The 62,396-nt window shown below is 35.3% G+C and overlaps 7 protein-coding genes across 9 annotated transcripts; 2 read left to right on the forward strand and 5 right to left on the reverse strand.

The window, feature by feature from the left end:
- Positions 1 to 4,823: 4,823 nt before the first annotated feature.
- LOC140780704 (uncharacterized) lies at positions 4,824 to 9,244 on the reverse strand. Of its 2 annotated transcripts, none has more exons than XM_073126417.1 (4): positions 8,966 to 9,244; positions 8,679 to 8,861; positions 8,529 to 8,588; positions 4,824 to 5,428 (listed from the first exon to the last, which is right to left on the reverse strand). In XM_073126417.1, exons 1-4 carry the CDS (start codon positions 9,158 to 9,160, stop codon positions 5,399 to 5,401), a joined length of 468 nt encoding a protein of 155 aa, XP_072982518.1. In that variant the 5' UTR covers positions 9,161 to 9,244; the 3' UTR covers positions 4,824 to 5,398. The 2 variants fall into 2 exon arrangements, with proteins under 2 accessions (XP_072982518.1, XP_072982517.1); XM_073126416.1 differs by having other exon boundaries at positions 4,824 to 5,406; positions 8,966 to 9,229.
- A 7,523-nt stretch (positions 9,245 to 16,767) lies between these two features.
- LOC140788058 (ATP synthase subunit beta, mitochondrial-like) lies at positions 16,768 to 22,810 on the forward strand. Its single transcript, XM_073137167.1, has 9 exons — positions 16,768 to 17,393; positions 19,791 to 19,866; positions 20,007 to 20,095; positions 20,218 to 20,335; positions 20,423 to 20,526; positions 20,624 to 20,782; positions 20,858 to 21,082; positions 21,188 to 21,499; positions 22,501 to 22,810. Exons 1-9 carry the CDS (start codon positions 16,914 to 16,916, stop codon positions 22,612 to 22,614), a joined length of 1,677 nt encoding a protein of 558 aa, XP_072993268.1. The 5' UTR covers positions 16,768 to 16,913; the 3' UTR covers positions 22,615 to 22,810.
- A 3,356-nt stretch (positions 22,811 to 26,166) lies between these two features.
- LOC140800722 (uncharacterized) lies at positions 26,167 to 26,864 on the forward strand. The gene has a single exon (XM_073155536.1). The coding sequence runs from the start codon at positions 26,234 to 26,236 to the stop codon at positions 26,723 to 26,725; it is 492 nt and encodes a 163-aa protein (XP_073011637.1). The 5' UTR covers positions 26,167 to 26,233; the 3' UTR covers positions 26,726 to 26,864.
- Positions 26,865 to 30,149: 3,285 nt separating this feature from the next.
- LOC140792735 (protein Ycf2-like) lies at positions 30,150 to 31,445 on the reverse strand. Its single transcript, XM_073143937.1, is given in 3 exon segments — positions 30,150 to 30,500; positions 30,811 to 31,220; positions 31,223 to 31,445. Coding segments are annotated over 3 exon segments (984 nt in total).
- Positions 31,446 to 32,089: 644 nt separating this feature from the next.
- On the reverse strand, positions 32,090 to 41,301 carry LOC140795497 (uncharacterized). Its single transcript, XM_073148082.1, has 7 exons — positions 40,628 to 41,301; positions 39,929 to 40,057; positions 37,269 to 37,466; positions 34,493 to 34,589; positions 33,067 to 33,170; positions 32,536 to 32,587; positions 32,090 to 32,447 (listed from the first exon to the last, which is right to left on the reverse strand). Exons 1-7 carry the CDS (start codon positions 40,840 to 40,842, stop codon positions 32,235 to 32,237), a joined length of 1,008 nt encoding a protein of 335 aa, XP_073004183.1. The 5' UTR covers positions 40,843 to 41,301; the 3' UTR covers positions 32,090 to 32,234.
- Positions 41,302 to 42,682: 1,381 nt separating this feature from the next.
- LOC140780799 (uncharacterized) lies at positions 42,683 to 43,474 on the reverse strand. The gene has a single exon (XM_073126561.1). It carries the CDS (start codon positions 43,291 to 43,293, stop codon positions 42,862 to 42,864), a length of 432 nt encoding a protein of 143 aa, XP_072982662.1. The 5' UTR covers positions 43,294 to 43,474; the 3' UTR covers positions 42,683 to 42,861.
- Positions 43,475 to 47,684: 4,210 nt separating this feature from the next.
- LOC140780341 (uncharacterized) lies at positions 47,685 to 60,738 on the reverse strand. Of its 2 annotated transcripts, none has more exons than XR_012107485.1 (6): positions 60,509 to 60,738; positions 58,635 to 58,705; positions 58,495 to 58,565; positions 57,877 to 58,415; positions 57,711 to 57,801; positions 47,685 to 48,127 (listed from the first exon to the last, which is right to left on the reverse strand). XR_012107485.1 is itself a non-coding variant. In XM_073125805.1 (6 exons), exons 1-6 carry the CDS (start codon positions 60,648 to 60,650, stop codon positions 48,041 to 48,043), a joined length of 984 nt encoding a protein of 327 aa, XP_072981906.1. In that variant the 5' UTR covers positions 60,651 to 60,714; the 3' UTR covers positions 47,685 to 48,040. The 2 variants fall into 2 exon arrangements, 1 of the variants encoding a protein (XP_072981906.1); XM_073125805.1 differs by having other exon boundaries at positions 57,894 to 58,415; positions 60,509 to 60,714.
- Positions 60,739 to 62,396: the final 1,658 nt, after the last annotated feature.

Below are 62,396 nucleotides of genomic sequence, written 5' to 3' on the forward strand. Positions count from 1 at the left end.
TCAAAACTCTCTGGAGGAGACCCGCTAGATTAGACTTATTTAGCAGAGCAATTTTTCACGTACCATGGCACGCCCGACCACCAGAAAGTCCAGCTAACCTCATTTCACTTAGAGGGCGTGGCTGATGCAAACCGGGTCAGATCGGATCACATCAAGGGGAGATTTGGCTCAATGGATTGAATTTTGTTATCTTATCTTCTTAGTTGCTTTAATTAGAGTCTTATTATGTTAGAATTTGTTAGTTAACTAATTCGGCTCTACGCAGTTTCGGAAAAATATTCAAAGGATATTACAAAGATGACCAAATATTATGAAATCACTTGGAGAAGATCGAAAACATCATGATCTATAACTTCTGTATTCAATGTTTCTTCAGATTTAGACTCTATCTATGACAGAACGAAAAATCAATCCGAGAAGGATAAGGAAGGTTGATTTAGCTAAGTCATATTTATCTCTAAGTTATATTTATCTCTTATGTAAGTATTTAAGGCAAGTCTAGTTAAGTCATGTGAGCTATTAAGACAAGTTCAATTAAGTCATGTAAGCTTTTAAGGTAAGTTCTAGTTCGAGTCGTGTAAGCCTTTAGCGTTAGTCTAAGGCAAGTCCTAGTTCGAGTCGTATAAACCTTTAGGGCTAGTCCGAGTAAGACTTATTGTACCGACCTCTATAAACTGTAGGAGTTGGACTCTCTCCTCTTTGTCCCCTCATCAGAGTTGGATCCTTTAAGGAATTGCCGGAGGGGAGGCTTGTTACCTACACCCCCTCTAAGCTGGGATTCTAACATTGTAGACTCCACGCTGAGACTATTAAATCTTAGCCTGAGAAGACCTAGGAGTTGAAAATGCATGTGGGGCAGGTACTCCACTCTCGCCTTCTCCTCTAGAGATCTTTTATGCATGCATTCCATTAGCTCATAGCCTATCCTGCCATAGAAGCAATGGCGAGGTAATTGTTCTTATCGCATTGTTACTTCAACAGTGGAACCGGGGGCTTGGTGATATCCACTGAAATCTTCAGTCTGATGAAACGAGTCCATTTGTGGTAGTCCATCGAATCCGATGTGATTGGGGTCTTAACTCACTCAGCTAAGGTTGAAGCCATCCTAGTCAACTTGTATTCCAGTGACGGCCCGTGAAATTGTGCCCAAAATTTGTTGTGAGTGAAGCTCCAAAGCTCATTAGGGAGGTTTGGTTGGAAGGGTGCTAGAGAGAAAAGATCTCTATTGAATGACTAGGGGGAACCAAACTAGACTTTCCACCGATCCTCCCAACTCGAATGCCATGAGGTATATGCCCTTGCTAGCATCCACAAATTCAAGCTCTCCTTCCAAGTTCCATGCTTTGGTGAGGGCATTTCGTAGTCCGACATAGTAAACTTTCCGATGAGGCAGAGGTTTGGCTTACCTTAGGAGTACTGCATCCTTCCACTAGGGGGATTGCCTCCTCCATCTTCTTCTTAGAGAGAAGCTTCGAGAACTTCCGGAGGAGTTCTTCATCAAAAGAGGCCATAGTCAAGAGACCCACCAAGAGGGTGAGGCCGAGTAGAGAGGGGAGCACCACCTGGAGGTATACAGCAAGAGAGTAGCCCTAGTAACAGGGAGGGAGGAAGATAGAAGAGAGGGTAGGGGAAGCAAAATCTCTAAGGGAGAAAGCTGGAGAGTTCCCCAGAGAAAAAAAAAATTGTGCACTATCTTTTCTTGTAATGTCATCATCCACATCTCCGACAGTCCATATATGAATGTTTCTTTCTAGTTGCCCAATCTACTAATCGATAAAGAATTTCTAGTCTTAGCCTCTTATAAACTTTTCTTTAAACTTAAATGGTTTATGCCAATCAAACCACATTAGAATCACTTCTCATATCCTGCTCTAATCCTATATGCAATGTTGTCATCTTTCTCTAATTCTTGTTGAATTATAAATCCAAGGTAATGAAAATACTCCTCTGTTGGTATTTCTTGTCATCAAGAATGATTCCTTTTGCTAATATTATATTCCATATACTCGGTCTTATATCTATTTATATTCTAACTTCTAATAATCTAAATTTATTATCTATAAATTGAATCCTATCTTAGATTCATCATTTTAAATGATATCATCAACTAATGACGTACACCATGGAACCTTGAATTTAATATATTTAGTTAATTTGTCTAATAACTAATACAAAAGGTTATGTTGAACTGTTGTGCAACCCTGTTGTGATAAAATAACTCATCTATCCTCTGATCAGCCTCACGCTAGTAGTAGCCTGAAAACATAGGAACTGTTCACCATTTTCCCATTGTCATACTTGTTCAATTTAAGTTGTTTATTGCTCACACTATCGTTTTAGTGCCTTTAACATTGAAGGTCAAAACTCTAGGTGCTGCAAGAGGGTGTGGTTGGCAACAGATATGTTCACTTATCAACCTTGGTGCCTATTATGTCGTTGGTATTCCTGCTGCTATTCTTTTTGCTTTCGTCTTGCATGCTGGTGGTGAGGTAGTGCTTACTTTTTGTTGTTTAGTTTATAACCAATGTTGGTGTTCTTCATTAGCTTTCTTTATTTAACTTCATTAGTATTTTACCAGGGCCTCTGGATGGGCATTATATGTGCAATGATAGTCCAAGTATTGATTCTTGTCACAATGATCTTTCGCACAAATTGGGATCAGGAAGTAAGTAATTTGCATGTGAGCCCACAATTGAATAGTATTGAAATGCTCGACCATTTTACAAGGGAAAAGCATGCTTCTATTAAGCTATTTTATAGTCATCAAAGAGTAATCCATACAACATAATTATCCTAACCAATTACTACAATGATTGCTGTCATTAAGCAGTATGAACTGCACAAGTCTATTGTTGTATTTTATCTTTCATTAATATTGAAGTGCTCTCAGGAAGAAAAGCCCAAGGAACTGAAAATTTTCTGATAATAAATTCTTTTGCACATAATTATTGTCTATGATTCTAGCATTTGAATCCATCTTTGTCAAAGATAAGAAAATAAGCTCGTCATATGAAGAAAAATGCTATTAATAGTTACTGACATTACTATTGGTGTATAATAAGACCTGTGTTTTCTATCAAATGCTTAGCCTGTATACTGATACATTTAGACCTTCTTATCTTTGTTATATGCTTCATCTTCAGACCAGGATGGCCCAAGATCGAGTTCAGAAATCTGATGCCAGCTCTGAAGCTATGCTTTGATGAATGATGTCCAGCCTGATAGAGTTCAGAAATCTTATCACAGCTTGTATTAAAGGCATTGTCTTCATATATTATTGTAAATCTTAGAGAGATTTCTCGTAAATTGTCTCAAAATTGTTGAATTTATGTGCATTTGAAATTATTCGTATCACGTTTCATTTCCTTTTTTCAATCTTAAGTAACCTAGATTAATACATGATGATTGTCAGGGTCTATTATGCCAGAAAAATGGCTATTACTTCGATCATTGTCCACCCTTACTGGGGCAGGATATACCCGCATAGTTACCATTTGTGTTCGCTAATTTTGAGAATCTACTGAACACATTTCATTCTTTATATGCTGTAAAGAATGGAAGAGCCTATCTCAGGTGCTTTTGGAGAATAAGTTTGTCTTTTATTTCTCATCTTCAAGTTATCTATACTCTGATAAAAGAGCATAGGAGACAATTGCTCTGAGATATGTTGTACCATGTGCTCCAAATGGATGAGGGGAAAATTTTGGCCATCTGCATATTTTCTTGGTGTGGCTAAATAGCTGAAGAATGTTGAATTTTAAGTTCAACAGTCCCTCTTCCATTCTTAGTTTGGGATCTTAAAGTTAAAACCTCTTGCTGACCTTTGTCTAAGAGGAAACCAAGAGGATGTAAAAAAATTTCTCGAACATCCCGTCAGAATGGATTCAATGGATTCAGCTTAGGCTATAAATTTTTACTACTCTTGGGAATGCCTTTTGTTTGGGTAAATGCTTGTATTTATTGCAGCCCTGTCGAGTTTGATACCTGTGTTTCATTTGTTGGATTGCTATTTCTTTCCTACTTCCTCCCCGTTATATTGTATCAAAAGTATATTTAATTATCTATGTTGAATGAAAGATCTGCCTACATGCTTTCTCCTAAAAATAAAATAAAAAATGGATCAAGGTGTTTTTGCATGGGTATGCAAGTTAGAGACTTTAACAAGAACAGTGGTGAAAGATCTCAGATTATGAAGAAACCAAGAATTTTATGCAATCAAAAATGCGATTGTTCAACATGTCTTATGTTTTAAGTTTGCAAGTTCTTGTGACCGGAAAACCAAGTTTGAACCAGGTGAGTGATGAAAGGACTCTCAAGATGACTTCTAATAGGTGTCTAGATAGTTTGATATGCTTGGAAATCTTTCTTCTTTCTTACATAATGTATGGGAATTTGATGCATAGATTGGAATCCTTAATGTCTACGATGATCATAAACCATGTAGATGCCTAACCTTATAATCTGCAGCCAAATCCATACATTGGGGTCACAAATAGACATCCAAATTCATTGTAAGCCTTATTTGGTTTGAAGCTAAGTCTTAAACTTGACTAACTAGTCTTATTTTTTAGTCTTAATTTTTTAGAAAGTAAACTTAATTAAATATAAAAAAAATAAAAATATATTTAGTTATTGAATCAATTTAGGAGTTCCTGAAAACTTCCTAAACTCAAAGCAAATGGTTAACGATCTGTATGCACATGAATGAAGATGTTGCAATGGGTATCAAGAATTTTAATACATATCAACATATTCTTTTTCCTTTTTTTGTAAAATGAAATACAGACTAATGCATACTAAATAACATGAAATGAAACAAAAGATTCAAGAAAAGAGCCTTGTGCCTCAACGTTAAAGGCAAAATGAAATTGTCAAAGTTTACAAAGTACTGACAAAATTTATAACCTTATGCAGAAAAGATATACATGAGGTGATGAACAGATTTCTTATAAAGGAAAGCTGTGAAAGACTCATCTGATGAAATAATGACACATTTACAATTCCTAAAATCACATCTACATGGTGGTACATCATGTATTCTATGTCCAAATGATCACCCTTTTCATATAGAGGCAATAAAATAGCTATTTCATGTCTGGTCTTTGACTGCGTCCTTAACTCGAACTATGTAACAAGGCGACATCGACACCAGAATGCAATGCCTCCACCTCTGCCTTGAGCAACAGCTAATTCCTCATCTACATAAAACCAGACAAAGAAAGGATCTTTGTTGCTAGGTTCCCGGTCCTCTGCTTTCAAACCAATCTGCAAAGGACCAAATGGTCCAACTTTTATGCGAATGCACTCGAAGATGAATGCCAGTATTCTGTTCTTCCACGAAAGCCTCCCCTCAAAGGTTAGGCAGCCAATTGGCCCTAGGTAAATGCCATTTTCAATCCTATTTGCCTGACAATCCATGACAAGAGCACTGAATGAAGAGAAAGAAAAGAAAGTACACATTTTTAATCACAAATTTATAGTAAATGATAACATACTTAATAATAAATAACTTGATACGGAGATTTCAGCAGCAGGTCAATTCCGATCAGTTTCTCCATGATTGACAGGTATAGAGTGGAAGCATCAGCTGTATGTAAAAATACAGTGCTCCCAAGATGTTTTAATTTCGGGAAGGAAAATGAAGAAACCCCATTTAGATGTAAACTTTGTAGAAAATAGGAAAAGAAAAGGTGGCCTAGCTGCTGATCAGTTTATAGAAGATTTATTGTTATGATCCCATTACACGGTCGACTCAGTCAAGTTAAATCTAGTTAGTTGATTTTACTTATTGCTTTTAATTTTAAATTAAAACAAATAATCCGTTATGTAAGTCAAGTTGGGCAAATTAAATCCGTCTTGCTATTGAGTTTATTTTGAGGTGTAAGGAATGCATATTGAGTTTATTATTTTATTATCGGGAAAAATTGAAAAACATTTCTATTGGCAAATAGGAGGTTTACAAATCCATGCCCAAGTACTTATCACTTTTTTAAGTTGTTAGATCGTTTTTATTTTCCTAAGAGTATATTTTAACCTTAGAATCCTTCCAAATTTCCAAATCTTTGACACCATCTTCCTTCAAATCAGCCTTATGGCTGACCTCCACCATCCCACAACTGTATACCACCTTTCGACGACAGACGCAACATCAGATAATCCATTTCAACCCGTTTCTAATCTTCGCTCACTCTTTTGGCCATAACTTCTTGCTCCAAATTCTAAATTCACTCAAAAGAGAGCCAAAAGAACTCTAATTCATGATACTATCATCCATTAAATTTTTATGATTTATTTACGAGCAAATTATTCCAGATCTAGTCCATAACTCTACCACACTTTCGACACTTTGTCCTCAAGATGACTAGTAACAATCCACACATCGGCTTGGCTCGCACCGCGCTCAAGCTTCATGCAGGTCTAACTCAGTCAGCTGACGCAGACCTACCGAATCGTCACTAGTTGTCATCGAGCTTGTACTCGGGCCCTAAGTCATGCCCATGGGTTTTTATTTGGTTCACATGAGTTGGTCGAGCTAGTTTGCAAAAATTCATCCGACCTCGAGATACGTGCATTTCATACCTTTCACTCGATAGCCCAAACCCTAACCTTAGGGCTGAAAATATTTTTCAACCTAAGGGCATCGCCGTGGGTTGCATGGGCGCCGACGGCGATTGGGTTAGGTTGTGGGCCACTAGTAATCGACCTCCAACAAGTCCCCACGATGGTGGTACGTTGACATTCAACGGTGGAAGCCGAAAATCGAGCTCAAGCTCAACTGCTATAGAGGTGGCCACGGCACATCGCCGACAGGTCCACCAGCCCTTGGTGGCTACAAATGGGGCCCAAGGTCCTACTACAATGGAGGCGCCGCGGCGGAGAGGTTGACAGAAGCCAACTCAATGGATGGGTTTGGCCACGCAATGATCGTCAACGGCTGCGATGGCCACCACTAGATGGTAGTCAGGTTGGAGAGGCCAGCCGTGACCACCTATTACTGTGAAAGGGTCAAACCTGCGACCACGAGCCACAGTTTCACTACAATGTGAGGGCTATCGACGGCAGCCTTCCAACTAACTATGGCGCAAACAACAACCATGGATTTTGTGCAGGAAGCCAAGGAAGGTGCTGGCGGTGGTGACTTGAACTGAGAGGGCTTGGATCACCATCGATGGAAAACTAGGATTTGACCTTTATTTTCCGTCGTAGCTAAGGAAGACGGCTAGGCAACCGTCGCTGGCGGTTGCTCCAACATCACTATAGTGATAATCTATATCTACAAAGGTAGAGGGTGCTTCACCGCAGCTGGAGGAGTGGTTGCCACAGCTTGGGGCTCCCCTCCATCTCCCTCACGGGTGAAATTTTATTGCCATGGCTAGGCCGATTCCACCATGGCCGGTGGCGTTGGCGACGAAGGGCAGTAGTGGGTGTCTAGTAGAGCCTCTGCTAAGGCCTAGATCGAGCCCTTGAGAGAGGTTTGCATCTCCTTCAATTTGACTGAAAATTCTTTAAATATCACTTCGTCGGCAATTGTTAGTGATGGTAGCACCGGAGAAACTTCCACAAAGATAAAGATGAGTTCCTAGTCCTTCATGGGTGTCCCTTCCTCGTTCATCTTCCTCAATCTTGTGTTAACAATTGGCCAAGGAACGGTGACTGTGATACCACTATTACAGACCAGATCTGAAACAATCCGCTAGTAAAAAAAATTATAAAAATTTAATAGATGATAGGCTCACGTGTTAGGTTCTTTTGTTCGAGTGGATTTAGAATTTAAAGTAAAAGGTTGGCCAAAAGGGTAAGAGAAGGTTAGAATCGGGCTGGAATAGATTATCCGACAATGCGGCGGTCATCGAAGGGTGGCGGATAGCCGTGGGATGATGGATGTCTACCGTAAGAGTGAGTGGCTCGTGGAGGAAAATGGTAGCTAGAGTTTAGAAGCTTAGAAGGATTTTAAGATTAAGGTCTACTCCTAGAAAAATAAAGACGATCTAATGGCTCAAATAAAAAATAAATATAAAATAATAAAATAACTAAACTCAATATTCATTCCACACACCTCAAAATAACTTATATTCACTCCTATTTATAAGAGTAGAGTCATAATAGGTTATTCAATTTGTCTTACTTAGCTTACATAGCAAATTATCCACTTTAATTTAAATTTAAAAACAATAAGCAAAATCAACTAACTCGACTCGACTCGACTGACTCAACCCATATGGTCGGATTATAACATAAGCCTGCAGGAGTCAATAGACAGAAGTTAATGTGTAAAAATGGATGCAAGAAACTCCAGAGTGTAAACGTAATAAGTGATCATTGTACAGGGAGTAACAATCTACCACAAATATTCCCCCGCATTAGTGAGGGAAGAGAGAAGTTTTTCATGTAATGCTCGAGCACTTACAGTATTATCCGATCAGAGAATCAATAAACTCCATTACATGTCAATATAGTCATCAAAAGATCACAGAAAAAGTGGCAATTTTAATAAAAGAAAATAGAGGAACACAAATTAATAAGCTCACCGCAGCATCAAATCGCTGCACCGCGGTAACCGGGAAATACTGCCCCTTCTCCAATCGACCCTAACACCACAACCACCAAAAGGATTGTAAAGACCGAAATCCAACAAGGGACCAGACGCAAAAGAGGCAGACACAGAGAGATGAGCTCACTTTAGCTGTAAAGATAAGCATCCATGTCCTCCCCGGAGACTCCGAGCCGCCAAGAGTTTCGAAGAAGGACGAAGGATCCACCCTGGATTTCTTGATCACGGCCAATGCGGAGAGCACCTCCGCCGCCGGGACCTTCCTCGTCTTCGCCGCGGCCTTTAGCACCCCGACGCTCTCCGCTACGCCCTACGATGACCACCAAACACCAAGCGAAGAAACCCAGATCAAGAAACGATCTTTATCCGAAGGATTGAAGGAGGAAAGGAAGTGGATTCTTGGATTACACCGACCGATTCCTTCTCCTTCTCGACGGCTCCTGCTTCTGGTGCTGCGGTAGCTCGGGGAGATTGGTGGAGACGAGGGGTTAGGGTTCTGGGAGGAGGTAAGGTCGAGAGTCTGAAGAGGAGACGGGAGTGATTCTGGAGAACAAGAGGTTGAGGAGGAGAAGGGGAAGGTGGTGAGGAAATGGAGAAGAAAGGAACCATTTTTGGGTGGGCTTTGTTAGTGCAATAGTGCTTGAGCGCAGTGCTGTGGTCGAGAATTTTGGTATTTCGAGCGCGGCAACGGATAAAATAATCGTGTGGTGTTTCAGTGCACCGTAACGGAGAAATTTTGGTATCTGAGAACTATCGCTATGTATTTAAAATAACTGCATCTAGCCTTAATTAAATTTAGCCCCTTTTAACTATTATTATTTTTTTACATATACTCTCTAACTCTCTTTTTTATAGCATAGATATTCTTACCTAAGAAAATGTTTGATACGGAGAATTTATATAGGTTTTATTTTAGGAGAGTTCTACCTGGATATTTTTCTTACTTCGAAGATTATATATAGATAATAAAAAATTCACAGAATATATGTGAAAAATTGTCATAGTTTAGAGAGGCTAAGTATAATTATCCTAATTTAATAAAAAAAACTATTTTTTTTATTTATGAATATTATAAAATATCTTTTTTATCCCTAAGTATAACTTATATACCACAATCTTAATACCTCACTTTAATAAAGCGAATACCAAAATAAGTTTCCTCAATATTTATTAGAAAAAAAAAGAAAGATATAAATGTTGTATATGGAAACACATGAAATCAATTACAAATATAAATGTTGACACTATATTTATATTTATATAAATCAATTACGCATAAAATCAATTGCACATATAGATTTTTGCTTATATTTATTTCTTATTTAACACTATAAATGTTGCATATGAAAATATATAAAATTGATGCGAACTGGGTCAGATCGAATCACATCAAAAGGAGATTAGGCTCAATAGATTGAGTTTAATTATTTTACTTGGTTATTTTATTTAGTTAGAGTCTTAGCAGGTTAGGATTTTATTTAATTAGCTAAATCCAGCTCTGCGTAGTTTTAAAAAAATATTGGTAGAATATTCTATACATATTCAAATAATATCAAACTAGTTAGAGCATCTCTAAAGGCTCTAAATATGGAGCCAAAAATGGAGCAAGAGCCGGGTGCACTCCAACGCATCGTGCTCCATATATATTAAAATAATAATATAATATATATTATTATATTAGTTATTTTAAATTACTTAATAGGTCATCTTAGCGTTATTATTTTTTAATAAAAAATATATAGTTAGAAAACTTTCATCGAGATCTTTAAAATAAGACTAATATTCAATAGTTTCAGAAGTAATTTTAAATTACTAATTTTTTAATTAAATGCATCGAAATTACATTACACGAAATAAACATCGAAATAAGTATCGCATGTCATTAACTAAAAATATCAAATTTACATTACATAAAATAAGCAGAAATTAACCAAACATAATAAAAACAATAGATGTTTAATATTCTAGTAAGTTATCTCCGTAGCCACCGGTTCTGATTCCATAGCAACCAGTTTCAGTTCCATTGCCACCTTCTCTTTCTTGACTGTATCCACCTTCTTGCGATGAACCTTTGACTTAAAAATGAATATTGCTTCTTCTACAAATTTCCTGTAATTTTCTTTGAAAGAAAGCACGTTCATCCGGATATTTTAGGACACATAATTTATTAGACTTATTTTTATAAATAATAAAAATTTTAAAATTTAGATCAACTTAAAAATAATTTAATATTAGACTCAAAAATAATTTAATATTTACATTAGGAGACATTTCCAATGGTGTTATTTTTGTTAAAAATTGATTGGTAAAACTAGTTATATACTAAGTTTAACTAACTAAATTATTTAATAAAAGATACAAATGAAATTAAAATTATTGAATGTAATAATTATTGGGCAATTTTGGTATTTTTAAAAAGTTGAAATGACAAATGGAGTTGGGCTCCATTTTTATGGTGGGGCTCCAAATTTGGAGCTAGCTTTAGAGCCCGATTGGAGCTCAACCAAAAATTTGGAGCTCGGTTGGAGTTACTCTAAGATAAGATCGCCAACCTCCGAATTTACAACTTTTATATTCATAACTTCTCTAGATTCGAAATCTATCTACGACGAAATGAAAATTTAATCCGAGAAGATAAGGGAGACTAGTTTAGTTGGTTTGTTTGGGTTTTAACTTAATTGTTGATTTGTTAGGATTTGTTAGAGTTATTTAATTTAGTTGATGAGTACTTAGGGTGAGCCTCTATAAATATGTGGAGGAAACCCTAATTGCAGTAGAATGATGATGATCTTGTTATTGGAATTGACTTTAACATTTATCTCCTTCTTTACTTGTCTCTAGCTATTGGCGCCTTCTCCCACCTCCCTTCTTCCACTGCCCAAATCTTTGGTCGGCCTCTTCCAGCCTCTATCCCCTCTCTTCCACAACAACTTCTCCCTCTTCACACCAAGAACTAACCCTAGCATCCATCTAGCCATTGGAGGGCTATCAAACTAGGATCTAAGTTTTAGAACCGTTGCAGATCGAATTAGGCCGGTTCGTAACAGAAATGAATTGGCTTTTTAAGAAAATACTTTCAATTACACTCTCAATAAAACATAGCCTTTTAATACACTGATATATACTCACTAATATGATCATTACTAGGTGTAATTATATTGATTAATTACAGTTATAAATATATATCTATAACTTATATATTTTTAGAGTTAAATACTTTAATCCCCATGTATTTATGTCTAAAATAATTTTACCTCCTTACGACTAAAGTATAAATAACTAATAAAACTGACTAGCTGGATTATTTCCTCCCATTTCTAGTTTTGTTTTTAAAAAAACTATCATTCCCTTTTATATAAATCTATTGTTAGGTTTTTATTTGTTGGCAATTGTGTACAAAATATTCTAAGTGTATTTTTTTTATGTATATGAGTTTTACACGAGTCTAGAATATCTCTGGTTTAAAGAATTGCAAGATTATTGGAGAAAAGCCGTTGAGTTCACACTGCGTTCACAAACGGGTTCGAACGTGGAATCTGTGTTCATACAGATAGAGAGCCGCGTTCACAAAAGCGTTCGAAAGCGGAATCTGCGTTCACACAAATAGAGAGTTGCGTTCACAAACGCGTTCAAACGCGAGTACTGCATTCACACAGACCGAGAGCTACGTTCAAAAACACGTTCGAACGCAACCTAAAGAATTCAAGTTGTCGCGTTCGAACGCATTCGGGCCCGTTCGAATGCACCTGAGATCAAGTCATGCCGTTCGAACGCACCCGGACCGCGTTCGAACGCACCAATGAAGTTTGATAAAATTGGACTTTCGTGAGTACGGATAAGACTTGGATTTGGCTCTATCTTGGAGATCATATATAAGGATTGTGATGCCCTATCTCTAGGGTGGTTGAAGAAGCATTATTGAAGGAGACTTCTGGAGACTACATTGGTTCTTCAACTAATAAGATTCCACTCATCTACAAAAGTTAATCTTTCGTCTTAAGGGCTATCTAGACGAAAGATCAATCTCGAGGGTTACTGAGGTTGGACTTCAATCACGAGAAGTAGTGAATCGTGGGTTCTAGCGAGCAAGACTGAGAAGAACAAAGTCGTTTGTATCGACGAGTTATTTTGTGAGTCAGTCTTGTAACTGCTACTATTCTAGTGATTGGTTTTGATCCGAGTTTGGATCCGTGGTTTTTTCCCGTTTGGGTTTTTCCACATTAAAATCTTGGCATTCATCTCTGCTTTCGTTCCTAATATTTCTACGGACTTTTACTTAAGCGAACGAGTGATATCATTGCCTAGTATTTAGATACATACTCTCACTCTTTAAGAGAGATCAGATAGGCATGGATTTTCATAGAGATGGACCATCATCTATTAGACCTCCTATCCTAGATGGATCACATTATGGATATTTGAAAGCTAGGATGAGAGCTTACTTGAAGTCTATAGATGAACGAGTATTGTTTGCCGTTGTGAACGGTTGGAGTCCACCAATGTACATGGTGGATGATAAACTTGCTAATAAACCGATAGAAAAACAATCTTAGACTACTTCAACAACTCAAGGTATCGAACTAGAAAGAATTTAATTTGAGGAGAAGTACAAATTGAAACTTGAACGTGTCAAAGACCTTTCTAAACAACTTGACAATGCAAAAAATAAAATGAAGGCTGATGAAATTAAACTAGAGTGACTGAATAAGGAAGTGACATTTCTAAAAGGGAAGAACAAACTTGACGAGATCCTAAAGGCTCAGATCTCTGAAAAAGACAGGTATGGTGTTGGATACACTAGTAATTCAAATAATAATAAAACTGTCTTCGTTTCTGCAGGTATACAAAAGGAAGAATATCTGAAGTCATCAACCGCATTTACAAAACAATCCTAGATGAATGCTTCTAAATTGAAGGTGAATCTACAAATTGGTGAATCGTCAACGACACCAAAGGTAAACTTTAGTCACACTCCTCGACAAAATGTGAGTAGAAAATGGTTTGTTTCGACATGCTATCATTGCGGCATTTTAGGGCATATTCGACCTCATTGCAAATTTTTGCAAAAACCTAGAACTATTTTTATTTATGAGATACAAACAAAGGCTATATGGGTCAAGAAAAGTGATTTGAAATGTTATGTTGTGCATACAACTTTGAAATCTTTAAACTCTGATTTGTGATATTTAGACAGTGGCTGTTCAAGACATATGTCGGGTGACAAGTCGTTATTTTCTAATCTTGAAAAACATGAAGGGGGAGTTGTGACATTCGGAGATGGTAATTCATCCAAGGTAATAGGTAAAGGAAAGGTAAGTTCTCCGGGGGTTCCTATTCTTGAAAATATTCTTTATGTTAAGGGCTTGAAAGCAAATCTTCTGAGTATTAGTCAATTTTGTGATGAAGATTATGAGGTAAAATTCTTCAAAAATGATTGTATTATTCTAGATCATGGTGGTAATATTATATGTTATGGATCTAGAACATCTGATAATTATTATGTTGTTGGAACGTCACATAAACTGAAATGTAATAGTGCCTCTTTCAACATTGCAGATCTTTAGCATTAACATCTTGGACATGTGAATCACAAGGAATTATTTACTCTGTCTAAACAAGAAGTGGTAAGAGGAATACCTAAGATGAAAGAAATGTCAAAAAGTTTTAAAATAATATAAAATTTTAAAATAATTATAAAAAACATTGTAGAAAATTTTAAAATAATTGTAAAAAACATTTTATAATAGAAAATTTTAAAATAATTGATACAGTGTTCTAATATTCAAGCGTAACAATAGAAAAGTTTAAAGTAACTAATACAATGTTCCGGTGTTCAAGCATTTGAACGGCCTTTGGAGGCAAACTGAACGCACCTATGATTCCTAAAAAATAAAGATAAGTATACCTTGGAGATAAGATAAACATATTTGAGAAATTAGATAAATACATCTTAGAGATAAAGTAAATAAAATATTTTCAAACAGATTTCACGAAGTAGAAGATTTAATAAAGATTCTATGATCCTATTCGAGCGCAAGTTCACCTTGTTCAAATGACCTGACTTAAGACTATTATTCAAATAGCTTTGAACGATTGTCAGGATGTGTTCAAATAGCCAAAAATGTTTCTCTGTATTTTCGAACGCTTTCCATGGTGTGTTTAATTGACAGAATGGACAATTAGATGCAAAGTGATCGTTCCGATGCCTTTGGATAGTTTTTCATACTACTCTAACCATCATGACATGACACTATTTAAGCAATTCAATAATGACTATAAAATCGTTTCAAATACTGTCTTCAAAATCAATTTCTTACTTTAATATTTTTTATCAAATATTTTATAACTTGTCATAATTTGTGTATATACTCATATATAAAATCTGAACACATTACATTAATTAAAATTATGTTTTCAAATACGATTTGTCAATTACATCTATACAAATAAAACCTAACATTATATAACAAGAAACCAAATCATGATCTTTTAGCTTCAAAGTTGTAGGCTCACTTTCAACTCCACTAATTCAGACTTTCTCCTTCATGACGTTATCATTCTCACCCTTAGAAAAGAAAATGCATAATTAAAAAATGGAATAAACTATACAATAGTTACTACAACTATTAAACTACATAAGTGCATATACATACTTTAAAACAAAATACATAGATATATATATATATATATATATATATGAAATGTGTAAATGTACGTATATCAATAATTACGCATAAATTTCTAAGGGAATGTGATAAAGTTACCGCACCACCTTGCAATACTCTTGTATTTTTTTTTGCAAAAACTAACTATAATCAGAGCTAAATAAATTGTGCTCGCTATACCTTTGTTATCATCATTAATAATTTTTATTTGATATTTCCTGCATTATGTTATATATAAACTATTTTTTTATAGTAACTAATAAAAACGTGGTCAATTTTTTTTTTTGATCATTCATGAGCCCGAATGCTAGATATGGGCCAGACAAAGGGCCAACCCCTAGATACAGAGGCTGAGCTTTTAGCTATCTAATCTAGGCTTCAAGCCATATACGTCGCCGAACAATTCGAATCAAACGCCACCGAGATCTGCTCCAAGCTATTGTATTGCCAAGCTGTTCTTCCAAGCTAACCGCATTATCAAGCCATCAATTGAATCGAGTCAAACCACCAAATAGGGGCTGTTAAAATAATTGAGCGGCTCAAGCTCGGCTCGATAATGCTCGATCAAGCTCGGCTCAAAAATAGGCTGAGCCGAGCTTGATCATTAAAGTTAGGCTTGAAATTAAATTCGAGCCAATCTTGATCTCGAGCCGGCTCAATAAGGCTCGAATATATTTATATATATAATATGAGTAATATCAAACTAATATGAACTATCAGATCAAAACCCTTTCACCCATTCAGAATTTCAGCCATTATTTTCTGACACAATTATCTTTATTATTTATAATTTATACTTTGGTTGCTTCTAATTTTTTAACACAATTATCTTTGTTACTTGTAATTTATATTTTGATTGCTTGTAGTTTTCTAACCTATTTATATTTATTGCTTGTAATTTAGATTTTGGTAATATTTATATCTTTATAGTTGAATTAGGTTTTATTTCAAGCTTGATTCAAGCCTAAATTAATTTAAGTTTGCTTAGGCTTAAAAATAGTTTGAAATTGATAAGGTTTGAAATTGCTAATTGAGCAGCTTGTTTAAGCTCGTTCAAACTCAAAATTGGCTCGAGTTCGAAATTGACTCGGATTGAAATTATTTCAATTCAAACTTGCTCACAAAGATAGGCTCGAAATTAATTTCAATCCAAACTTGATTAGAGCCAGGCTCGATCAAGCTCGACTCGTTTACACCCTTACCACCAAACCACCAACCACCAAACAATTTCTCCAAAATATTATTTGGGGTTAAAGTTGAACTTATGAACACCTTAGTCATGAGCAAGATATCTAACAAGTATACTAGAATTGTTGGTAAAAACATGTTCTAATTGGAAAAGCCAAAAAAAAAAACTAGAAAGTGAACTAGAAATAACAGAATAAAGAACCAGGTAAAATATTTAAAAAAAAAAAGATTTGCTGGATTTTGTAGTGTTCGACCCCGCATGATTCGGACTCAAAATTCTCCAACTCCAACTCAAAGCCACCGTTTGACGTCCGCCGTCACACCAAACAAAATATTAGATATGCTATACCCCCTCATCCAACCGTCCATTTTCCTCCTTAACCATCCCGTGTATTATAATAATTTTTTTTATTCCTACGCTTCCGAGTAATATGCCAATGTGTAGGCGTTTCTCCTGAAGCCTCCTCCCCCTCCATATCAAATCCCATCAGTCTGGTCCGCGCCCACTCATGGCGACGCGCCGCGTACTCTCCTCCCTCCTCCGCTCCTCCGCCCGCCGCTCGCCGGCGGCGAGCCGCGCGGCCATAGCCCCGCAGTCCACGATCCGGTCATGCCGTCCCTCCCCCGCTGGCTTCCTCCTCTCCCGCGTCGCAGAGTATGCTACCGCGGCAGCCGCTCCGGCGCCGTCTCCGCCTCCTCCGGCGAAGCCGTCCCCCGGCGAAGGTCCCAGCGGCAAGATCACCGACGAGTTCACTGGCGCCGGGGCTATCGGGAAGGTGTGCCAGGTGATCGGTGCCGTGGTGGACGTGAGGTTCGACGAGGGTCTGCCGCCGATTCTGACGGCGCTGGAGGTGTTGGATAACTCGATCCGGCTGGTGTTGGAGGTGGCGCAGCATCTTGGCGAGAATATGGTCAGGACCATCGCCATGGATGGGACAGAGGGGCTTGTCCGTGGGCAGAGGGTCTTGAACACTGGATCTCCGATCACTGTAGGCTTACTTCCTCAGTTCTCCCTGATAGTGCAGTAAATTTATTTTTGAGATGATCCATTACGGATTTAGATGATCTATTAGTGATGTTTTTAGCTTACAGAGAGTAGATTTAAATTCGATGTTAATATTAGGTTTGTAGATATATCTAGGCCAGTGGCTCATGTTTTATGATGTTTATGTCTATTAGTTTGTAACCTGTTTCGTATTCTCTTGCTGTGGAAGTATGGAACTGATCATATGTAAATGCATTATACGATCATGGCCCTTGTTTATTATTCGATCCTGGTTCTTACATTTATGTCTCTTTCTTGAATCTTATGTTCTCTCATGCTTTTTGTTGAGTTCATTGCCTTCATACTTATTACTTTTTTTGTTTTTTCAACTCTGTTGCTTTATCCATTTAAATGACATGATTGTACAGTTTCTGCATTGTTTCATCTTATTCTGATTTAAATTAGTGAGTGGAGAGGCTAATGGAATTGTGAGGTTGTTTTAGAGGTCTGATGTGAAAAATTCTAGCTCCATCTGCAAATATGCTAAACTATTTGCCTACACTAGATTTCTAGGCTGAATGTTATCAATTGCTTGGAAAGCAATAAACTAGAGAGCTAGCATACTATAGTAATGTCTAAAAGATAAGCATTTAAACGAACTAAGATAATGCTCACAAAACCATCACATTCACACAATTTTTACGTGGAAAACCTTTCTCAATTAAGAAAGGAAAAAATCATGGATCTGTTCAACTGAATCAATCTATTGCTATATAAATCGGGTACAAATACTTACAACCTTCTTGAATATCACATGGTATACCGATTGTACACAGTGATTGTAGTCTCCCTCCTGTGTTTGCCCGAGGTCTTTCTCGGTTAACTTATCCTTGCCAATAGATTGCCTCCGCGTTTGGTTCTCATCCTAGCTACAGATTGAAGCTTTGCAAGGTTGATGGTGAGGTGTGGTGGCATGAACACAGTTGAACTCCACAAGACCTTTTGCGACAAAATTCCAATTTGAGGTGACCTTGATATGTAATGAGTGATCTCCCCAATTCCCTTTGGCTCTTAGGGTTTCTTTGATATGAGAGAAATATTGGAACAAAGTCTCCAAATGTGACCTTTTATATTTATATGAGATCAAGTGAGATAGATGGCAGAGATTTGCAATCAGCCTCTTCATTACCATCTCTATGCAATGCCGACATTCAAACAAAAAAATTAGGTTTTGCATTCCGGTGTTCAAACACCATTGAATGCCATCCAAGCAAGATGCTCATCGAACACTCTCTAAACAGCGGTCACAGTCTTTGGGATTTTGCAACCCTTTTGATCAAGTGCACAAGTCGTTTGAACGCTCCATATCAGCATTAGAACATTGATAGTATGTTCGAGTTTAGTCTTCAAAACTATTGGGCCTTGTTTGGTTTGAGATTAAACTTTGAACTAGATTAATTTGATTTTATTTCTTAGTTTTGATTTAGGTACCTTGAACTAGACTAAAGTAATTTAGTGTTTGGTTCTAAACTAGGCTAATAATATATTTATTATTTGTGATATGATGTGAAAAAATAAAAAAAAGTGTTAGTTTTGGAGGAAAATAAATGATATGTAAATTTGATGGATGAAAATACCCTTTTGTCATTATGTTGGTCATTGTTATAATATACAAATATTATATAGTGTATTATAATTTGTAATTTTTTATATTATGATAATATAGTATTATAATATGTATTTGTAAGTTTAAATACATATTTGTTTGTTTATATAGTGTCTATAATAGTCATTTGTGTGCTTAAGTGCATATTTGTTGATTTATATAGTGTCTATAATAGTCTCGAGCTTATGTGCTCATTTGTAGGCTTAAGTGCATATTTGTTGGCTTATATAGTGTCTATAATAGTTGTGGGCTTAAGTGTATATTTGCTAGCATATATGGTGTTTATAATAATCAAGGATAAAATTAAAATAATTTAAAATGATATAAAAATTTATATATTAATATTTATTTAGGGAGTGAGTACTAAACTAGATTAGGAAAAAAAAATTTGTTGTTTGGTTACTGAACCAGATTAGGGCTCCCTGAACCAGTTCAGGGACTTCCCCTAAACTCAAAACAAACAGGGGCTTGAGAAATGCCGAGTTTTATATTTCTAAGTCTCTGGCTTATTTTTTTGGCCCCAATCTCCAAATATTGTTTGTGTTGGTTATGTGCAATAATTCTAAGGTTGTACAATTGTATAGAATGTGTTTTGTATCTACGGCATGTAATGCAAAAACAAAAATATGATGGGCCTCTTTTCATTTTCTATCATGGGAACTTTATAAATTTCCTTTACTTTATTTAGATTAAAATTCTTTTCTGAGAATTTGTTGATTCTTTGACTACTACTAGGTGCCTGTTGGAAGGGCTACCCTTGGGCGCATTATGAATGTCATTGGGGAGCCCATTGATGAGAAGGGTGAAATAAGTAGGTTTCCTGTGGAAAAACTCTAACTAAGATGTTTGATATTTTAGTTGAGGTTACTATAACATATATTTAAGTATGTAAGTAATGTAGCATAATTGGATCATTAGTTGATGTTTAAATTTCTTTGCCTTCTGCAACAGAGACGAATCACTTCCTTCCTATTCATCGTGAAGCCCCTGCTTTTGTTGAGCAGGCAACAGAACAACAGATTCTCGTAACTGGGATCAAGGTACAATATTTTTTCCTTTGTAGTTCTTCTGTGAATCTGAATTTTTTATTATTTCTATGTACTTCAAAGTTCAAACCATTTTGTTACACACTTCAGTTATAATTTACAGTTGTCTTCTGCAGGTTGTTGATCTTTTGGCACCTTACCAAAGAGGTGGAAAAATTGGGCTGTTCGGTGGTGCTGGTGTGGGTAAAACTGTTCTTATCATGGAACTGATCAACAATGTCGCCAAAGCCCATGGTTAGTAATAGAGATGATCCTTATCTTCTTTTTTATTTTCTTAATTTTTTTAATTCTCCACCAATCCATATTTCCCCTATCTTGTAGGTGGTTTTTCTGTCTTTGCTGGTGTTGGAGAGCGGACTCGTGAAGGCAATGACTTGTATAGGGAAATGATTGAAAGTGGTGTTATTAAGCTTGGGGATAAGCAGGTTCAAATATTACATTTTCCTTTTATTTGTTTAACATGTCAGTAAGTGTCTTTTGTTTACACCCCGAGTTTTGTAACTTTATTGTACTTTATTGCAGAGCGACAGTAAGTGTGCTCTTGTCTATGGGCAAATGAATGAGCCGCCAGGTGCTCGTGCTCGTGTTGGATTGACTGGCTTGACTGTGGCAGAGCACTTTCGAGATGCTGAGGGGCAAGATGTGCTCCTTTTCATTGACAACATTTTCCGTTTCACTCAAGTGAGCATTTTGGGAGTTTGAACCTTCTTAGGCATGTTATGACAATTATTTTCTCACTTGTGATGCATTTCTAAGGCAAACTCGGAAGTGTCTGCATTGCTTGGTCGTATACCATCTGCTGTTGGTTACCAGCCAACATTAGCCACTGACCTTGGAGGGCTTCAAGAGCGTATTACAACGACAAAGAAGGGTTCTATTACCTCTGTGCAAGCTATATACGTGCCTGCTGATGACTTAACTGATCCAGCACCTGCAACTACTTTTGCTCACCTTGATGCAACGACGGTGCTGTCACGACAGGTTCTTCTATCTAACCTTGAATGATCCTGTAAACAACCTTTTGTATTGTGTATTTCAATTTTTTGTAAAGCTGATTTTATAGAATTTGTTTATTTTGTTGGCTAGATATCTGAACTTGGTATATATCCTGCTGTCGACCCTCTTGATTCAACATCTAGAATGCTTTCTCCTCATGTATTGGGAGAAGATCACTACAACACGGCTCGTGGTGTCCAGAAGGTTCTTCAGAACTATAAGAATCTTCAAGATATTATTGCTATTTTGGGGATGGATGAACTTAGTGAAGATGACAAGTTGACTGTTGCTCGTGCTCGTAAGATTCAACGGTTTTTGAGCCAACCATTTCATGTTGCTGAAGTATTCACTGGTGCACCTGGAAAGTATGTTGAATTGAAAGAAAGTGTCAACAGCTTCCAGGTGAGAACTCTTTTGAAAGAAGTAAACTAATTTGTTTACTTTTCCTATAGAATTTCTTCTAATGAATCAAGTCTTATTTGTATTTTTTATATAGTAGCTGTTTTGTGTGTAATCATTTCCTTCTTTTATACCTGAAACACTCTATAGGAAAACAAGTTGATCATAAAATGTGAGTATGGCAGAATGCTGAGCTTCTAAGGTTAAATAAATAGTACTGGTCTTTGTGACATACATTAAATCTTTCCATATCTCAACGAAATTAAGATGCAGCAATTCATAGGTTGAACTGCCTGAAAATAGTTACCAGATTAGATAACATGCATGCAGATGGTGGTTGACAGGACTTCCAGAAGAGACTTAAATTTTCAGCATCTCCTATCAATTTTAAGCTTTTCCCTGGTAACAACTGACAGGCAGAGTGCACCCTTAGCGGTTCACTTATCAGTTAATGTTTTTTGGAAAATACTGAATTGTTAAGCATTTCGAATGGAAATGCTGAAGATTTCACTGTATACAACATCCAGCACAAAAACAATCTATGCATTCCTATCCCTGTGCAATGGCACAAACTCATTCTCTTAGTAATTTTGACCCATGCCTATTCTAATAAATGCTCTGTGAAGAGGCGAGGGAATAAAACTCTTACATTAGTACATTCGTGAAGATTCTGTAGAAGTTTGCGTCTTGATTCAGTACAATGATTTTAATGATTAGTTTATTAGGATTTGGGCAATATCACAATAACGAATCTGGAGATCTAGGATTTGCAATGTATTAATTTGGAAAACTAAATTGAGTAGAAATCGACACTACTAAATTATCATATGATTGATGCTCTGGTCTTATAACAAATTCTAACTCCATATAATAGATTGTGCTATTATTGCTTTTGCTTTCCCTTTTCTTAATTACATTTTGATTTCTGGGTATGCAGATTATAGGCATTGCCTAGCAGTTCTATAATGTGTCATTGTCCCTGATACCTCCATTTCTATTGACAGGGAGTTCTGGATGGAAAGTATGATGATCTTTCTGAGCAGTCCTTCTACATGGTTGGAGGAATCGAGGAAGTCATTGCGAAGGCTGAGAAGATTGCTAAGGAATCTGCTTCCTGAGCTAGTGTTTGATTCATTTAGAATAATGTAAAATATGCAGTGTTTCATCCCTGCATCATCACGACAAATTTTTTGAGGTCCTGAAGTTTGATGTAACTCCTTTAGTGTTTATTTCTGTAGATTCCGACGGAAGAGGAAGCACCACCTGCTTTGCAGGATGTTTTTAATGGAATAAACATTCTGAGCCTTGATTTTACCTTCATGCATTTGTATTTTGTATCTTTTATGCCATACAATCCTATGTTAGTCGTCTGCAAAGCTCGTCATTTTCTTCTTCCTTGGTGTGTGCTTTTTTCTATCTCCACTTCTAGTCTCGTCTCACAGTAGACATTCTCCTTTTCAGATGAAAAGAGGAGGTCCAATATCTACGCCTGTTGCCATTAATCCATTTGTCCAATGAGCACTAGATTATGACAATTAGATTCCAAACTTTTTTCCTTTGTTATTCTTGAGTTGTAACTGGAAAGCCTGCTGCAGCACACCTGGCTGTGTGAAAATGCGGCATTGAGGATAGAGGATTCTCCGCAATATCTTCCTGCCTGGCAGTATATATTGATAGTTCTCACGAATGTAACAATCTATCTTTTTTTTTTTTCTTTTTTTTTTTTTTTTTTTTTTGTGTAGAATTGAATCTTCTCAGATTGTTTCAGCTGCAAATTCCCTCTTTTTTTGGATCATGATCTTGAAGAAATAGTGAAACCTTGTACATGCTATTGTTACATTGAGAGATCCTGGAAATAAATTTTTAAGCCTGGTTACAGTAATTGGTTGGATCAACATTTGCTTGGTTCAATTGCTCTCTAGACAATAAATTTGGAACTTCCATTATATCAACTATTTGATAACGGACTAGTTTCTCTGCTCCAGAACTATGAGGGTTCGAGAATTAAAAGTGATGAAATTTACTCCTAGATAGAGTTTCCCAGAAGTCATCTTGCAAATTAGGTATTGTGTGCTGTCATTGTACTACACTAACTTAATTGTATTGCAACCATGTATTGCCTACATCTTAAGGTGACGTTTGGACGTGGAAAAAGTCCCAAGTTAGTTTAGCTATGATAATATCTTAAACTTAAATAAGCTAGTTAAAACCAGTTAAACTAATATAATATTTGGATGTAAACCAATATAATGATGTAATAATAATTATGGTTGATGTGATATAAAAAATAATAAGTTTAGAAGATATTCTAATAAACGACTCAGTTACACTTTTGGATGATAGAGAGAGAGAGAAGGATTGAAACAATAGTTTGAATAATAGTTGATCGAAGTGATGTTTCTTGTTAAATGCAAAATAGTAATTGAATTTCATTGGTAAATATAAATTATTGGATTAAAAGAGAAGAGGAAAAACAAGTAGGCAGTGCTAAACTAGCTTAAGATAAATTGCTATTTGGATAATAAACTAATATAACTCTTACTATACTAGAATAAAGTTATGTTTATTTCCTATCCAAATGCAACTAAAGAGCTTGCATGTACACTTGTATTATCAAATTTGTCACAGCAAATATCTTAATTAATGGAAAAAAATGGTATGATTCAACTACTAAAACTCTTCTTCAACCCAAAAGATTAAGCTATTAATAAGTGTGTGCCCCATAATTTATGTCAACCATTTTCACACTACTCTCACATCTCTCAACATCTATCAAATTTAAAAAGAGATGAAAAGTAACAAAGAAGATACAAAAGACTTGCAATATAAACTCTAAAACTAGGAAAAAAAAACACTATTGGATACAAACATTAACAAAAAATTTGTTGAAATTAAGCAGGATAGAGCCAAGATCTCAATAAATCCTCCAAAAAGAGAACAATTAATATAAAGAAACTATAATTTAATTAAAGCATTTGTCTTTATTATTCTAGTCGGTGAGTTTGGTTGTTTCCGACACACATATTCTTGTTCCTCCGTTCTGATATCTATTATTCACCAACCATTATCTCCTCAGGAAATCTTTCTCATCAATCTTTAGGTAGGAATAGGACGCTTGAACATTTTAATATCTCTTCTGTAATCATAAGCTCTGCTGCCCAATTTCCAACCCTACTAATCCAAATCATTGGATTGAATTAATAAGTAGCTAATTAAGTATGTTCCCATTTAAAATCTCCTAAATGATTGAGTGAGGTCACTTCACTTATACCTCACAACCTCCAATAATGAATGGCTCAAAGATTTAATTCAAAGCTACAACATCACAATCCACACAATTCTGTGCATTATTATAAAATGAATTGGCATTTAGTTATACAAGTACTTGTGATGTGAATAAGCGTTTGGTCAATCTTTTCTCAAGCTTAATAGATAGATTTCTTGCACTATGTTTGTCCTTCACAATCATTAGCAACCTCTATTACTGCTATTATCTAATCCAAGAAGCAAGAGATCTATAAATAGCTTTCTAAATCATTTTCAAACCAAAAAGAAAAAGAAAAAGAAAATCTTTCTTAACAGAGATGCATCTAATGTTTATCAACTACTGTTAACAGAATTATTCAGTCTAGCAAAACATTCTGAATAAGATCTTTCTTAATTGACTTCAAATTGAGAATTCTTCTTCTTCTTCTTCTTTTGTGTGTGTAAAGTAGCAAATTGATCCATTGATCTGGGTCCCATCAACAGCTTGCAAGATTTGTATATGTCCACCGGTGAGCAATTCATGTCAGACAGCAGTTGTGGATGGGGGCCCAAAGCCAGATGATAAGGTGAAAGCAAGCTGGCCTCTGCACATACATCACTGGCCAAATAAAGCCCCTCCTCTTCCTTGTCAAAGTGATCAAGAGCTACTATAAAATTGCTCATCCACTAACATATATATATTTATATTTATATATAAAAAAAAAGAACATATGCAACAAGAAGTACCAACCAACTGCATTAATAACGCAATAGCATCATCCTATTGGGAAAAGGAGAGTGAGGACCCAGGGTTTATGAGACTAGCTATTTTTAATTTGTTCTTAATTTTTTTTACACGTTTAATTCATTTCCAACTTAAATTTGAAATTATGTGTGCTTGGAAATGATTTCAGATATAAGTCTTGAGTATCGAAATTTAGAAAAAATATTTATATAAATTATTTTTAATTTAGCTGCTTTTATATAAAAGTGGCCGACTGAATCAATGACTTATATATAGATTTTTTTTCTTCTCGCATTTGATATATTTTTTTAGAGTATTTCAAAAGTGTATTGGACTTTCTTTCCAGTCAAATTCTGCCAAATGCAGCGTTTGTAGGAAGTTGATGCACCGAGGTTGCAGGTCATCTGGCTGCCGTATGGGTCAAGTTTGTTAATGGATCATATATTCTACATGGAGAGACGACAAGCGTTGCCAACTTTTGTTTTCTGGCTTCAAATCTTGATTAATTTCCATATATCAAACAAGCAAATTGAAGAGTGTTTTGGTGACAGCCCAACAAAAGAGTTTTATACTCTTCTTCTTTTATCTCTCTCTCCCTACTACTGTTAAATTTTCTCTATCTATCTCTTTTTATAAGTACTTCTTTTTTTTTTATGCATATGACCTTAAAATGCCTTAAAAACTTCCTAATCTTCTTCCAAACCAAAGCATATCTCCATCCTTCTCTCTCTCTCTCTTTCTCTCTCATGGGAAACACGGGATCATCGTCCACTGGATCGATCAAAGTCATCACCAACGACGGCATAGAGGAAGACTACGGCGCCGACCCGGTGCGCGCCGCGGAGCTCATGGTTGGAAACCCCGGCCAATTCGTCTGCGACGCCAACCACCTCAACGTGGGCTGCCGCGTCCCCGGCCTGACTGCCGACGAGGAGCTCCAGAGACACCACCTCTACTTCCTCCTTCCGATGGACATGCTCTACTCGGTTCTCACCGACGAGGAGATGGCGATCCTCTCGCACAGGGCGTCTGGAGCGGTGAAGAGGAGAAGGCGCGCTCCGGCGAAGAGTCTCGTGAGGATCTTGCCGATGCTCGGAGAATTCTGCTTGCTTCCGACGTCGGAAGCAACGTGCGACGAGGAGCCGATGATTAATGCGGTGACTATGAAGCAGACCGAGAGGCCGACATGGCAGCGGTCGTGGAGGCCGGCGTTGGATACCATCGAGGAAGTTCCATGAGTGTTGTGATGATCACTCTATATATTTTTCTTTTTACTTTTTTCTTGGTGATTTTTAAAGTACATATGCTTGTATGAAATTTTAACCGACTTTTGATGCCATCATTTGGCGAAGAATTAAAGATACACATTTCGATCGAGATTATCACAAAATATTTACACGACTAAATTTTTCTTACCAAAAAAATAAGATTTGTTTTTCTTGTAAATATATTTACAATGGCATAATAATCTTTTACTAATCAAAGTTCATACGACATTTTTCTTATGCATTAGAAGTTATGACAAACTTTTGAATTCTCTAGAGTTAGAAAAAGAAGAGTCATGAATGATAGAGTAAGAGAGTAAATCAATGGTTATGTGAACCACTATATCCATATGTAATCTTACTATCAAAAGAATAAGGGACAATTCTATCGTATAGCAGGTGCTAAGGTGTAGTAGATTAGATCCATACCGATCTTTATTAGCTTTAAATCTAAATTCTAAATTAAGGGTGAATTCTCAAGGTATTAGAGCAGGAGGAGGTCTTTCGAATTAATGCATATCTTGAGCTTGTTTAAGATGACACAAAACTAAACTACACATGAAGTCCTACATATGACAATAAGAAATAGTAGTGAATAGAGTGTGATATAATGGAAAAAGAAATTGGTTATTAATTAAGTCTTGTCGAAAATGATTCTATTTGGTACACTCTCCCATCTCTTCTTATTTATAACCTTCTAATTAAAATAAATAATATCTCAAAAAAATTGTCTAAATGCTTTTATTAGAGTTTATGTAAGTAAACACTAAGTTTATAATCACTCATGGGCTTGCTAATACTTTCTTTTTTTAGATTAAGCAAACAGTTATAACTTAATACACAAAGAAAGGAGGAAAAGACACACGACGACTCTTAATATAAATCTTAAACTTGGTTGAAGATATATTGAACAACAAAGAAATATAATATCAAATAGATAATAATAAATACAAGCACTCATGTAAGTAGAAACGGAGGATAAAGAGGCATTTGACGGGAAAAAAATCTAGAGAAGAGAAGCCAGCGACGGCAAAAGGGCCCTCAACTAGAGGAGAGAAGATAACCCCGAAATCCTAAAAGAGCAAGTTGGTAGCTAGCCCTCTAGTAACTAGAGGAGAGAAGATAACCCCGAAATCCTAGAAGAGTTGGTAGCATTGGTCAATAAGTTGTAAAGATAGATAGCAACTAGTAGCGACGTATCCAAATATTATATAGAACATTTTGGCTGCAGCGAGAGAATGATCCAGAATCCACATTAATTTTGCCCGTTTCCAATAACTATTTCAATCTTATTCAACCAGCCAACTCCGTGTGCTAGGGAACAATTGGCATTTATATTCAAAACCATGCAAATCGATGGGCCCACGACATGATATCAAGTTAAAGTTAGTTTTGGATAAAATATCTTCATTGTAGTGCAAGCATTTATGTCTTCTCGATCTGGACTCCCAGAGAAGAGAATTTGTTCTTGCCTCTCTTTAAAGGTCAAAAGTTTTAGAAGATGGAGAGAGCGTTGTTCATATAGCCAAAGGATTCACCAATCACCACAGCCTAAATGAATAAATTAAGAAGCTGAATAATCCGAGGCCAAACCCGTTTAAATTAAAATTCTGTCCAAAGTTAATTTTGATAAGATAATATTTTTATATGAATGTATAAATTAACCTGACCATTCTACTACTCTGGACTAAAATTGGATGGCTTCACTTAACTACCTAGGTTCTTGATATGAGTGAGAAGTGATTAACTTACCGTATTATTTACTTCAGAAATATGATCAATTTTAGAATACATATTTACTCTTTGTTATTTCAAAATAAGATCTCTATCTCCGGAATAGCTATTCTTATGTTCACTTGTATTTTAAAATAATAGTGTAATAATTATCTTTGATGTGATATCAAGTGAAAAAAAATATAGAAAAAATATTTCTTATTTTTTATTAAATTATTATGAATACTTTTTGATTTAATATAAATTAGGTTGATGGGATATATATTAAGGGTAAATTAGTAATTAAGTCAGTGTGTGATATAATATAAATTTGATAAATAATGTTTGTATTCTAGAATCAGATTATTATAGTATTCAACTGTTATTTTGAAATAAATAGTTATATTCTAAAATAAATTAAAAAATTATTCTTAAAATGAATGGGGGCTAAAGATCCAACGATGTCAAACCCTATATACTTGTATTTTGATTTATAGTAGTAATTAGAACGAGTTTAATCCAAAGGTTGAAAAGAAAATGCCCTAAATTTGAGATAAATTTCAAAGATGAGGTTAGCATGAGCTAGTATATAGTTTGTTTAACACAGTTATTAGAACCGGATTAAACCCATCAAGTGACTCACTAGTCGATCCAATAATTTAGCAATCCGACCTCTAGATTCTAATAATTATAATGTAATAAATTAAACTAGGGATTAAATTATATCAAATACTAATAATACAGTGGTAAAATGAAAATATACCATTATTGCTCCCAGGTGACGTGGTTCTTACCCGATGATTCGATGTCCCAACTGGTAGACCTTTTTTTTAAAAAAAAAAAAAAGGATTTTATTAATTAACTTTCACGATTACAAAAGTCAAAGGCTACCGACGTAAAAGATTAAAAAGAAAACTCTCATCCCAAGTACAACCATAACCATTAGTTCTACCAAAATTAGCAAGCCAATCAACAGATGGATTAGACTACTTGTAGACTTATTACTGTGTTTAATAGAAGTCAGATAATAAATGTCCTTGTATCACACTCTAAAATAGGAATTAAAGAGTAAAGTGACTCAAATAAATAATAAGAATGTAAAGTAAATTTAGACCTAAATCATAAAAATCATATAAGATAAAATATAATTTCTCCTATAATATTTTTGCCCTTATCCTAACGATTCATAGGGACCTCCATAATAACAAATTTTCTTAACGCCGCCTCGTTTTCTTTTCTTTTTCTTTTTTTTTTGTCTTATTTTCCGCCTCTACTGTAGAAGGGATAAACTCAAACATATTCTTTTTGTTCCCTTTGAAATTTGATCTCAAATATTAGTAATACACATGGCAAATAGAGGGGAACAGCTATATATATATATATATATATATATATATATATATATATGCATGCACACACAGCCAAAAGATCCAGACACGTACACCATACACGTGTTGTTACGTACGTACACCCCTCATCTTCTCCGGCCCCGGCGAACAACACCTACACGCCGCCGGCGAGAGGAGGGAGTACATAAAAAGGAAGGAAGAAAAAGAAACTCTAAACTCTAAACACACTAATAAGCCAGTCTAGTTACTTCGAAGCCAAAAGAAAACAAAAACAAAAACAAAAAAAAAAAATTATGATGTTTTGTACATCAAAGATAACATGCTCAGTGACCACTTCAAGGGTCACTCTTGCCACCCTCACCCTGGTGCAAACCATGGAAATATTCTCGAGGGTTGCTCTCAAAGCCAGTTCTTGATATAAAACGTTCACCACCACCCCCAGGAGCTTTCATTATTCCACCCCCCCCCTCCGCCGCCTTTAGCCGAGTGCCCTCCGCCACCACCGCCGCCACCTTTTCCTCCTCCGCTGCCACCACTTTTTCCTCCACCACCACCTCCTCCTCCGCTGACACCACCTTTTCCTCCACCGCCCCCTCCTTTGCCTCCTCCACAACCACCTCCTTTCCCTCCACCGCCCCCTCCTTTGCCTCCTCCACCACCACCTCCTTTCCCACCCATCCCTCTAACTGTGTAAAGAAGTACTCTTTAGATGGGAGTTTGAGCTTGGACAGTTGGATGTTTTCGGCTATTTATAGAGGAGTATAGTGGGATATATCGTGCTCCTAAGCAAAGAGCATTAGAATGAACCCTCCACGTATGCATTAAGTCACTAACCCAATGAGGGATGATGTTTGGTTATGATGTAGGGGTGTAATCAGATTCGCCATTTAGTTTGGATCGGATTACAAAATCTCCTATCCATTTATTAAATGGTAGGATTTGGTTTGATGATTATAAGATCCGTTCGGATCTGGATTGGATCCAATTTCATTGTACCGATTTCGCGACCCAGGATTCTATTTTATCATCAATCCAATCACCATTCACATTTTTTCTTTTTCTTATTAATGAATAGATCCCTTTACTTGTACGACTTAGATGTCTCGTATTTCTCAAAAAAGTGATTCGATTGATGAATTTGGTATGATAACTTATGAGATCGATGAGATTGCTATTCAAATATTTCTTCTTAGAACGTATTGATTTGACCCCATAAGCGTAACCACCACACAATAACATGTTGCCACCAGAAGTAGAACCCCATATTTCTTTCAGAGAATCTCCTAATTGTTCCAGAGCAACTAGAAAGAGATTCTTTAACCAGAAAGAATTCAGTTCAGATGTAGGATACATATCCAGAAGTTTTCGCAACTCAATCATGTATGATGGAATCATCAAAAATTTATCTTTTCTAACTCTGTCTGTAACTCACTAGAGGCTCGAGAAACGAAGAAAAAATGTATACGAACAAGATATTTAGCAACAAGAAGGAAAATGATTGAATAGAGGAACTCCCGAGCATTTGTTGATCTCAGACGTGTCCATATCAATGGAACGGGTGACTCATTATTTTCTGAGGAATTGACCATGATATATCTATACAATAGTTTAAAATCTCCGTCGTACGTCATCGACTAAGCCAGAGAAGGTGAGAGAAATTAAGGGCTTTTACGGTATTCCTTGATTACCACCCATGAGTCTTTTAATTTTGGTATTTTTCGTAATGCATTTAAAAATGTTAAATACTAATAAGGTATAAATGATAGGCAAATTATTATCTTATGATCTCCTTTTCTTTTTCAAATAAAATGGCTTAAATACTATCCGACCAAGATCAGTCTTGATCCATTTAGCAAATACATAGAATTAACTACAGCCCATGTAAAGTATCATTAAAAAAGCAAGAGGTTGAGATTACTTCTTTTCCTTTTTAACAACTATGGGCTATAGAATTATTCAACCAACCCCAAAAAAAGAACAGTGGAAAAGATATATCTTAATCTATTGTTGCTTCTAACTTCTGATCAATGGACTTGATGGATTGTTGTGATCCTCATGAAACAAAGGAGGGACAATTACAGTAACACCCCCATCATATCATCTATAGGATGATATCAATTTTTCATCTCTAATCTTTTTCTCTTTCTTTCGCAGCGGAATGCTCCTGAAACAATGGATCTATTTGACATGCTTTTTTTAAAATGGAACAGAAGAAAGGATAAGAAAGCATTCTAAAATTTCTTGAGTGCAGATTCCTTTTAAGCACAAGATGACATCCAGAAAGCCATATGAAATGAGCCATAATTATTGACCTACTTCCTTTTTCACATAAGTGAAAAAGAAATCCAAGCAGTAAGGAATCATTGTTGGTATAATTAATTCCATATACAAATTAGAGAAGGACCGAAAATAAATGTGTCTCATTTACGGATAAATGCAACAGTGGCCACACGGGAACCTTCTGCCCCGCCGAACATCACGGTAGGATAAGTCTGGACGTGATCAAGATACTGGAAGACAGCATTCTCGCTGCTTGCCTCTCCATCTGATCCTTGAGAATCATGCTTTCTTTGACAGAAGTTCTCCACTTCTTGCACTATTTCATCCTTTGTACTGTTGCATGCAGTAATAACCTGTCGTATGACATTACATTAAGATGAGGGGAAGGAGGAGAAGATTTAGCTCAGGCAATAAATTCACAACGTAATGTGAATTACTGACCAGTATGCCACCTGGAGAGACCAAGTGAGCCATAGATTCCCAGTACATCATCCTGATTTACACGGGCAAAATTAATCAGATAAGCTATACAACGTTAACATCAGAAAATTTTATACTTTTAAAAGCCCTGAACTATTAGATTTCAGGAGATGAAGGAACTTATGGAATCCAAATTTATGACATCAACCATCAGTGAGGGGAACCAAAGTTCTGGCTTCCGAACTAGGAACCGGGTTTCTCTGGCCACTGGGAGACCAGTCAAAACTCAAGAGACGACACGCACTGTATTGTTAATTAATTCCAAGAATATCTTACACTAGGATATCCATAAGAACCGCTCATGGATGGGTGGTTTACTTCATTAAGAAACTGGTTGTATATTTGGTCATTTTAATTGAAGCAATTCAGAATGAATCTACTTAAGGAATCGGTTGAATCTTAAGACACACCAAAGGGTAAGAGGAAAGAAAAATGAGAGTTAAACTATAGCAAACTCGCAGTAGCTAGGTGCCTGCAACAAAGTACTGTCACCTTTTAATAGTGCCATCCTGTTGCAGCCCAATGGCATCGACAGTACCTTTGTCATTAACAAGTTGAAACTGCCTTTCCAGTTTTGTCTCCAAAATATCATCAACCTGCCACCAATGTAAACAACCAAGAAGAAATTCTATAGAGTTTAACATATAATACATAGCAACAAAAGAGCTATCAGACTGACAAGTAATGAGGATGCAGGAATGCCGAGAAGTATCAAATGAGAGGATTAGTAAACTTTATGAAGTTTGACAGCATCTCATGAGAATCAGAATCTGTAGTGAAGTGATAAACATATAAATTAATAAACAATGATGATAAAGAACCAAGAGGAGATTTTTCCTTCAATCTTGCAAGATAAGTAACAATGTATTGTGGCATCACATTGAAAGCCAAGGCCAAAAGATTATAACAAGCAATAGTGATAAACAGAGCACTTTTAAGACTTGATGTATTGATGTCAAAGCACCGCTCAACATTTTTAGAGTTTACAAGAAAGCATTAGCGTGTAAACTGCTGCATTATTAAGATTATTGAATGGTAAGACATCTGAGCAGAAAAAAAAAGGTGAAGATGAAAAGACAGTAACATTAAGGTGGATCCTGTCAAACCAAGACTGGGACAAAACATCATCTTCCAAATTGGTTTTTCCCATAAATGAGAATCAGAATTCATAAGAATGAAATTTATATAGTTGTAAATCCTCCTGGCTGGTGTTTAACAATGCATCAGCAAGGATCTTCATATTACCTCAGTTATATACCAGCTTGAGGACCAGGATTTCTAATATATTGAAAATCTAAGGAAGATGACATTAATAGGTTACAACAAAAGAAAGCTGTGCAGATAGATATGTTCATGAGAAGCCTCTCAGCATGTTTTCCAGAAATAAAAGAAAACCCAAAGACCAAAACCATTAGAACTATCTAAAGATTAAAACAGAAGTTACAAATGGTTAAGCAAGGTCATAGTCAATGCAGAGATATAAAGGCAGCATGGTATGTGCTGTAAAAAAACCATATATTCCATTGCACAAATCCATGTCACTAATAGAAAAATTACTAGTCTAGACCAGCACTAAAGTTGATCAAAAGATCCAGAAATAGTTCATCAGCATGTAGCATTAAGTATGGTGTAAGTTCAAATGTGATCATGTAGTTGTAGGAAATGATCACATGAAAGTAGCAAGCTAAGCAGGAACAAATGAGTTCTTAAGATTTTAGGATCTCCAATTTTATACGACATAATTACTGCAGATTATACTGCTTATAAGAGCCACAAGGAAATTAATATGCATTCAGCCAGATGATACAGCAATATTGAGTAACATGCCCATAAAACATACATCACAACATAAAGAGCATTTTTTTAGGGCAAAAGAATTACAAGTAAGCAGCATGTTCTCACAAGGAAGATGACATACCAAAAATTTGATAAATGGTAATCCATTACGAACAGCAAGGCTTTGAGCAAGCTCAATTGCTCCTTCACTATAATCAGTTCCAGTCAGATCAGAAAACCTGAAAGTTGATTCCTCAGTTATATCCCAAGGAACATAACAATCACAGTGGAACAATCCAACAAGTACAACTATTGAAGATTAAAAATAAGTCAGCAGTGATGCGTTGTTGTAAATAATGAGATCAGCAGCACATGGATAACTAGTGACTGAAGCTGAGATCACATATAACTATCTAGGTCGACAATTTTCTCCATGAATTGAAGGACCAGGTACAAGTTTGAGATGGTCATGAAAGGCTTTATGATTGTACCACATAACTCAAAAGGGGACAGACCTAAAATCATAGATCGATTAAGGTCACCAATTCAGATTACTATTATATAGATGTGAATCTTATTAGGTTTATACTTAAAAGATGATAAATTATTCTATTTGAACCATGCTATCTGAACTAGAATCTTTTTATAAGGGTTTTGGTAGCCAGTATGATGTAAACAGTCCTAACAATCAATTAATATAAGGATTTTTCAGTCCTGAAACTATATATCATTTCTGGTCCTGAATATGACCATGTCATCAGTAATCAGGTTCTTAGTATGCAAGGTCAATATATGATGTTTTGCCATTTCCTTTGTTCTCATGATAGATTTTAATGCCCTTTAAGAAGGTTAAACTCTTCAGACAAGAGAGCTCTATGCCATCAAACTGCAATTTACTTTTCACACTGATATGATCCAGCAATGTATAACAATCAATTTATCTCCTTTTAGGAATAAGGACAATGAAATATAGATACAGTTCTCAGCAAGTCAGCAAGCATAACCACAAAAGTTGATTGCCAAATAACACTAACTAAGAAAAATAAAGTAAAACAGTAACACTTATACTATACATTGTCTACACTAATACAGAACACATTTAGTAAGTTATTTATAATAAAGAAGCTACCAAAGATAAAAGTATATACCGTACTCAAAGGGAGACAAAAGTCGCTGAATTTGATGAAATCACTTTATATGAATGCAAAAATATATAATAACACAAAGATTGATGTGCAGCAAGAACAAGGTTTGCAGGCAGGGAGGGCATCAAGCTAGCTATGTGAAAACTCTTCGTGCCATTTGGCACAATGTAGCAACGATAACCGTGCCATGGCACATGTCGGTTGGCAGGAGGCGTGCCGAGCAACACACCTTGGCACACCTCTATGTGCCATTGACATACATTTATAATATTTTTAATAAATTTTTTAGGATATCTAAAAATATTTTTGGGTCTTTGATATGTCAATATTTGATTTTTAGTTTAAATATATGTATTAAAAGTTTAAAACCTACATTATAATACTTTATCTTTAGATTATTTTTATAAATGATCTATTTTATTAAAGATAAAGCAACAGTTAAATATAAATATTATTCAACATATACTATGATTGAAGACATTCATTAAAACTAATATTAATAATTGAATACTCCATAATAAAATTGAATACATAATATTTATTGATAATAGTTTAATAATTAATTAATATCTAGTTTAAAGTAAAATGACGAGGAGAATCAAAGACTTCATTTGCTGGCACAAAAATAACACGAGAATTTTACATTAAATACTGTCAATATTTTTTAAAACTTATTCACTAATAGTATTACTCATTGTAACATCTCACATAGCCTTCGTACAAATAGAAGCTTTGTAATTCTCCTCTGATATGATATGTATATTAAACATGCATAGAAATAAACGGCATCAACACAGGCACAGACATATCATAAGCATATGCAGATTGTAGATGTAGAGTATAATAAGGATGTTTTAGCTGTAATTGATATAATGTTAATTATGATGAATTTATATCATCATATGGGTATACCTCTCCTGATGTTCTCGTACGATTCAAATCCTTTATAAAAATAATACCTCCCTGAAAAAATTATGTAATAGGGACGTATGTCTCATCTTCATCATCACGCCACTAGACTGGATCTTAGTATTATCACCATCACCATCATCATTATCATCTCTAGTCTCATTATCATTAATTTTATCTAAGTTTTCTAACTAATCAATTGATCAGTTGATTTAAAAATGATTGATGAAAATAGAAATTTTTTTAAAAAAAGAGCTCCACATGGCACAATGACTAGCACGCGGCCGTGCCAAATGTAGAATGCCAACGACGTGGGGGGATACGACAGATAAGAGCTTTAGAAACGAGAGAAGATAACAAGGGATGGCAGTTTCTAGATTTCTAGAGTGCCTCATGCTAGAAGTCAATTTGCTGAAGAAAATCTTTTCAAATGGAATCTAATGCTTATTCATGGTAAAGCCACATACATTGCATATAATTAGTATTAGTATTCACATGATTATCTCTATATTTAAAGATAAGCTGATTTGTAAATAATTCCCTAGCAATATGTGTTATAAAAGAAACTGTGGTATTTAATTAAACCAACAAAAAGGAGCATAGAATAAGCTAATCAAAGACATAGAATCCAAGCTTATCCAAAGGAAAAACATGGTACTGCTATGGAGCATCATTTTATTCAACATTAGATCCACCAACAAACAAAATTAAGCACAGAGGTACCTGATTGATATTTGACAGTTTCTAAACCCAATATGAAGTTAAGAAATAAAGACACAACATATCAAACCAGATACTGCTTTAATGTATTCTCCAATGAACTAAAAAGATCTAACTAACATGAACAAATGTTGAGGAAATTACCCTTGCTTCGCAAGCTCCTGCAGCAGCAGACCGTTCCCAGTGCCAACATCAAGCACAGTCCAGCTGGATAGGTCTTTGTGGATGTAACTCGATTCAGATGTATGGCTTTCGGCGTTGGTCACACGCTGACCTTCACATATGTTGGTACACAGATTTTTAATCCAGCCCACAAGAACATCCATGACTTCAACACCAAACCTGCAAGGAGGATGGTTTAACTCGAACCATATTTTATTACTGAACAACATTTTTTGAATAAATATAGCTACTCACATAAATGAGCAAGCATTGTTAAGATCAGATCAAGCATCTTAGATTTAATTGTTAATTAACTAACTACTATAAAAGCTTAAGCTATAAAAGAGTGGTAATTTTGATCTTTCTATATTTCAAAAACTCCCACTTCTAGGCTGAAACATTTGGATAAGCTCAAGAAGTGGAATTAATATATATGGATAGAGATTTTATATTTTAAATGATAGATAAGTCCAGTAGAATTCAAACCGAAGGCTTCTATTATGACATCATGTTACATCACTAACTATACTAAAACCTTAATCTTTTAGAGTATAGTGGTTTTTAACTTCTTATTCTAATATCAATGATTTAATTTAGCAAGCAAAGCAATATAAACTGCAATAAGAATCATCTAAATGTCCCACCATGTTATGAAGTTAATAAGCAAACAAAAATTATATACAAGCTCATAATAGTAGTGGTGGGATATATATATACAGAACAAGAGTTTTAGGTCTCTTCAGTTGACTCAAAGTTGAAAAATTATGTGTCAAGTAGCATTTAAAATTAATTGAAACAAGAATCATTCTATACCACATATATACAAGGCTAGGAATTTTAGACATTGAAAGAGTGAGTGAAGCATAGCCTCACCCTTCAAGAAAAAGGAAAAAAAGAAAAAAAAGAAAAAAAGAAATTTGATTAATCATATTGTCAATCAAAGAACAATAACAATAACAAGTAAGTATGAATCAGAAAGTAGCTAATAATACCTTTTTTTTAATATGCATTTTTGTGTTGCCAAGATAACAACATAAAAATGTGCAATTAGATAAAACTCATTTATGAATGCATGTGCAAAGTTTAACAAGTCACAAGGTTAAAAAAGGCAAAGTTCTAGACTGAATTGCCTGCAATATGCATACTGAAATAAGCTTACATATTTACAAAACAAAGGATGTGATTACATACTCAGATAAAGAAAGAATGACTTACTGAACTTAATCAATTTTTAAGCAAGTGCAATACATCTAAATGCAAAGTAAATTTGAAGATACTATTTACTTCATGCACCTAGCTTCTGACTTGCTGGCCTAGACAAAATGACTAAGAAAACCTAAATGTAAAGTTTCAAACGGTGGATGCTGAAGAATCCAATTCACATAATTTCCCTAGAGAGAACACAATAAAGCCTAAGTTGTTCTTTCACAAATTAGTATAAGCAATAAGGTTTTCTCCCAATACAGGTGGAGGGCTGTAACTACCACACAATTTTTTGCTGAGAAATAGTGATTTTCAGAATCAGATGCATTGCGATAAACAGCCTAGGCACAAATAGCAGACAAATCATTCGTACTTGGAAGTGACGCATCTATGGAAGGAAAATGTAAGCATACTTCTTCACTTTACATTTTTTTCCCACATTCTATTGTACCACTAGTAATGTATGCGAATCAACAGGTTCTCCAACTAGCCAAATGGGATCCATCTCATTGCTATCATGGGAATTTAAAGGTCTTGAGGGAGAACATCTCACCGGATTTTCTCTTGTGTTAACTTTAGAAAATGTTTAACACATTTTGAGCCATTGGTGATGCCTTGTAAGTTGTAATACATTTAAAAGCCTTATTCTAAATGCTTTGAGTTGTAAAAGCCCTACAAATGAGAGTGAGTAAGTGTAATTAAAAGAACATTTACAGCAGCAGATGAGGCAAAACAGTAGTTCTTTACATACCACTGACAGCAAGGCAGTAGCTCATAGTAATATTTGATGAATATCCATGTAAAAATATCATAAATTCATTTTAGAAGATATGAAGATATATCCTTGAACAGTGAACCCAATGCTTCTACTAGCATCTCAAGTTAGGAAGAGATGATGTATTCATGGAATCACGACATCTGCTTATCATAAATCTTAGTTCTCCTGAAAACCCACATAGTGTAGGCAAAACGAAACATCAAATGCAAATCATAGGTCTTGGAATCTAGCATACTGATATCATTATTAACATATCATATGTATGTCCATTAGGATAAGCTTGGATAGATTATTATGGGTTGAAGAAAACTTGACTGCAATAATTTCCAACATTGTGTTTCAGCTGTTTCACATTCTCAACCAATTAAGTTTATCTTTCACAACTTCAATTGGAATGTGTTATCTATAAGAAGATTCATGGCCGAATTTCTTTAACCTACAATGAAAGTCTGGTTCGATTATTAAGAATGGTCGGTCACTTTTTATAGAAAAAGAACAGAGAGACGGTCAAGTGGACGAAATGTATAGGCAATACTGATACAAAATAAAAACATGAGCACGAAAACAGAAAGGACACAGAATGTAAAAAAAACAGTGTTACAATTTACAAGCACTAAAAGTATAGACAATGCTTTTCAAATAATATTTCAAAGTAACTCACCAAACTTCACCTGCACGGCCATGTTCATGAAAATTTGCAAGATCCTCTGCATAAGTAGCATCCCAATAGTTTTGTAAGCCCAACATTGATGTTTCCACCTCACTAGCATCTGGAGCATCCTTGTCCGAACTGCTTCATGACAACATGTATACACCAAGGATAAGAACTGTTAAAGGAAAAAAAAAAAAAAAACAGCGACACCACGTACATCAAGCTGCAACAAATAAGTTTCGATCCATGATATACTAATTTAAATAAAAAAAAGAGATTTATCTGGAAGATATAAAATGGTTTTGTTCCTTAAAAATGTGAAAGGGGAATAAACTTTACAAAATTCTCCACCAAAAATAAGTAACACTACTATTAAATCTTTCACTGAAGAACTTTTATCAGATGCTGAGGAAACATATCTGGCTTTACCCGTAAACGAAGTACAATGAAAAATCAACGAGACTAGCCAAACAATTGGTCACTTCCTGAATTCCTGACGGTTAAACAAACGAATTGCATGTAGCCATATGCATAAATGAACACAAAGATTACATCAAAATTTACCACACATTGTAATACACTCCCATCCAATTTCAAAATTCCTACAATCCCTTCAATCAAACAAAGTTCATGATCAGATCACAAACCTATCCCACCCCAAATCTGGAACCAAATCAGAAAGGAAATACAAGGGAGGGAGAGAGGGACCTGTAATCGGATGTGGCCGGGAAGTGGCACCCGGAGAGGATCTCAGCGGCATCGACGTGGCGCTGGTCATCATCGAGCGTGCTCCCGTAGTCGCTCTTTATCGACCAAGAGTCCGCCGCCACCGACCGGTCGTCATCCGATATCAGATCTCCGGCAGCAACAGGCCTCGCTGGATGCATGTCGGAGTCCTCGGGCGGCCACCGTATCCCCGCCATCGATCGCCGGGCCGGGATCCCCCTTTCTTTCCTTCTTCGACGAAGTGATCGATCGGACGTGGGAGGAGATGTGAATAGAAAACCCTAGAGATCGAAACCCTAAGAGAGAGAAGGGGGGGCGAGAGAGGAGGAGAAGGAGAAGAAGAAGAAGAGAGGAATGCCGAATGGCCTCCGGAGGTGTCGGAGCTTTGGATGGAAGATGTCTGTCCGCAAGCAAGTTTGGGAGTTGCGGACATATGATACCAATTATTAGCACTTCCTTCCTCCATGTTATTGCCAAATTGCCATCGGAAGTTGGAAGTTGGAAGTTGTGGAAAGAAAAGAAGACAAAATTGTTTTAAATTGAAAAAAAAAAAGCTCATAGAAGAGGACTTCTTGACTTTATGCTTTGGTTTAGTCCAAAAATATAAGTAAATAAAAACTCATAAGCTCATTCTCTTCACTATCCTCCAAAAGCTCATGGTGAGTTTATAGATCTTGAGACCCTTTAATGTACATGGATCACCAATCATGATGTCATGATAGATAGGAAAATTGTAATAAAAAATAATAATCTTATATATCAGTAGCAAAATAAAATCTTCAATTTTACATAACATAATATTTTATTTGGTTGATGTGGTAGTTGCACCTTTTTCTCTTTAAAATGAAACTATTTTGTCATCAAAGATTTAAAATTATCTGTTCAATCATGCAAATCTAGTGTATTTGTTTCTAATCGAAGAGAAATCAAGTTGTATGTTGGTACTCTGAGTTTGAATCCTAGCGGCATTGGTATTTAGTAAAAAAAATATATTTTTAAAGTATTTCTTAAGCCTAAATCATCTTTATCATCTTCAAAAAATACCAGCATATATAAGATCTCAATAAACAATCACAGGATTTGGTCAGTAGATTTTTACTTTATTATCAATTTGCAAAATTATTTGCAGATAAGTAATCCAACTGACCTCTTTTCCATCTTCTTCTATCTGTAGTCTACTGAGAGTCTTTTGGCTTGAATGGTTCATTCATACATTGAGAATTCCAAGAGGTTTTCAATCAAAAAATTGCATAAGATAATACTGGAGGCTTTCTAATCTAAAGTTAGTCTGAACTTTTTCAATAGTATGCAATCAAATGGCTAATAGTTAGCCTGAATGGTTCATTCATAAAGTTTGACTTGGTAATATTTAATGGATGAACTAAATACAAAGATGAAACTTAGAATGGCATTGCCTACAATCAAACCATCTTTAACATGAAAAGCATGTCAACCTTGAAATTAATCAGCAGTAAACAAACAAGCAAATTTATTTATAAATCATATAACAGCATGGAATCAAAAGATATTTAATAGTGTAACTCGAAAAGAAACCTTTTTTTTTCTTCCTTTCATAAGTGTAATAAGTGTATGTCTTCTTCCTCATCTCCAAATCTTAATCACAACTTGTAACCATGATCTCTGCATTTATTATTTACACTTCCTAGATTATTATAAGTACCATAAGCTTAGCACAATACAAAATCAAAAGAAATTTTGATCTATGTTCATAATTATTTTTCTTTATTAAAATTATCCTACTCTTGCTCCATCTTGAGGGTAATTAATATTCTAATATTTTTTCCAGAAAATAATTGCATCAGTCTTCATAAATTAATCCAAATAGCCCACACCATCATCTTATCTATCATTTCTGGTACCATATTGAGTTAAACTAATTAAGAGTTGATTTTTTTTTGTTGTTGTTTTAAATGCAATGACCAACATAAAATACACTAGTAAAGTACACATGATGTCAAAATGAAAAAAAATTTAATGAAACACTTGTACTTAATCAGTTGTGATATACACTCCTACTTTCCAAAAAGATGAGACGCTTGTACTTAATCAGTTGTGATACACAACCTTGTTATTGTTTCATCCTTCAAAAAAAAAAAAAAAATTAAGGAACATTACAGGGCTAGCTGTTGGATGAATCCATTATAGATAAATGAAACATAAATGAAAAAATAAATTACATCAAGAAAGAAAAATGTCTATCTCATGAACAAATGCACCAAGATCAAGATCACAGAAGTAGGAACACTCATCACAAGGAGCATCACCAATCCAATGGCCATACTAGGCCTTGTGTTCATCAGAAAGGCTTGCAGGAGGCCGACAATCTCACAGACATCCGACCCGTAGTTCTCGTCGTAGTACTCCTTCTCCCACTCCATCCAATTGGAGGGCAGTTCGACGCTCCTCTCCGCCATCTTCGTCTCATGGATTCGTTTTCTGAGCACGACCATATTCTCATCCACCATCCTTCCACCGTAATTTGAGCCGTTCGCATCCCCCTTCGACGCACACCCGACCGTCCGTGTCCACCGTCGAGATACGTGGAGACATGGGGATTTGTTTTGTTGGAATGCGAAGAAAAGAGGAGAAGAAGAAGAAGAAGAAGAAGAAGAAGGAATGGAATGCATTTTTGGAATGGTAGTTAAGAGGAACTATCTCCACAACGGTATAAATAGGCTTCAGTGGGGGGAAACGAGGTTGGGGGGAAACGTAACAAAGGATACGAGGAGGAAAGTGGGGATTGAGTACAAGGCGCGGAGTTAGGAGTACACGTTATGCTGGGAATTGCAGTGCACGGAGGAATAGCGTGTCGGATGCATCGAATGAGAGCGCATCTACTCTATCTCTTCGTGGTGATGTGGACGGTGGTGGGGTGGGGGGTTTATTGTTCAAATGGAAGTTTCCTTTTTCTTTTTTCTTTTTTTTCGGTTACGGAGATCGGCGTGTGATTGGTTGACATGGCAAGGGACCGTCGACATCGTCGATCCGCGTCTTAAGTTGACGTGGCCTCCTCGATCCTTCTCCTCTTGTTAGTATGGATTAGTCTAATGGTGGTTTGCATGTAGTAGTGTTTTGCTACAATTATATATGCTTCCATGTTTGCTGGGAGAAAAGTTATACATACGAATTCTCCTCCTTTTTCTCTTTTTTATTTTAATTTTTTTTATAAATCACACCCTATATTTTATTTATTTTATAATTGACACTCGAGATTTTTGTAACCCGACACTTATTTTTTCCTTATAATTCTCATTTAATACCCCTCTTATTAAATTAAACGGTACCAACAAAAAAATATTCTATTATAATATATAAAATAATTTATAAATACTTAAATTACCCATGCCTTCCTCAAAGAAGAGGCAAAGAGGGAGAAAAAAATAGTAGTAATGATATTCTAGTAAATTAATATAATGTTAGAATATTAAATGAGAATTATACAGAAAAATAAAGAGTTGGATTATAAAATCGTCAAAAGACGAAATGTGAATCACAAAATAAATAAAAAAAAGGTGTGATTTATAAAACACCATATTATTGCTATAGAACCACTTGGCTTTATGTATCTAAAAATACTACATCTACATATATAAAATACATATATATATATATATATATATATATAATATTTTTAGTTTAGATGAACTCACAAGTCTCACATACAACATCTTAACATCCACTTTAATTCTTCCAATCTTTAATAAGAAGAAAAAGATGGAAGATATCCAAGACTTTTATTTGATGCTGTATCTTAAAACATATGGAACCAAATGGCCCCTAAAAGGATTTTAAACATAAGTTGCAACAAGAGGCAGTGGTGTTTTGCAAGCATAATTGAATACTTATTTGGTAAGCAAAAAAATAAAATAAAATAAAAAAGATGACTTCTATATGAAGGAAATACGTTTCATTAGAGGGGAAAGGGGATCAGGTAGAATGAGAGTGGAAGGAAGGGAAAGCATGATAAGCAATTGGACACCTGTCAGTCTTCTACGCGTTGGATTTGCCGGTACGATTCGTTTTCCGATTGGTGGACATCAGCCTCATCCTTATTAAAAGAGAGCTGCTATACGAAAGAGCTACTCTAAATGGAGTATTTGACCAAATTAAGCATCCTTAAAATGCGAACAGACCATGTCCAGATTTAGCAACTAAAGAGACGTCTTTGGATGCATCCCCGCCTACACTTTAGAATAATTTTTTTTTCTTCTTATTCTAGAATAACAACTAAATATAATAATAAATCTGTTCAGAAATATAAATATTAGTCATCAAACTTATAATCTAATTACTAATTTAACCTTAATATCTATCTCATCAATTTACTTCATATCAAATAATTATTTATAATAATTTTATAAAAAATTAAATATTTTTTCTTATTATTATTTTTTTTTACTTTATATCACGTCAAAATTAATTATTACACCCTTATTTCAAAATACTAATAAACATAAAAATAATTATTTTTTTAAAAGAAATCCCTTATTTTAGTAATAATAAATAAGATTTGCTATTCCTACCTAGCACAAACAGGGTTTTACATTTGAATTAAATACCTGAATATAAGACACGAACTCTCTTTTTATATTGATATCTTTCTAGTTTGTCTAATCGCAATGTGATCTCTCTAGTTTATCAGAATGACGATAGTTGAGTGATGCTACCAACAATTTATAAGATCCTTCTATATACTCTAAGTAACAAGAGTAACTATTACTATTTTTTTATACCAAAAGTCAATAGTTACCTTCTCTACTAATTAAGGGTTGATTCTAACCCTAAGCAATTATTATGAAAAAAATTGCTTAGTAATTTGGTGGCATTTGGTGGCTTAGCTCAACGCTAAATTCGATTTGGTTGATAGCTGCAACGGCTTAGATGAGCAACTCGATAATGCGACAACATTACACATAACTTGAAACCTAGATAAACTTAATATGTTAGTTAAAACTTAGTGAAACTTAAGTGTCTCTATATTTAAAGATGATTAACTCTTTATCTAACTCATATTTAGCCTTTGGATCAAATTTATAATCTCCTGTCATAAGCTAATAGAACTCAACTACTATACTACAATAGTAAACTACAAAAATAAGAACTCAATACACGAGATACTCGTGGTGACCGGTATGGGATAAAAATAAAATAAAAAAGGACTATAAGAGCTTAGTAATACAAGAGAAATTATCGGCTACTGATAGTAGTAAAAGAACATCGAAAGATATTTAAATATTGCCACATCGAACATCCTATTCATGAGAAGATTATAAGTTTTATAAAATGCAGCCAAGGAAATACTATGTTTACATTCAGCTTTTAATATATGTTCCTCTCTATATAATGAACCAAAAAACACCATAATAATACAGAGGAATAAAATGGCCATTTGGTTCATGATATGTTATATTCAAGTCGAAATTGTAAAACGAAAAGCAATTTAAACGTTCCAGATATAACCAGATTTGGGTAACAACCTAACTAAGAAAAGAACCTGCTACAATCAAAGGTTTTGTGAGGTAAATTTTAGGTGCAGATATAGCATGTTATAAGAGTAATAATTTGTTAAAAGGAGATATCATGCAGTTTACATCCTATACAAACTACCAGTTCAGTGCAATAAGATGAATCACATTTAAAAAGAATCTCACGACTATGTAAATTTCTTTAAAAAAGAAATCCAAGAAAAGAGACAAAAGAGATTCAACCTTGGCCATCAACTTAACTAACTAGCTTTCTCGGTCATGGCAGAACTTTGAATTCTAAGAATAAGACGGAAAGAAGGCTACACTAACTACTCTCTCTCATGACTGGTAGTTGTGCAGAGCTAAAAAAATCTATAATTTGACCACCTAATAATAGTGTTGGTCTTGGCCATTAGAGTTCAAGGAATTACTAACATTCTTTGCCAGGAAGAACAAACCTCTCATAAACTCACCATTTATGAAGGCAACAAATGCGCGGTCCATTTGATAGTTTTCAAAATCACAAGTAGACAAGCAAGTAAAATTTTGACTATCACAACAAGCAGAAAGAGAATAGTTATCAAAGTAATCTATAATTAACTCAAATTTGTATTGTTGGATCTGTTTTGCCTTCCTCTACATCTTCTATGACAAACGATCTATAGGATATCATCTCCCTAAGAGGCCCACCATCAATTAAGAAGGTTAAATTCATCTCCAAGGTTCATTTGGCAGTCACGGCCAAATTCCTCATGTCAAATATCCTTAGATTCTTTTACTTGGTTTATTTTTCTTTCCTTTTTAACCACAAATTACTCCAATGTTAGGCATATTTAAATAGACCACCTCCTATTCACTACCATTAGTTCATAATATTTGTTCCTTCTATTTTGTAATAAAATGCCCTGTAGGTGAACTTTTTTCCCTTCAAAGGTAATAAAAGAGGAGAGAGAGAGAGGAGTACTCTAATCAAAAGAAACAAAAGAACAGGAATATCCTGAGAATGTTTTTTATGAACTAATGGTAGCGATCAGGGAGTAATGTTTCGCAAATATACCTAAAAAGCAGTCAACTTGCAAACATGCCAACAGAATATTTTCTGCAGGTTAAACTGTTATTAATGATATGAAAGTAAAGAACCTTCTCTTTCTTTTCCTTAAGTGAACTGTAAGTCAAACTTCTCCCATTGGTAGCATGTCACTATTGCCGACTATAAGCTCCCTCTGAAACATTAGGCATTTCGATTTGCATCATATTGGTTCCCTTGTCTATTAGCAAATTGGAAGATGTAGCAGTTAAAATAATATTAATTTCAGGATGAAGGACTACAAAGTACAAACCATTCAATGAACGTAGACCCACTAGTTCTGTCTGCAATAATGTGATCATACTTATGAACAAATATAATAGTCCCTAAAAGACATTGACATATGTAATGAATAACTCCAAAATAGTCTATAATTTTCAAAGAGAAACAACTTTCATATGATTTACGACTTCAAATGATAGTCTATAGTTTTCATATGAAATTTGAAAACTAATAAATATGCTGATTTACCAAGTCAGAACAATTTTTCGTGTTTCAAGTAACAATTCTCCATGTCAGTTTGGATATATAATAGCTGGGAATGCCATATCCCTTTTAGTTAATATCTTAGCCCATGCTTGTGTTGAAGTGTTCATAGCACAGTGCTTCAAAAGTTATTCCAAACAACAAAACATTTCATGGAAAGCATGAAATTATTCCCTAAATAGGGTGATTGGGTCAAGCTTAGTATAAAAAAAAGAACAAATCAGATGTCTTATCTGGCTTTTAGCTGACTCAGTTGGATCCTTCAATGCACAATCATCAGTTCCATTTGCAGATGAAAGACCAAGCTTCTTATTCAAGAAAATACACCTTCATTAGTCAAGCTCCATATTTAGGTGCCTTCCAAAGCTTAAACGCTACCTCATGCAAAAATCGGTCAGCAAGTATAGCGAGATTTCCCCCATGCTGTGGTGAAACAAGAACTTGACTAAGTTATATGAAACCAGAATAAATAGAAAATAAATCATTTACACAACCAAATGTCATTCTCAGTTCAGGTTTATATTGGCATAGGTCTTTATATTAGGATTTATGAATTTTCCCCTAAATAAAACATCTCTTTTTTTACCACAAAAGAGATGAAACAAGATTCCATGGAATGACTGGATAGTGATTTATTGTGGTATCAGCTTAATGAACTATGGCATTGCAGTTTTGCATTCATGTAAGATCTTGATATGTTTTGGACCTACTATGCCATGCTCAGTTTAGCTAACTCTCCTCTACTGTACAATTTTAAGCAGTCAACCACAATCTTCACATGGTATACCTATTGTCTCACTTCCTAAAGATCACAACTGCAGATTTCGTTGGTCTTTAAAACTAATGCTCTACAGTACTTTTCTAGTCTCAGTTGCTTTTTGTTACCTCCAATATAAATTGACTAAACAATGTGCCTACCACCAAACCACTAATATTTGACTCGTTCATTAAAGCAACTCCCACCAAAATTTATTCCAGGCTGTTCACCTTGCATATAAACTAGAACTCGTGACCTTGTCAAAAGCATTCTGTTAGTTCCATAATTAGCAATTCATGCTGCATCTGATCTCTTCCAATGTCATATATAATGTGAATTCAATGATAAGATTCATAACAAGAACATAAAGTAGCAAGAAGTAAAGAAACAAAGAAAAGACCAAGGGGTCCCTCCATCCAACAGTTAATAAAATAAAGATTAGAACAAAGAAACAATCGTGGAATCCCTTCGTCCATAAATCAAATGAAATCAGATGTGGAGAAGGATTTTAGATTGAGATTTCTGATAGGTGAACTTGGATGTTGAAACTTCCAATCTTAAACTCAAGGATGGCCATGCCAGGTGTGTGCTGGTCGGCATGAGTATATGCTGATCTCGTGCCGATGTGGAACCAATTTTTTTACTTTTGCTTATTTCTATCGATCATCATTAAACAATTTTAATATTATTCTTGTGTCGACAAATAAAGTCATTATCAACAATATGATTGAAGATTATCAATAATATTTAACGCAACATTCTTATGTTATTCCTGTGCCAGCAAATAAAGTCTTTAATTATTTTCGTCATTCTACGTTCAACTAGATATTAGTTTAAATTACTAAACTATTATTAATTAATATTTTGTGTTGAATGATATCATGTGTTTAATATGAAATGTTCAATCATTAATATAATTTTTAATAAATATATTTAATCATATTTGCATTGAATAATATTTATATCTGATTAATGCTATATGTTTAATAAAATAGGTTTACATAAATAACCTAAAAATAATACTATAATGTAGGTTTTTAACTTTTAATACATATATTCAAACAAAAAAACTAAAGATTGATGTGCCGAAGACCCAAATATGTTTTAATATTCTAATTTTTTTATTAAAAAATATATGAAATACGTGCTAGTGGCGCACAAACCCATGCCGACTAGCATGTGCCTTTAGCACGACCATTGTTGTTCCAAATTAGTTGCCCTTTGATCTTTTAAACAAGAATGGCACAAGAATAAGCTAAGTAATCAACTTTCCTAAGATGGCATTCCCTTTTCTATCGTATGTCCTCAAGCTTATCCTCTACTTAATGAGAGATCAAGATTTGAACAATTCTATCTCCAATTATTACTGTGCTCCTATTGTAACTTCTTGATCTTCCTAGTCTCTTTTAGGATCTATTGTTTCTTGCAAAGTGGCTATCAGTCAATAACTTATAAGGAAAAATTTGGTGCTTAATCTAGTTTAAAGTTTGAAGACGGGAACAGGATATTAATTCATATAAATCTAAGACAATGTCATTCAGTTTGTTCCTCATTTATCTGTTCAACTTTTATGAGGGTATATATGTGTACGCATAATGATTGTCTACTTGTGAATCATTTGAGCTTTTACATGCTTTGCTTTAACTGCTGTTGCATTAAATGATTTTATTGGCCACATTACCACAATATATAACCAATAACTGATTCTTTTGTGCAGAAAACCATATAACTTTTTAAGGTGAATTCGCATACAAAAGTTATGCGGATAAGCAAGAAATGGATCAAGCAGATCCAACTTGATCCAATTTGCAGGAAGCCTCACCCTAGGACTTTTGGCCAGACAAAAGGCCAACAATTGATTATGGTACATTGATAAATTTGAAAAAAGAAATTTAGATGAAGAGTTTAAGATGCACCAAAATGTGTTAAATCTGAAGGCCATGGAATTATTTCCCCAAAACTTATAGGTAGTCTTCACTTGGAAAACAACATTTCTAATTGCAAAAGAGTTAGTAGCTTGTCATTTATTGGCAAATAGCGTGATACAATTACATACTAAGCTTTTAAACATTGGCATGATTTTAAGCAAAAGCTCTTTTTATATAGAAGAACTTGGCTCTGCTCATCTGGTATTTCTACTTCTGCACCTTGGAAAGCACTTAAAATAACTTGTGAGCACATTAGCTCAAAAAGTGTATAGTTTATACACTCTTTCTTGCTCTTAAACATTTAGCATAAGTCCTTCTCTGGCCCAATAATTATTTACATACAGCACTAATCAGGAAGTATCATATGCAGTTCCAAAATATGACACTATCACCATGCCAAATCTTAGTTGATTTTCATATAGTTCAAAGGTATCCTGCAATGCTTGCATGAAGAGGACCTTGAGAACCTACCAATAAGCCCCTTCGCTTTCTCTCCTAGCATGCATCTTTTAGATACACTATTAGTCAAGTAATGATATAAGTGTCGTATGGCCTTCTTAGCAATGTATTAAAAGGCAGTCGCAGGTTGTAGGCGATCATCCCACCGCTTGGTGCCTAGGCGAAAAGTAGGCGCCAAGATGGTCTAACATTTTTAATATATAAAAAATAAAAAATAATTGCATATGATATATATTATATATATTATAATTAATAAAGCATATATAAAAATTTTAATAATAATTTACAACAATAGAAAGAAAAAATCACAAATTAACTATGTGTGTGTGTGTGTGTGTGTGTATATATATATATATATGTGGAGCATGACAACTTATCCTACCATTTCTCCTCTCTATATTGAGAACCACAGTGCTTTAAAAAGAGAAGTGGTGGGTTCCCAAAACAAAGGGAAAAAAATGAGAAATGGATTTCCAAGACATAAAGAGAGAAAAGAAGTAGAAGTGAATGGAGAAGATGAGCCTTTACTCTCCACTTCTGAAGTGGACAATGGCGATAAGCACGTGGCCTCTCCACTCTCACTCTCGTAAGCTCTCTCTTGCCACACTGCTTGCTGCCATCATCCATTGATAATCACTTGGGAAACAATTGAAAGAGGAGAGATAAATTTAGGGCCGTTCAGCCCGCCAAGTGACTTGTTGGCCTGCCAAGTGATGGTCGCCTTCCCTGTTAACAAGGTCAATGCATCGCCTCACCAACACCGCCACCTTAAATGCCTTTCAATACATTGCTTCTTAGAAGTGTGATTCATCTAAAAATCAACTTTCTGACTTCATAGAAGTGTAATTGTCTTTGAAAAAGGTAGTTATATGATATATGGTGATTTAAATGAAAAACCTATCCAAGGATGTGGGGATACTTATGATTTATTATTACCTAAGTAACCGCGCAAGCTAATGTTGCAAAAAAATAATGATTGGTTGAAAAAGGGAGTATATAGTTAACCTAGATGAAAGAAAAAGGAATAAAAGAAGAAGAAAGGACAATACAAGATCTTTGTTGACTTAAGTTAATTTGCTTACATTAATGCAATAAATTTGTAGCAAAGTTTGAAGGTCATGCAATAGAATTAAGTATAAATAAGAATAAGCAAAACTTAGAACGAGAATAATCAACATACATGTTTTGATATCCAAGTGCTTAAGCAGCTTATCAAGTATATTTCATGCTAAACATACAAACTATAAGGTATCTTAGTTTTGTAGATGCCATGTGATTTCAGTTTGCCTAAGCCCTATGTGGAAGCGGCTAACGCAAAGTGGTCAAGCAACCCTATTTGGGGCTATCAAAATAAACGAGCAGCTTGGGTTCAACTCAATTGAGGCTCGAGTTAGGTTCATAATTAATTTTGAGCTAACGCTAAACCAAAGCTGGCTCATAGGGGTGCTTATGGATCGGATCGGGTCTGGCCCGAACAAAATAAAATCGGACTTGGGCTTGACAAGGTCTGGCCAGTTCATTCCTAGACTAGTATTGGACCGGGTCTAGGCTCAGGTCGGGTTCAAGTATTCTGACTCTATACAGTCCATGCCCATGTTATTGAGCAGGCTAATTGTGAACAGACGAGCATACCATGTCTAATTGAATCTAAATATTGGAAAAAATATTTTTATATAGTAGAATATTTTCTAAAAGCCTAGAAATAATACTTTTATATGATTCAAAATTTTCTAAATGTTCTCTCTCATAATTGTTTCCAATCTCGACCAAGTTAGTCACAATCAAATTTTGTGATTGTTGTTAATGCTCTCTCATGAGCACAATAATTGAAACATATATTTAACATTTAAGGAATATAAGCAATTAAATAAGATTTAAAGAATTTAAATGTAATCTAATAGACATAAATTAAACTAATTGCAAACAAACATAGCTCAAAAGATGGGTCATTATCTATGGGCCTCATGGACGAACTAGACACTATGGGCTCGGGCCGATCCGGGCTTGGACATGGGTTGACCCTAAGCTAGTCCAATAGACTTTTAGGTCAGGCTGGGTCCAAAGTAGGCTTGGGACGGGCTATGGCCTTATTTTATTAGGTTGGACATGGACAAGCTTTGGGTTCACGGGCTTTTTGAGCATCCCTACTAGCTCACTAAGACTCAGGTCGATAAACTCGAATTAATTCTATATATTAATAATATATTTATTGTGTATAATTTATGATCATTAGGTCTAAGATCCAATGGTTTATATCTCTCCTAGAATTAAAAACAACTCCAATAGCCCACAACCAACCCAAGCCAACCTAAATTCCAAATTACCTCTATAGGTCCCAAATCCTCTCTTTCATTTCTCATCATACCCCAAATCCACTCTATAGGTATAAGATCCAATGGTTTATATCTCTCCTAGAATTAAAAACAACTCCAATAGCCCACAACCAACCCAAGCCAACCTAAATTCCAAATTACCTCTATAGGTCCCAAATCCTCTCTTTCATTTCTCATCCTACCCCAAATCCACTCCTCTTTCATGACCCTATTGACCTTCTCCTCCTCTAAGACTCTGTTAGACTCCTCCATCGATCTCCTCCAACTCCACCACCATATAATGCAAGGTGTGTTGCAAGCAGGAGGACACCTAAGAGTTTCGCTTAGGGTGGTATAAATAGGGGCCTCATTGGCGAAGATGTTTTGAGAGTTTATATAAGGAGAGCAACATGGTGGAGATCCGGCGATGTCAACGCTGGATATGGCATGGCTATTCGAGTTGGTTAAGTGATGGGTCTCGTTGGGCCAAATTTTTTGTGAATGCAAGTTTTCGTAGATATACGTGAAGAAGATAGTGACTATGAAAGTTGGTTGGATTCATTTTGGGGGAAAAAAAGCTGAGGAAGTAACAATGGTTTTCTTGTACAAAGCTCATTCAAAGTTTGGCTTGGTTTGGGTAGAGCCAAGCTCGAAAATATTTTCGAGCCGAGCCTGAGCATAAGTCGACTCACTCAGGCTCAGCTCATTTACACCCCTACCCCATGTCTATGGAAGCTAGTTTTGACTGATCCACGGCCAAAACTAGTCTAGTGATTGGTTTTGACCTGGTATCAACTAGATCAACCCATACCCGATTAGTATCGGGTCGGCATTAGCTGTATTGACCGAAACAGACCAAACTCACCGAAACTGTGAGAGAAAAAGGGAGAATGAGAGTGAGAGAGAAAGAGAGGGCAGAGTGCTCATCGGAGAGAGAGAGAAAGAGAGAGGAAATAAAGAAAAAAAATAGCATATTTGAGGTCGTCGAAGGTCGATAGAGCTGGATCTGGTGTTGGAAGAGTTTTGGGACATTGATGGAGGCCGGAACTATGTCGTAGAAGCATCGGCTTAGGAGAGAAAGGAAGTGGGAGAGGAAAAGTGAGAGGGTAAGAACCAGGAAAAAAAATAAAAATAAAATTTAGGGGTTGAGAGAGGAGGATGCATGTGCTCTGCGCGTGTAGCCCCTCCCCTCTCCCTCTCCAACACGCGACAAGCAGTCGCAATTATCTCACTAAATCCGAATCTAGTTTGGATTTGATCTTTTAACCTATAAATTAAAATCATAATCCTCTCTCTCTCTGCTTAACCACCTCAGCCCCCTTCTCTCTCTCTTCTTCCTCCCATCTTTCGCTTTCTTCTTTCTCACCGTCGGAGTCACGCCGTAGAATCGGCCTGCCGAAGCGCTGCCGAAGCCATCGGAGACCACCACGTGACTCCTTGGTAAGCCCTCTCCTACCCCTCGAATTTAATTTCAGTTTAATAAGGTAAAACAAAAATACCTAAATTTGTGAGATTTCGGCTTCGCCGGCAACTCACGCCGGCCGGCGGCTTCGGGCTGTTGCTGCTCATGCTCAAGGGCTCCAAACAGTCATAGGATGAATGAGAAATTTCCTATAATGAATGAGAAATTTCCTAGGTGAATCTAACTTCTCTCAACGGTTAGTGGAGAAGACAGAGTGTGTTGATCACATAGTGATACCATCTGATGACCCTAACCGAATCAGCTATGAAGAAAAGTCCCGAGCGTCATCTCGAGGTGACTTCTAGTTGATGTGGATCCACAGGGTTTAGACCCATTGAGACATATGATAGTATAAATATTGAAAAGATGTTAATATGTTAAAACCGTGTAAGATTTCAAGTTGTGACTCTCTCTATTGTTATCATTATTATTATTTAAAGAGCATGCCTATTACATATTGTTATGTATATTGTTGCTTTTAGTTAAATTTTATTCAGCATTATTATGATTAAAAATTTATTTGGTTTTCGAGTGGATTCCACTCACTGAGCTATAGTTGTTGGCTCATGAATTCTTTTTTTTTGTATTTATTTATCTATCTCAGGTAATAGTCAACAGGGCGACTGAGCGAGATGTACCCGAACTCCACCTCCACTTAGGACTGAGCGAGATGTACCCGAACTCCACCTCCACTTAGGACTGAGCGAGATGTACCCGGACTCCACCTCCACTTAGGATTCACCTATTTACTTTCCCGCTCTTTTAGATTTTATGCTTTAGATTAGAAGTTTTATTTATTTCGTTCAAAGACTATAAAACATTAACAGTGTTTTATGTTTATTGCAATTAGTTTAAATTTAATAAAGCAGATCTTCATTTTATTTATTTATTTTGCCATCGTACACGTAAAAAGTACTAATAAAGCTTCGTGTGTCTCAAGCATATTGAGATGCATGGCTGGTCATGATTCCTATTTCGGGTCGTGACAGAGAGTGCTAAGGGGGAGAGAGAGGAGGGAGTCAGAGAAGGAGAATGAGAAGGAGATGGTTTGGAGGGGGTTGGAAAGGAAGGATTTTGTGGGAGAGGGATTTTCATTTAAGGAGAGAATTATAAGGAGAGGGTAGAGATAGAGATCGAGAAAATATTAATTATAATTTTTTAAACTTCATATTTGAATAATTTATATTTATATCTTCTTATTATTTTTTCTATATTTAATAATTATTTAAGATACAGACTGATATCGCCGATACTGTCGATACGTATCTCTTTCGGATGGCCGATTCGGATTCTAATATTCTGAACCTTGCCCCTATCCACGTATATGGCTACATATATACAGGTGCATGAACTACTTTTTAGAACACATTATTTTTTCTATCATATATTCTTACATATTCGACATATTCAGAACATTTTTGACACACTAAACATTCACCTAATATTGATTGATAGGATATTTTAAAAAGGCAAAAAGTGGTTACAACATACACCCATTACTTTGGATTGACAGTATAATGAGAACGGGCAATAAAGAAAATATAATGATAGAACTAAAGAGACATGATTAAAGTGAATAATATCTTATGTCTTTCAACCATCACAAAGCCCTTCTAATGGATATCTATGTGCCTTCTATGTCTACACTAGGTACCAGAAGAAGAGCCAACTAGTGAAATCTCTTTCAATGGATGATAAACTAAACCAATTCCAGGGTCATATTATAAGTTTGTACTGCCATCAGCTTCCTACAGCACCCATACATTTTGCCAGTTTCTCTAAATCTACTTTCCTTTGTCTTTTTTGCCAATTGACTTCTGTTCATACATCAACTTTAACTGAAGAGAAGAATATTGTAAGATACCTATAAGACCAGTGAAGCTTTATATTTCTAAATGTTGGGTAATTTGGTGATATATTCTGAATAGAAGTAACTAGAATGAGAAGGTTGAGATGGATACTTCGTGTTTTAGGGAAAACTATTATCTTTATGGCTAGTGTGGAATAGCATCAATGTGAGATCCAGATGTAGGGAGAAAAGAGATTACGTATATGTGCACCCATAAGAAGAAATGATTCACATGTGAAAAGCAACACAAAGGTGGACTAAAAAGACTTGGCTAGAGCCCACTAGAAGAGAGTTGAATTAAGATAAAGAAAAAGGACCATGTAACCAACCCTTTGCAGATGTCTTATAAATAACCATATGTCTGCTCTCATATGCACCCATCTATCTAGTTTTATATCTAGCTTCACACATATTGCCTCACTCTACAGTTAATCTGCTTCTACAACGCAGCTGACCACTTGCTTTTAAATTGTACTTGCACTTTATCTATTCCTACTTGTGTCTTTCTTATGGTTCTGCGCAAATTTACACTGGTATTAACTACTTTGAAATTCATGTGACCACTTATTGTTTCATTCCACAAAGAGTACATGGATTTTGGTTGATATGTTACAAAAGTGACATACTTCATTTGTCATAGTTGGAAGAGACAATCCGAGCACTGATCTTACACAAAGATATTATGCATTCCACAAAAATATGCAGCAAAACTCTCATCTTCATCAAAACTATTTTATAGGAATTTATATATAAGTTATCTTGTGATACAAGAAGAAAGCAGATAATGGGATTACAGTCAAACACTTTGCATTAACAATGCTATTATCTATTAGAGGTTTCTTGGAGAAGCGTATAACAAGCCTTTAATCTATCTCAAGGACAAGTATCTCCTAGCTTGCTTATTACCAAACTTCTCTATATCTCGTATGGTTCATAAGAAAGATTACACCATTCAGGACAGATCCTACAACCTTTGAATTAATAAGTGGTTTCTACGACTCGACAATTCCACAAATTGTATTTTGAACAATCACAAACTGTTAATCATCATTTCAAGTAGAACTGCAGAAAAATCTCTTCTCTCACGTGACTAACAGCATGAAAATCTGAATAGCCATTAAAGATCATTCCGAAGAAAAGGAACAGAAAACAAATTCAAACTAAAAGGAAACTATACTTGTTTAAGATGTATCCAATTCATCATTATACATGCATTACAACAGAACTTAAATTGCATACCTTTATAAATTCATCAAAGGAAAATGTCTTGGCCATATCCCTGCGGGTTACTCCGTCTTGCCACTGAGCAAAAAGCATTGGATGATGATGCCTACATGATGTAAGTAAATCAACATGCAGGTAATATAATGGTGAATGGAACCAAATTTTTTAGACTGTTCCGGACCTTTTGTATTATCTTACCTGACGTCCTTCAAAGGATTTCCCCCTTTCATTGTGTAACTCTGAGGTGGGCGATACAAAGATAAGTCAGAATTTGTTTCTGTTAAAGAGTTTGAAATCAATGAGAACAGCTCCTCTGTCTCAGAAACAGTTCCATAGCTTAAGATAATGGAGAGGTGTAGACGAGAAGCAATAGCCAATTCAGGCTGAGCAACTTGCACAATTCCACCTACTAATTTGTCCAGCCAATCTACATCAGTTTTGCCGACTATAGTTCCTTTCTGACTTTTTGTTTTTTCCATAGTTATATGTAAGAACACTATATCAAACTCAAATTTTTCTAGAACATCCCCTCCTGAAAATCCTAAAAGCTTTAGTAACTCAGTTGCCATTTGTAAGTCATCAGTGGTTCTCTGAAGCTCCTCAGAAGAATCAGATTTTTCAATCAAGCCATCAATTTTGAAAACACTAAAACCAAGGTTTGCTGCAAAAGTTCTAACGCCAGTGCAACTTGAAAATACAGCAGCTCTCAATCCCATAAACCTGAAGTTGAACAAATAACAACGAACTTAGTAAGGACCAACAAGCTTAAGATATCACAAATCCTTGCTACTTATTGCACCTTTCTGATATTCTCGGGATTGAAGATTCCTTTAGACCAACAACAGCATTTGCTTGGGAATGCTGCTCAGTCTGAAACACCTAGATGTTAGAGGCAATCATAATTTGTTTCTTATCAAGAGACAAGAATAGGAATCTCACTGTTGCAGTATAGAAATCAAATGCATCCAGTAGCTGTGCTAATTCTCGAACTGCTCTATCATCTTCAGTTTCTGAAATTTAATCCAAACAAAATTTCACGTAAGGAACACAATAGACAAAATAGATCTTATACGACTACAACTAACTTTTGTTGATTAGGTATCTACTAAGAATGAAATGTGGATGCACAAATAAATACGTTACATGCTCCACTTAGCTGCCACAAATGAATTATAGAAAAAGCACCATTATGAAAAGTAAATGACATAATGTAACGCCTTAATGAACAAAGTCATATATTTTCTGATTATAAATAATTTTAGAGACACTTCACCATCTAAATTTATACCAGAAACATTCTAATAAATTTCCAGTGGTTATCTGAGCATGTCAGGAATCTTAGGATTAAACGCTGGTATATTTACTTATATTTTCTCTTAATGGTGCCAAAAAGAGGTCGTTTGGATATTGTCTTGCTGAAGATTTGGTTTGGCTTCTGACCCCTAAAAGGAAAAATATTTCGGCTGAAATGTATGGTTTTGATTGATAGTGGTTCAAAATCAAAGTCAAAACCAACACTCTTATTAGTTTTGGCCATAAACTCTAAATTCTGGCCTTAGTTTTGAATAAATTTCAGCATGAACTATTCAGATTCAGTCAAAACTTCAAACAGTGAGGGGCTCCAATCACCTGTATTGATAAAGGTGATCAGATATATTCACATGTATCACACAAAGAATTGTCGTGCCGGATGGCACACCCCATATTGATGACATAGGCACCTGGCATGGGGAGTGTTGTCAATGGGACAACTTCGTGGCAGATCATACTGAACGGCACGCCTAAGTGTCAATTCGTGTTGAGCCCATAGGATGTTACAGGTAACATACGTACAGTATCGAGCGGCTTGCATTATGTGTTGCCCAAGACCCATTAAGTTAGCATCAACACATTTCCCAAATAGAGAGTGGGAGTTAGAGAAGAAGAAATTATCAAGAGAGATCTAAGAGGAATTTAAGATTTTTCTTCAAATCCTATCAAAAGGTAAATTTCCTTCCATTCTCTTAACTATTTTATTTGTTTTACACTTTAGAAATCAATTTGTGTCCACACATGATAAATCTAGCTTAACATCGGAAGATCTATCATTTCTAAGAGTCATTCTACATAGATCTAGTATATCGTAAAAAGCACTCTTCAAAATGTAGGAATCAACAGGGAAATTTGATTTTCCCCTACAATTTGTCCCAAAATTTAAAAAATCTAATATTAGTATGTCAAATTCCATTCAAATTAGATCAAAGCTCCCAGCTCTATGCCATCAATAGATTGACACTGGTAATTAGATTGTCTATGTGAAACTAGCACTATAATAAACACAATATATTACTTCCAAAATCAGAACTCCAAATTTCTCTATACTGAGTCCGCATTGATCGAGATCATGCTTAATTGGCGATTCATAGCTTGTTCTATCTCATCATATTCTATCCACTCTGTTGTGGGATTGAATTTTCTAAGCATCCCATATGTCACTCGTACCCAAGGTAGAATGCATCAATTATCATCGAATAAGCAAGGAATTACCCATTAAGCCCATTCCCTCGGTCAATGCAACAACGTCCGATCTCCCAAAGCATTTGACGTGCCAAAAGGAGAATTTTTCAGAAGAATAAAAATCAGTTCTTACCCGAAGATCAAATTTTGACCGCAGTTCCACGATCACCGCCGCACAAATCGTGATCTTTAGTATTTCCCAAAATCTAAAAACTACCTTTTCCCCAATCGAATAAAAGAGCACACACAAAAAAAAAAAAAAAACAGAACAACAAAATAAAGCGAGGAGATGAAGGGAGAGAGAGAGAGATGAGCACCCTCGGGAGGAGGTTTTCTGAGGGAAAGGAAACCACAGGAGGCGCGAGAAGCGACGGAGTGGAGATTGGTGTGAGAAGGGGAGACGAGAGAAGCGTGGCCGTCGCCGTACACCACCAATGCTCGGCTTGGTCTGTCCGCCATCTTTCGCTTTCGCCTTCTATGAGATTATACCTCACTTTTATTCTACTTTTATTCCGTAGGTGATGAATATAGGGGAAGTGATAATGCAGCGATTAGTATGAAAAAGCTCCTCTTTTTACCAGTTTTTACCTCTTAGTATTCGAACAAGTAAATTTAGATTTTTTTTTTAAACTTATTTAGCCCGTCATTTAAGAAATAACTTTTTTTTTATTTTATAATACAACTTCTTATTTCAGAATAATAACTAAATATTATAATAACATCATTCTAGACTATAAATACTATTTATCAAAATTACATATTATATTACACACTAATTTAATTATTAATTTACCCTTGATATCTATTCTATTAATTTAGTTTATATCAAATTAAAAAATATTCATAGTAATTTAATAAAAAATGAAACATTTTTTCTTAAATTTATATCACACAAAGATTATTATTACACCTTTATTTTATAATATAAGAGAATATAAGAATAATTACTCCTAGGATAAATACTTCATTTTTAATATAACAAAGAGGAATAATACTTATTCTAGAATTTACATGATGCGAATCGAGTCAAATCGGATTACATCATGGGGACATTGGGCTCAATAGATTAAGTCTAATTATCTTATTTACTTATTTAGTTTAGTTAGAGCCTCAGTGGGTTAGGATTTTATTTAATTAATTAAATCCAAGTCTACGTAGTTTTGAGAAAATATTTGTAAAAGATTCTAAAAAAGTTCAAATAATATCAAACCAGTTAGATAAGATCGCCAAAACTCTAGATCTACAACTTTGGTATTCATGACTTCTCAAGATTCGGAATCTAACTATGGCGTAATCTGAGAAAGATAAGAAAGGTTGATTTAGTTAGTTAGTTCATTTTATCTTATTGTATAAATTTCAAATAAATCGGATAATCTGTATATGAATCTGATTTTTACTTCTAGAAATAGGAGTGGACATGTGTTGTTAATAATCATTGAATGGAATTGAATTGAATGGAATGAATCTGAGTTTAGCCAAATTATTATTTTCGTCATTATCTTTTACCGTAGTCGTTAGATTGCATTTATCTTTTTAGGAGTAGATCATAGCCGTAGAAGCATCCCAACTTTCTAAACCCTAGCCACCTTCCTCCACCAGTAGCCACCCTATCTTACGGCCATCCACCACCACCCTTGGCCATTCGCCACCCTCCGACGACCGCCGCAATATCAGATATTTGCCGTTCTGCCCTATTCTGACCTATCTCCACTGTTTTATTTTTCACTTTTTTATTCCGACCTCCGATTTAGGTGAAAGAGCCATTAGAACCCTATCTCATGAGGATACCTCCACCTAAATTTTCATAATTTTCTTACGTCCAGATCGATCTAGATGTGGTTTGTAAAATTATATTATTCCTAAGAAACTACGCCTTAACCCTTATTAAAATCATATCTATTTAGATGCGTATCTCGGCAAAATTGATTGCGTATAATTTATATTAGTAATGTGTGTCATTTTTACTAAATTTAAATACATAATTTGGCAAAATTGAAAGTGTATTTGTATGGCCTTTATATGTAATTTTAGAACACAATAGTCCGTTTTTACTTTGTTTTGGCTAAATGAGTAAAAAAACATCCTTACTTTTTTTTAAAAAAAAAAGGAGCAATTATATCAACTATTTATTTTACTCTTTCGAAGGAAACCCTCCAAGTCAAGAGGAAGAGGAGGAAACACCCTCGATACAATTTTTTTTTCAGT

Source organism: Typha latifolia, chromosome 1 (genome assembly GCF_019914945.1).
Source record: "Typha latifolia isolate L0001 chromosome 1, TyphaL0001v2, whole genome shotgun sequence".
NCBI classification, from domain to species: Eukaryota; Viridiplantae; Streptophyta; class Magnoliopsida; order Poales; family Typhaceae; genus Typha; species Typha latifolia.

What these genes read in the sequence shown, in the direction of transcription:
- LOC140780341 (XM_073125805.1), bottom strand. Translation starts at nt 60,650, where the DNA reads ATGGCGGACAGACCAAGCCGAGCATTGGTGGTGTACGGCGACGGCCAC. An exon ending in CAGAAAACCTCCTCCCGAGG is followed by an intron (nt 58,706 to 60,508) that starts GTGCTCATCTCT and finishes ATTAAATTTCAG; the next exon opens with AAACTGAAGATGATAGAGCA. An exon ending in CCTTTGATGAATTTATAAAG is followed by an intron (nt 48,128 to 57,710) that starts GTATGCAATTTA and finishes GTTTCACCACAG; the next exon opens with CATGGGGGAAATCTCGCTAT.
- LOC140788058 (XM_073137167.1), top strand. Translation starts at nt 16,914, where the DNA reads ATGGCGACGCGCCGCGTACTCTCCTCCCTCCTCCGCTCCTCCGCCCGC. An exon ending in TGATGAGAAGGGTGAAATAA is followed by an intron (nt 19,867 to 20,006) that starts GTAGGTTTCCTG and finishes CTTCTGCAACAG; the next exon opens with AGACGAATCACTTCCTTCCT. An exon ending in CAATGTCGCCAAAGCCCATG is followed by an intron (nt 20,336 to 20,422) that starts GTTAGTAATAGA and finishes CCTATCTTGTAG; the next exon opens with GTGGTTTTTCTGTCTTTGCT.
- LOC140780799 (XM_073126561.1), bottom strand. Translation starts at nt 43,293, where the DNA reads ATGCATTCCATTCCTTCTTCTTCTTCTTCTTCTTCTTCTTCTCCTCTT.
- LOC140780704 (XM_073126416.1), bottom strand. Translation starts at nt 9,160, where the DNA reads ATGGTTCCTTTCTTCTCCATTTCCTCACCACCTTCCCCTTCTCCTCCT. An exon ending in TGCTTATCTTTACAGCTAAA is followed by an intron (nt 8,589 to 8,678) that starts GTGAGCTCATCT and finishes TTGTGGTGTTAG; the next exon opens with GGTCGATTGGAGAAGGGGCA. An exon ending in TGCAGCGATTTGATGCTGCG is followed by an intron (nt 5,407 to 8,528) that starts GTGAGCTTATTA and finishes ATGGATTGTCAG; the next exon opens with GCAAATAGGATTGAAAATGG.
- LOC140800722 (XM_073155536.1), top strand. Translation starts at nt 26,234, where the DNA reads ATGGGAAACACGGGATCATCGTCCACTGGATCGATCAAAGTCATCACC.
- LOC140795497 (XM_073148082.1), bottom strand. Translation starts at nt 40,842, where the DNA reads ATGGCGGGGATACGGTGGCCGCCCGAGGACTCCGACATGCATCCAGCG. An exon ending in CAGGATGGCACTATTAAAAG is followed by an intron (nt 32,588 to 33,066) that starts GTGACAGTACTT and finishes CGTGTAAATCAG; the next exon opens with GATGATGTACTGGGAATCTA. An exon ending in TCTCTCCAGGTGGCATACTG is followed by an intron (nt 32,448 to 32,535) that starts GTCAGTAATTCA and finishes GTCATACGACAG; the next exon opens with GTTATTACTGCATGCAACAG.